This window comes from Anomaloglossus baeobatrachus, chromosome 11 (assembly GCF_048569485.1).
Source record: "Anomaloglossus baeobatrachus isolate aAnoBae1 chromosome 11, aAnoBae1.hap1, whole genome shotgun sequence".
NCBI lineage: Eukaryota > Metazoa > Chordata > Amphibia > Anura > Aromobatidae > Anomaloglossus > Anomaloglossus baeobatrachus.
In genome coordinates, this window is record NC_134363.1 from 59848343 (window position 1) to 59920431 (window position 72089).

At 48.9% G+C, this 72089-nt stretch overlaps 1 protein-coding gene across 1 annotated transcript; it reads right to left on the reverse strand.

Annotated features, from left to right (window-relative positions):
* Positions 1-7481: 7481 nt before the first annotated feature.
* On the reverse strand, positions 7482-55297 carry DNAAF3 (dynein axonemal assembly factor 3). The gene is made up of 12 exons (XM_075327650.1): positions 55216-55297; positions 55056-55136; positions 40038-40177; positions 38683-38776; positions 33415-33572; positions 22683-22859; positions 22327-22449; positions 15009-15131; positions 12240-12459; positions 12047-12161; positions 11521-11595; positions 7482-8366 (listed from the first exon to the last, which is right to left on the reverse strand). The coding sequence occupies exons 2-12, from the start codon at positions 55129-55131 to the stop codon at positions 8204-8206; spliced, it is 1464 nt and encodes a 487-aa protein (XP_075183765.1). The 5' UTR covers positions 55132-55136; positions 55216-55297; the 3' UTR covers positions 7482-8203.
* Between the last annotated feature and the right edge of the window lie 16792 nt (positions 55298-72089).

Here is a 72089-nt window from a genome sequence, read left to right on the forward strand (position 1 = left end):
GCTTGCCTTCCAGCCACTGCTGGAACGCTTTTAGGGCAAGATACACTGCCCTGATCTCCAGAACATTGATCTGAAGTGAGGACTCTTGCTGAGTCCACGTATCCTGAGCCCTGTGGTGGAGAAAGACTGCTCCCCACCCTGACAGACTCGCGTCCGTCGTAACCACCGCCCAGGATGGGGGTAGGAAGGATTTCCCCTTTGATAATGAGGTGGGAAGAAGCCACCACCGAAGGGAAGCTTTGGTTGCCTGAGAGAGGGAGACGTTCCTGTCTAGGGACGTCGGCATCCTGTCCCATTTGCGTAGGATGTCCCATTGAAGAGGACGCAGGTGAAACTGCGCGAAAGGAACTGCCTCCATTGCTGCCACCATCTTCCCCAGGAAGTGCATGAGGCGCCTCAAGGGGTGTGACCGACCTTGAAGGAGAGATTGCACCCCTGTCTGTAGTGAACGCTGTTTGTCCAGCGGAAGCTTCACTATCGCTGGAAGAGTATGAAACTCCATGCCAAGATATGTCAGCGATTGGACCGGTGTCAGATTTGACTTTGGAAAATTGATGATCCACCCGAAACTCTGGAGAGTCTCCAGAGTAACGTTGAGGCTGTGTTGGCATGCCTCTTGAGAGGGTGCCTTGACCAGCAGATCGTCTAAGTAAGGTATCACCGAGTGACCCTGAGAGTGGAGGACCGCAACTACTGTAGCCATGACCTTGGTGAAAACCCTTGGGGCTGTCGCCAGGCCGAACGGCAGTGACGCGAACTGAAGGTGTTAGTCTCCTATGGCGAAGCGCAGGAAGCGCTGATGCTCTGGAGCAATCGTTACGTGGAGATAAGCATCTTTGATATCGATCGATGCTAGGAAATCTCCTTGGGACATTGAGGCGATGACGGAGCGGAGGGATTCCATCCGGAACCGCCTGGTCATTACGTGTTTGTTGAGCAGTTTTAGATCCAAAACAGGACGGAAAGACCCGTCCTTCTTTGGAACCACAAACAGGTTGGAGTAGAAACCGTGACCCTGTTGCTGAAGAGGAACCGGGACCACCACTCCTTCTGCCTTCAGAATGCCCACCGCCTGCAGAAGAGCCTCGGCTCGCTCGGGAGGCGGAGATGTTCTGAAGAATCGAGTCGGAGGACGAGAGCCGAACTCTATCCTGTAACCGTGAGACAAAATGTCTCTCACCCAACGGTCTTTTACTTGTGGCAGCCAGGTGTCGCAAAAGCGGGAAAGCCTGCCACCGACCGAGGATGCGGTGTGTGGAGGCCGTAAGTCATGAGGAAGCCGCCTTGGTAGCGGCACCTCCGGCGGTCTTTTTAGGGCGTGATTTGGACCGCCATGCGTCGGAGTTCCTCTGATCCTTCTGAGGCCTTTTGGACGAGGAGAATTGGGACCTGCCCGCCCCCCGAAAGGACCGAAACCTCGACTGTCCCCTCCTCTGTTGGGGTGTTTTTGGTTTGGCCTGGGGTAAGGATGTTTCCTTTCCCTTGGATTGTTTGATGATTTCATCCAATCTCTCACCAAACAAGCGATCGCCAGAAAATGGCAAACCAGTTAAGCACTTTTTGGAAGCCGAATCTGCCTTCCATTCCCGTAGCCACAAGGCCCTGCGTATTGCCACCGAATTGTCGGCTGCAACCGCCGTACGGCTCGCAGAGTCCAGGACAGCATTAATAGCGTAGGACGCAAATGCCGACGTTTGAGAGGTTATGGACGCCACCTGCGGCGCAGACGTACGTGTGAGTGCGTCAATTTGCGCCTGACCAGCTGAGATAGCTTGGAGTGCCCATACGGCTGCGAATGCTGGAGCAAAAGACGCGCTGATGGCTTCATAGATGGATTTCAACCAGAGCTCCATCTGTCTGTCAGTGGCATCCTTGAGTGAAGCGCCATCTTCCACTGCAACTATGGATCTAGCCGCCAGTCTGGAGATTGGAGGATCCACCTTGGGACACTGAGTCCAGCCCTTGACCACGTCAGGGGGGAAGGGGTAACGTGTATCCTTAAGGCGCTTGGAAAAACGCTTATCTGGACAAGCTCGGTGTTTCTGGACTGCCTCTCTGAAGTCCGAGTGGTCCAGAAACATACTCGTTGTACGCTTAGGAAACCTGAAACGGAATTTCTCCTGCTGAGAAGCTGACTCCTCCACTGGAGGAGCTGAGGGAGAAATATCCAACATTTGATTGATGGACGCAATAAGATCATTCACTATGGCGTCCCCATCAGGAGTATCAAGGTTGAGAGCGGCTTCAGGATCAGAATCCTGATCAGCTAGCTCCGCTTCATCATACAGAGAGTCCTCTCGCTGAGACCCTGAACAATGTGATGATGTCGAGGGGATTTCATAGCGAGCTCGCTTAGGCGGTCTGGGACTGCGTTCCATGTCAGAGACCTCACCCTGGGATCTATGAGACACCCCGGGAGAACATTGTTGTTCCCACTGAGGGGGACCAGGGGGCAATGATTCCACAGTGCCCATGGCTTGAGATGCCGGCCTGGACTGCAAGGCTTCTAATATCTTAGCCATAGTCTCAGAAAGTCTTTCAGTAAAAACTGCAAACTCCGTCCCTGTCACCTGGACAGTGTTAACAGGTGGTTCTCCCTGGGCCACCCTTAGCAGAGGCTCCGGCTGAGTAAGTGCCACAGGGGCCAAGCATTGCACACAATGAGGGTCAGTGGAACCTGCCGGCAGTATAGCCGTACATGCTGCACAGGCAGCATAGTAAGTCTGTGCTTTGGCACCCTTGCTATTTGTGGACGACATGCTGTTGTCTCCTCTGAGCAATACAGGAGGGTATATAGCCAAAAACAACCGTGCACCATACAGTGTAAAGTATAGCCTATAATCATATAATCTATAAGTACACTTCTGCACCAGTGGGGCCAGCACCTAGGTGCTGCTTACCGCCCGCGCAATGCGGTTGTGTGGTCACCAGAATTCCTGCCTGGGTCTCCCTGAGCTTGTCTCCCTTCTCCAGCGTTAGCAGAGCTGAGAGGAATGGCTGCCGGCGTCCTGAGGAGAGGAGGGGGCTGTGGGCGTGCCCTAGAAAGTGCGGGAATCTGGTGCCCCACTGTGCAGAGTGAGGGGGGTGGAGTATGCAAAGCATGCTCCAGCCTCAGTTGCTGACGTCCTTTACAGCGTCCCGCCCTTCCCCTGACTGGCAGGCCTGGGGGCGGGAAAAGAATGAGACTAGGCCGCAAAAGCCGGGGACTAAAGTTATAAGCGCGGCCGCCGTATAAGCGCGGTCGGCGCGGAAGTCCCCGGCGCACTAACAGTCCCAGCCGCGCCGCATGATAACAATGGCAGCGGCGGTCAGCGCGGCAGTCCCCATACACTAACACACTCAGCGACGCTGCAGTGTGTAAAGGCACAAACGCAGTCAGCGCCGCGGTCCCCGGTGCACTAGCACACCCAGCAATGCTGGAGTGTTGCTGTGCGCGGTCCCCACGGGGACACAGAGTACCTCAAAGTAGCAGGGCCATGTCCCTGAACGATACTCGGCTCCTATCCAGCAGAGTCCTCAGGAGCTGTGGATGGAGCACGGTCTCATGTGCCTGGAGACCGATAGGATCCCACTTCACCCAGAGCCCTAAGGGGGATGGGGAAGGAAAACAGCATGTGGGCTCCAGCCTCCGTACCCGCAATGGATACCTCAACCTTAACAACACCGCCGACAAGAGTGGGGTGAGAAGGGAGCATGCTGGGGGCCCTGTTATGGGCCCTCTTTTCTTCCATCCGACATAGTCAGCAGCTGCTGCTGACTAAGCTGTGGAGCTATGCGTGGATGTCTGCCTCCTTCGCACAAAAGCATAAAAACTGAGGAGCCCGTGGCAGCACGGGGGGTGTATAGGCTGAAGGGGAGGGGCTTTACACTTTTAGTGTAATACTTTGTGTGGCCTCCGGAGGCATAGCTATACACCCAATTGTCTGGGTCTCCCAATGGAGCGCCAAAGAAAAAAAAGTGTGATATAGTAGGTACAAAATTTTCAGACCCATTTAAATTTTTCCACATTTCTCATTGCTGCCATTTGGTAACTTCAAAATAAGTTCAATGTACACGCTGCACCCCATCCCCGATCTTGACCGAAAAGACCCAGAAATGTAGAAATTTTTGCAAATTTATTAATGAAAAACTGAAATATCACATGGTCATATGTATTGTATTCAGACCCTTTGCAAAGACACTTACCGTATTTTTCGCTTTATAAGACGCACTTTTGTTCCCCCAAATTTTGGGGGAAAGTAGGGGGTGCGTCTTATAAACCGAATATACGGGGGAAGGGGGGGGTGTACACACACTAATATATATATATATATATATATATATATATATATATATATATATATATATATATATGCACACTGCAGGGTCTGCTCTGGAGCGGTGCTGGGGGCAGGTAAAAGCTGCGGGCGGCAGCGTTAGATCTCCTGCTCCCGCTCATATAATATGCACAGCCGCTGTCCAGCAGTGTGGTGCTGAAACCGCATCACGCTGATGGGCTGGGGCAGCGAGGCATAATTATATCTGCCTGCGCCCTCCTTTGATCGCACATGATCCCGCATGTGTTCGATATGGCCCCCATACTGCTGCCCATAGTAAAATAAAAAAAAAAAAAAAATATCTTTACTTACCTCCAGTGCTGATCTCCCGGTCTCCTGCTGCTGCTGTCTTTGATAAGGCACGTAGAGATGATATCACTCTGCCGTGCCGATCACATGACCAGCAGCAAGAACCAGGAAGTGGAGGAGGCCGGAGCTCAACCCCACGGAGGGAGACACAGGGATTACAGCGCTGAGAAGGTAAGGAAAGCGTGTTTTATTTTTATTATGGGCAGCAGTATGGGGGGCATATCTAACACAGGGGAGATGTGCCATCTATAGTGGCCATGGGCAGCAGTATGGGGGCCATATCAAAACACAGGGGAGGTGTGCCATCTATAGGGGCCATGGGCAGCAGAGGGGGACGTGTCCCAGCACAAGGGGGCTATATTCAATATAAGGGGGCCATATCCAGATTAAGGGGAGCTAATTTTAGGATTGGGGGGCTATGAGGGACATATACCCTATATGATTTGTTAGACGGACACTGGCATTATAAGATGGACCCAATTTAACATTAAAAAAACAAAAATTCTCTTTTCCTTCACCAAATTTGGGGGTGAGTCTTATAATCAGGTGAGTCTTAAATATACCGTATTTTTCGCTTTATATGTCACATGCTGTCCATTTCCTTGTGATCCTCCTTGAGAGGTTTCTACTCCTTCATTGGAGTCTAGGTGTGTTTAATTACACTGATGGGACTTTATTTGGAAAGGCGCACACCTGTCTATATAAGACCTCACAGCTCACAGTGCATGTCACACCACATGAGGCCTCTGCCACACATCCGTGCCTCCGGCACGTGTTTGGCATTTTTTCCACGTACCGGCGGCACGGAGACATGTACAGCAATGCTACCCTATGGTAGCAGGCACACACACGTAAAACCACACGGAACGTGTGTCCGTGTGCGTTTGTACGTGTGTGCGATTTTCAAAGCGCTGACATGTCAGTGTTTTCTCCGGCAGCACGGGTGTTACACGGCCCGCACCCGTACCACACGGGTGTAGTGTGGATGCGGTCCCGTGTGACACGCGCCGGAGTAAACACACATGTCAGGGAAAAAAATAAAAAACATTAACTCACCTTCTCCAGCCCTCCTGTCTCTGCCGCTGCTGCCTCTTGCTGCCGACCGCCGCTCATTAATCTCATAGAATATTCACTTCACTGCCTGGCAGCAGCAGCAGCGGGGAGACGGGAGGGCTGGAGACCGAGGATCAGCACCACGGACAGCAGCGCGGACAGCAGGGAGGACCAGGTGAGTATAATAATTACTGATTCTACGTGTGCTATCGCGGATAGCACACGTAGAACACACGTGTCACGCACGTACCAGAGACACGTACTTACCTGCACGCAACACGCAGGGAAAATACGTGTCTCTCGGCACGTGCGTGAAATTCACGTGAGTGTGGCAGAGGCCTGAGAATCATGAGGTCAAAAGTAACTGCTCAAGGAGCTCAAAAACAAAAATTGTGGCAAGGCGCAGATCTGGCCAAAGTTACAAAAGAATTTCTGCAGCAATCAAAGTTCCTAAGAGACAGTAGCCTCCATAATCCTTGAATGGAAGAAGTTTTGGACCATCAGAACTCTTCCTAGACCTGGCCATCCAGCCAAACTGCGCAATCGTGGGAGAAAAGCCTTGATGAGAGAGGTACAGAAGAACCCCAAGATCAGTGTGGCTGAGCTCCAGAGATGCAATAGGGAGATGGGAGAAAGTTGCACAAAGTCACCTATTACTGCAGCCTCCACCAGTCGGGCTTTTATGGCAGAGTGGCCCAAAGGAAGCCTCTCCTCAGTGCAGGACATATGAAAGCCGCATAGAGTTTGCATAAAAACCACATGAAGGATCCCAGACTATGAGAAATAAGATTCTCTGGTCTCATGAGACAAAGATAGAACTGTTCGGTGATAATTCTAAGCGGTATGTGTGGAGAAAACCAGGCACTGCTCATCACCTGCCCAATATAATCCCAACAGTGAAACATGGTGGTGGCAGCATCATGCTATGGGGGTGTTTTTCAGCTGCAGGGACAGGACTGGTTGCAATTGAAGGAAAGGTGAATGTGGCCAAGTACAGAGATATCCTGGAAGAAAACCTCTTCCAGAGTGCTCTGGACCTCAGACTTGGCCAAAGGTTCACCTTCCAACAAGACAATGACCCTAAGCACACAGCTAAAATAACAAAGTAGTGGCTCAGATCAACTCTGTGACCATTCTTGACTGGCCCAGCCAGGGCCCTGACCTAAACCCAATTGAGCATCTCTGGAGAGACCTGAAAATGGCGTCCACCAATGTTCACCATCCAACCTGATGGAACTGGAGAGGATCTGCAAGGAAGAATGGCCAAGGATCGCCAAACCCAGGGGTGAAGAACTTGTTGCATCATTCCCATCATTGTTGCATCCTTTGTTTAATAAATTTCCAAAAAAATCCACATTTCTGTCAAGATGGGGTGCAGAGTGTACATTGAGAAAAAAAATGACCTTTTTTAAATTTACCAGATGGCTGCAATGAAACAGAGTGAAAAATGTAAAAGTGTATATTTGGATCAAATTTAAATGGTCAATCACCAGATTTCTCCGTACAAACCGCACACAGATCCCATCTGACGAGGCTGTTGTCATTACAATGAAAATAATGCTTATTAAAATGTGTGCAGAATCTTTTCTGAAAGTTTGAACTCCGCCTCCACCCACCTAGCCTGGTTAATGGTTCCTCAGCGTCCCTCCTCCCATCTGCTGCAGGGATCTCACGCCACTCCGTACAAGCTGCGGCTGTCAGGATGGATAGGCAAAGCATGCGTATACTTTGATTTCTAGCTGTTCTCATGCGGACATGGATATTCAAAATAAGTACACCAGCCTCATCAAGTTTAAGATGCATTTATTCGTGTGTATTCTTGGATTCTTAAATAGAAAAATCTACTAACAAACTAGATTGAGACAGAATGTACTCACTGTATGAACGGTTCACATTATTTTATTACTTAAAACATCAACAAAAAAAAAACCTAGTTAAAAAAAATTAAATAAATAACGAGATAAATAGGGTCAGTCAGTATAAACCTAGTGAGAATACATTCATTCCACAGAAGGATTACAGCCGGCTCCTGCTGTGGCGCGTCCGTTATACTAACATTTCTATACAGAAGAACAAATGGAAAAAAACAAAATATTAATGTAACATTAAATATAGAAGGCGAGCTCCGCTCGAAACCTGAAGATTATGTGTGTGATCCTGCAGCTCCTCTCCTGCATGTCAAACCCATGGGGGTCCAGGGGGCTGAGATATAGAGGCTCATTTCCCCAGGATCCTCATTGGTAAGAATATCCCTTTAACAGGCAGAAATCTAGATCAATAGTAGAACTTTTGGCATAAAGGACTGTATGTTCTCAGCTGCTCCTGCGGCCAACATGATACCTGCAGATAATCAGCATATAGAGAGGAGCTGCGTCATGTATAACAGTCACTGTATAGTTCTACACAAGATGGCCAACAAATATCTTTGGTCTATTTCAATATATTACACTGTGCTCTCGTGGTAATATATCTGTAAATCTGGATGGAGAAGTAGGTTTTAAAGTCCACGCCAGCATGAAATATTTTTACACCGCCTCCTCTTCACGGTCATCTGTGCGTTCAAATGTGGCAATGTAATCTCTTTTCCAGTCTATGTCTTCAGTGGTCGCAAATCCGGCTTCCTGCGCAACTTTGGTTATGATATCTATGTAGCTTTTAATCTTGTCCGCATGGAGGTCTACCATGAACCTAGGAAGAAAATAAAAGATTAGAAAATTATGAGTTACTTAGCAAATAAAAGGTGGCCAAATTTACTTGTGCCCACAAACCACGTCAAGGTGTAAGTCTCATCTGGGTCCTACTCTAAATACTATGCCTCTCTTGTCCAAACTAAGCTTTTATATGGGCAAGAATAGAACCAGCAAAAGGAAAAATAAAAATACCTGAAATAACTGGGAGGAGTGCGCAGACAAAAGGACATGACTCCATAATACAGACTAGAAGAATTGCCGACACTTCCTAATCTCCTAGTCTGAAATATTGTATGTCATGTTCACTATGCACTATGAAAATTAGCAGTTGCACTCAAGGGAAGGAGAAAAATCAAGAATGTAGATTGTGAACACAGGAATATGAATACGCATTACTGCCAAGAAATCATGAGAAATCTTTTGGGAAAATGAGTTACTTAGCAAATAAAAGGTGACCAAATTTACTTGTGCCCAGATACCACATCAAGGTGTAACTCATCTGGGTCCTACTCTAATGGCAAAGCCTCTCTTGTCCAAACTGATCTTTTATAATGGGCAAGAATAGAACCTGCAAAAGGAAAATTACAACCACCTGAAATAACTGGGAGGAGTGCGCATGTTCAGTATGCACCAGTTCAGACTGAGATTAGGAAGTGTCGGCAATTTTTCTAGTTTGTATTATGGAGTCATGTCCTTTGTGCACTCCTCCCAGTTAAAATTTCAGGTGTTTTTAATTTTACTTTTGCAGGTTCTATTCTAGCCCATATAAGAGGTCAGTTTGGACAAGAGAGGCATAGCAATTAGAGTAGGACCCAAATGAGAGTTACACCTTGTCGTGGTATCTAGGCACAAGTAAATTTAGCCACCTTTACTTGCGAAGCAACTCATCTTCCCAAAAAAAATCTTAATTACTCACCGGTAATGGGATTTTCAATAGCCCATGACAGCACCACATGAGAGATAGGTTCCGCCCACATCAGGACAGGAAACCCACTGATAAAAAGGCGGTACCTCTCCTCCACATCAGTAGGTTTTCAGAGCCAGAGAGGACCAACAAAACACAACAAACAGATTAATCATACCACCACCCAAGGAAAAACACCCATAACTAACACTCCCCGAAGGGTGCCCACAACCAGTGAAAAGGGGGGGAACTAAGGGTGCTGTCATGGGCTATTGAAAATCCCATTACCGGTGAGTAATTAAGATTTTTCCCTGCCGCCCATGACAGCACCACATGAGAGATTTATATAGACCATCCACCTTAGGGAGGGACCACCGCCTGCAAGACCCGTCTCCCAAAGGAAAGGTCAGTTGTGGAGGACAAGTCCAGCCTATAGTGCCGAAAGAAAGTCCCAGGAGACGACCAAGTAGCCGCCCGACAGATCTGGTCAATAGAGGCATCCGCCCTCTCTGCCCAAGACGTAGACACTGCTCTAGTGGAGTGCGCCCTTATGCCCGGAGGAGGAGTGGCGTCTTTAGCCGAGTACGCCAAACCGATGGCATCCCTGACCCATCTGGCCAAGGTAGCCTTAGAAGCCCCATGCCCCCTGGACTGCCCCTGAAAAGTGACAAACAGGACCTGAGACTTCCTCCATTCCCTAGTCCTATCTAGGTACGTGACTAAGGCCCTCCGGACATCCAACGTGTGTAACCTAGCCTCCTTCTCGTTCCGAGGGGGGTCACAGAGGGAAGGGAGCACGATCTCTTGGGACCGATGAAAAGGTGTAGAAACCTTGGGCAAGTAGAAGGGATCAGTCCGCAACACTACCCTATCATCCAGAATCTGGGTATAAGGGTGAACCACAGACAAGGCTTGGAGATCCCCCACCCGCCTGGCCGAGGTGAGTGCGACGAGGAGAAAAACCTTAAGGGACAGCAGTTTGAGAGGGACTTCCCCTAAGGGCTCAAACGGTGGCCCTGTGAGGGCATCCAACACTAAATTAAGGTCCCATGGGGGAACCCTGGGAGCCTGAACAGGCACAGACCTGGACTTAGATTTAATGAACCGGCAAATCCATTAATTCTGTGCCAGACTACAATGAAACAGAGCCCCTAAGGCCGACACCTGCACCTTGAGCATACTGGTGGAGAGCCCCAATTCCAACCCCCTCTGGAGGAATTCTAGAATAGCCGAGATAGGAGGGGGGCCCTCCGCCCGAGCCCCCGACTGAAGGAGAAAGCGCTTCCAGACCCCAAGCGCCGGTCATATTTGAAACAGAGATCCCTCGTTACAAGGGCGCCGCCATCTTGGATCCTAGTGCGCATGCGCACACCAGTCACTTCCTGGTCGCATTGCGCACGTCACCATGGAATCGCGTCACTTCCGGCCGGAGCGTCCAGCTTCACTCCAGCGTGCTGCCCAGCAGGGACAAGCCTTCCAGCGGCCGCCGTGAGTGCGCACATCCCTGGAGCGACGCCGGGCCGAGCTCCCGCTCCAGGCCCGCGCCTCACCGCCGCAGAGGTCTGAGACCGAGGGGGGGTGCAGCCAGGCCCGAGCACCGGCTTCAGGTAAGTACCAGGCTTCCACACCGGGTCGGACCTGGGACAGCAATGGGTTGTCCATACCAGGACAGGAAACCAAACTGATGTGGAGGAGAGGTACCGCCTTTTTATCAGTGGGTTTCCTGTCCTGATGTGGGCGGAACCTATCTCTCATGTGGTGCTGTCATGGGCGGCAGGGAAAATCTCGTTTTCTTGGCAGTAATGTGTATTCATATTCCTGTATTCACCATCTACATTCTTGTTTCTCCTTTCCTTTGAGTGCAACTACGTGGTTTTTTTTTTTTTAAAGATCGATAAATACATGGAATTTAATGTTCAGTGCACCTTCCCACCGACTCATATCTCCATTCATCTCAGACCCCATCTAACTTTATTGACAGCCAGAGATCGATGGAAAACAAGTAGTTATAAACCTGAACTTAACGGTTTGGCTATGCCATGGGTGCAACGAGCATCTGTGCTTGGCTTGAACAGTCATTTTGAACAGATTGACTCCCTTTAATGTTGCAGACACCATGCGTACTTTAATTATTCCCATGTTATTAGTTATTATTGCAACAAACAAAATAACTGTACACGTGCGCCAAATGTATACACTCCACTCCAAAAGGGTGACCAACATCAGAGACACACACACACACACTTACTTGGTCAGTTCTATGATGACCGTGGCTTTCCTGGCTGTGATCAGCTTGTAGTCTATAGTCAAGTGGTGAACCATGCTAAAACAAAGATGGATACGGTCAGACAACACGTTTGTAGGATACAACATATGCCAACATTCTGGAGAGCCCTTTCCTACAGCTCTGCAATGTAGCAGATTTGACCAACATATAGCATTAAAATGATATTCCGGTTGCAAATAGCATTGGGTAGCCCATAAATGGTAGATCTGTGGTGGTCAGACCCCCGATTGGCAGTATTTGAGGCCCCATATCCCAGTGTGAATGGAGCAGAGTATCGCTCAGCTTCTCTAAGGCTTCCATTAGTTTTTACAGGACTGCTCAGCTGTACTCCACCACTTCTGGATGGTGGGGAGCATGCTTGACCACCACACCTTTCCCAGAGAGAATTTAGATCTGACCACTAATCCATCCAGTGAATAACTGATTGTCAAACTCTTCCCCACCAGATTATGAACCGATATTATCACCATAAAAGCGAATAGGTTACCTGCAGGAGAAATAGACGATGTTGAATAGGTTAAGGAGTTTGCTCTTGTGATGAAGACCATCCACCCAGCTAAGAGGAAGAAGATGTATCACCACATTGTCCACCTGGAGATAATCTAGAAAAACAGATGGGAAAGGCTCAGTCACTGTACACGGGTGTTATAAAGTCTTCCTTCCAGTGATCTGCATCTTACTTGGAGCGTCACATTTCTTATCAGCCACATCTCCATTAGTTTCCTCCTTGGATTCATCCTCTTCGTGGATAGTGGGTGGGATTGCAGGACTACCAAAGGGGAAGCTGACTCTCCTCTCTCCACCCCTATCTTCGTCTGCAGTAGGCAGAGTATATTTCTGTCCCGTCATCAGCTCATGAAACATCGATGTTATGTTGTATTGAGACAAATCTTGAGCCGTCTGAAGGAAAAGGGAGAGAAAGCAAGAAAGGTGCAAAGATCAGGAGTATGGCGGTATCCGGTAATGCTGTCTTTTCATGGGAACAGTAGCTCATCCAATAGATGTAAAATGTGGCAGTGAGGACATGCTGGGAATTGTAGTTTTACACTAAAATGATTGAAAATCAAACCTGTTCCAAAGTTAATAAGCAGGTTTTGCCATGTAATCTGAGGGCAGCATGATGTAGGGGCTGAGACCCTGAGTCCAGTCAGGTGTCACATACTGGACTCTTGGGTGCAGTTTTGATAGAATACCGTTTATCCGCTATAGATATACACAGCTCGGCATTCTGAGCACTGCTACAACACCATTGATTGGCTCTTTGTGTACAGTGTATACAGATCAGCCAATCAATGGTGGGGGCAGAGTTATACAGAATAGTTGACTAGGAGGCATACAACACCTAGCCCTGTAGTGATAAAACACTGCAGCACAAGCCCAATAAGTGACATCCCTGGAATCAGAGCCTCTACATCATGCTGCCTCACAGATTAGATACCAAAAACCTGCTGACAGATTCCCTTTAATGAGCAGGACTCCCGAGACGGGATGGCCAAAACTACACCTGCAAACTATTTCTACATGGCAAAATATTCAAGGCCATAAAACATTGCAAAATTAAAAGTTTTAATTACTATTAAATTTGATTAAAATGTTCTTCATTGAATAAAATTAAAAGCATTTTTTTTTTCTTCCTACACAATTTGATTAATTATTTTTAGGTTTTCATTTTTTTTTTTTTTTTTTTTAAAAACAACTTACGACTGGACAACTTGTCCTTGTTTGCGACAGGCACATTTTTTTATTCCTTTCGTACAGAGTTTATTCAAAATTAGTTTTGCCTCATGTACCATAAGTGGAACCCAATTTAAAATGAAAGTGGAGTAAAAAAAAAAAAAAAAAAAAAAAAAAAAAAAAAAAAAAAACCCCCACACACCACAAACCATGAAAAGCTTTTCAATATTCATTTGAATTGACAATTCCCCCTGTAACTAGGGCTGGCATATTAGCCCCTGTTACAGGGCAAATTTAGTCTGTCTGTGCTGCAAAGCTGATCCGAGTCTTCTAAGATGCCCTCCTGGCAATCACATGATCACTGGGACAGGAGACCGAGCACTGCCACCACTTAGGGTGCTTTCAAATATCCGGATCCGTCACACTCCAGGACAGTGCAATACAGTACAATGGCATAGCAGCAAGCTCCGGTCACATGACCGGATGTGACCAGAGATTGCTACGAAACTGGCGAAATGCCGGATGTGTGAAAGCACATATACATAATATACTGCTCTCAGTCATCAAGAAAAGAAAGGGTAAGGCTGTGCGTGCACACTGCGTTTTTGGCTGCCAAAACGCACAAAAATGCATAAAAACGCACCGGTAAAAACATGCGTTTTTACCGCGTTTTGGTGTGTTTTTCCAATGCATTGCATGGGGGGGGAAACAAAAACGCAGGAAAGAACTGACATGTCTTTAAGACAAAAAATGCAGCTAAAAAAAAAAAAAAAAAAAAAAAAAAAAGTTGTGTGCGGACAGCAAAAAATGAAAACTCACTTTGCTGGGGAGGCAGAGTCATGCCGTTTTAAGCCCAAACAAAATGCACCTGAAAAACGCGCAAAAACGCAGCGGAAAATGCACAGTGCGCACATAGCCCCAATAAACCATCTTTGCCCAATGTTTTCTCGTTGATTAGTCGGGGGGGGGGGGGGGGTTTGGGGGGTGGATGGGGAGGACAAGACACTCCTAAAAGGCATCACAACACTTCATGCACCAATAGGTTTAAAGGCAGATGTTGTAAGTATAGCACAGCTGGCACCCGCACTCCCTGTAAGACCTGTTTCACATGGCAGCGATTCTGGTACGTATGTGCTAGTTTTACCAGAATCACAGACATATGTAGACCATTATAATCCATGGGTCTGCGCACACAGTAATTTTTCACTGACCGTGTCTCCGTGTGGCATACATGCATGTCCGTGTCCTCTACTAGGAGACATGACCGTTTTTCTGGCATCTTTGATGTCCCACAGACCACGCTCGGTGTGGTCCGTGAAATCCGTACTAGAAAAACACGGACATTGAAAATAAACATTTTTTTTAACTCACCTTCTCCAGTGCCGCTTGTCTCTGGCCTCTGCTTCAGAGCCGGCTGCTTATTCTCATGCATATGCATGTATGCAGCCACAGCCAACCCGGAAGTAGCTGCAGCGGGGGCAGAAACACAGCAGAGCCAAAGAGGTCAGCACCACGGACAGCAGGAGTGGAGACAGGTGAGCATATGTCCATGTGCATCACGGATTGCACATGGACAACCCACGTGTGCAGTGAATCACGACACACGTCTGTTTTTTCACTGACGTGTGAAACAGGTCTAAGGGAGCAGGGCCAGTTCTTGAGGCCGTTCTAAACTCATACATTGACTTGTAAGTCACATGTTGGGGGTAAAAACAAAGACACGACTAGTATTCCAGCAGGGCCAAAAATAATTCTGAACGTAAGCCATGGCCTACCTTTACGTGCACACCATTAAACGTTTTCAACAAGCTCTTCTCTTCAGTTTCGATCCCATATGCAATGTAAGGGCTGGTGGTAATGTCCCCCCAGTATCCTCGAGCTTGTACTTTTCCGTATCTCTGGAAGCCAAGAAGAAACAATGAGAGGACGTCTTCTGGAGAGGATTTCCACACCATCGCTTCACATCAAGGTGCTACAACCACATCTGACTTTTCTTCCAAAATATCCTGAAAGTCTAAAGAGGTCAGTGAATGCTTGGACTTCTAGTTCCTGAAGCTGTAGAGAAAGACCGTCACAAGATTTGCAGCCAATCAGAGGCTGCAGTGATGACCAAGATGTCAAAAGACCAGAGGCCATCTTCTTGATTGAACAGTACATTACCGCTGCAGCAAAACAGTGGCCACAGTGGTAATAGCACAGATTGACAGGAGTGGATGTGTGTTTAAGTCATGAGGACAGCAAGGATCCTGTAGGTGAATACAAGCTTTCCCCCTACCACAGGCTGAACTCAATCTAGTTTATTGCAAATACTCTGTCTGGATTCTCATGAGTCTTCACAGCAGAACAAGTCTCCAAGACTGTGCCACTGCCTCTGCAAAATCCCACCTGCATCAGCAGAGGGTCTCCTCCTGGCAGCAAGAAGCTGCAGACTGACAGGAGGAAGGTTGCAGGAGAGGATACCCATTTGAGGGTGGGGGAGCTTTCCTGACTTAGGCCCTGTGCGCACTTGCCAGTTTTTGCTGCATGTTATGTTCATAACATCTCTGCAGTGAATCACCAGCAAAACCTATGGGAAAAAAAAAATGCTGTGCGCACTATGCGGATTTTCACAGCTGCATGTCTTGCTGCGGGATTCCCGCAGCAAAAACAATTGCATGTCACTTTTCCGCATGTCGCTGCAGGATTTCACTCCATTGACTGCCATGTAATCGTGAAATCCCGCAGGGAATAACGCAGGCAGCAAATTCTGTGCGATTCATTGCGTTTTCCTGCGTTATTCCCTCCGGTATTTCGCGGTTTACCTGCGGTAATGTTCAACTGCCTGCAGTTTGCAGGGAAGTGATGTCATTATGACAGGAAGAGGAAGCGGAGCAGAGTAAAAAAAAAAAACACACACATTATATATATATATATATATATATATATATATATATATATATATATATATATATCGCACTCACACACAGAGAGCAAACAGACATATAGAAAAAAAACAACCCACGTGGGCTCCTCCCGCCGTATTTTTACCGTCCAGCCGAGGTAAGCACACAGCGGCGGCCTGGTATTCTCAGGCTGGGGGGCAGGGTTAATGTCCCCCACCCCCCTCCCGCAGCTGAGAATATCAGCCCGCAGCTGCCCCGGGACTGTGGCATCCATTATGTGACAGTCCCGGAGTGTTCCCGGCTCTTCCTGTTGCAGTGATGCGGTGGCAATCCAGGGTAATATAAAAAGGAGATCATGGCGACGGATCGCCGCCACTAAGTCCAGGCTTGATCATGGCAGCGTCTATGAGACAGCTGACCTGATCAACCCGTAATTAAAGTTAAAAAAAAACACAAAAAAAAACCACACACACACACACACACACACACACACACACACACACACACACACACACACACACACACACACATTAAATAAAATACAAAAAAAAAAAGCCCCCGTTTCACCCCTTTAACCCCCCCCCCCCCCGAAACACACAGCTCCGGCGTAATCCACGTCCTGCGATCCGACCGACAGCGCTGAATGCAGCCTTGCAACGAGACACCAGGGGTAACCACAGGGCATTTCCCACGGCCGGTAATGTGACCACCACATTACCACTCAGGAGAAATGCAGCGTGTGCTCACAGGGACTATCTCAGAGGGAAATTACTTTTTTTTTCCCCTCAATGTGCTTTATTGCACTGAATGCATTAAAGCACATGTACCAACCCGCATGCGGTAAAACTGCAGCAAACCGGGTGCGGTTTGCCGCGTTTTTTTTTTACCGCGGGTGCTGTAATCTTTCAGACCCTGCGGAATTTTAAGAAAATTCCGTTTACCAGTGCGCACAGGGCCTTAGGCCGGATTCAGATATCCGTGTTTAAATCAGGTACAAGTCACACGCATGGTTATGGTCATACGTGCGTTATCTGTGTTTGCATACGTGCGACAGCTACCGGAAAAAACATGGGTCTGAAACAAAAATAATTTTCCATATTTCCCCGTTTTCTGTGGCTTTGCTGACTCCCGCTCCTGACCCCCGCTCATTATATTCATTGATTATTCACGGCACTTAGGACCTGGAAGCCGGAGCAGCGCGGGGACAGCCCCGCCTAGGACTGGTGAGTATTCTGCAAGCACATTGACATCCAGGAGGTCATCGGCATTCCCAATGAACTCTGATGACATCCTGATGACCCCCGCGCTACAGCTTCATGGGTTCATCAGAGTTCATTGGAACTGTGATGAGTCCCCAATGCTGTCCCTGCGATGCTCCGGCTTCCAGGTTCTTTGAGCACACACACTGAGCACACCCGTGTTTTCTCCGGTACGTGTCACACTGAAGTCACATGGATCACATCAGTGTACGATCCGTGTGACACCCATGCTGCCGGAAAAAAAAAACCCAGACATGCCTGCGTGTATGTACGTGCGGGACCACAAGAGGGTGGTGGTGGTGAGGTCACACAGTCCGTGTGCAAACACGGACGTGTAACAGCAAACATTGGTAAGTGTGGCTTCTGTGTTAAAAACTGATGTCACATGTACCTGAAACATGGACGTCTGAAACCAGCCTTAGGGAGGTATCAATCGGTCTAATTTATAATGTTAGTGCAACCAGTGAAGGCGCCGGTGTCCCACTGTGGATAAGCACCACCTGATCCGAAGGAACTTCTACTGTAAATCTGTGCCGCCAGGTTCACCAACTTCCAGGTGGGGCAGTCTAAGCCTGGCCATACTTGTCTGGTATTGTGGTTTGTTTTTATGCAAGTGACTGTATATTCTGTAAGGTAATGCGGTTCAGACAATGTGTCAGCCCTTTTAAAAACAGTCATATTTAAAATGTAAGTAGAAAGCAGTACTGCAACCATCATGGAACAGGCGATCACGTCCATAGGGCCATATTCTTAAAATGGATATACAAGGAAACGCAGATGGAAACAAGTGCGCTCATATTCGCTGGAGGATCTGGCCCGTCTATTCTCACCACTTCCAGTAATCATTCAAATGAATGCACAGGATGATATATTTAGTTCGGCAGATAAACAAGCCGCTACGTCTTAATGTGCCCCACAGAGCCGCTGAAGTGTCCCGATAATCAGCCTCATTTTCCCAGGCAAAGAAGATAATTTTGTCTCTGGAAAGATCCAGGTCTCCAAGTAAATCTATCTAAATCACAAAACTGATTAGGACTCCAGAAATACGAGAGCTTTTATTACTCGTCTGGAAAGGAGCTGGGACGATTTATGCAACAGGCGCTAATGACAGATTTCTGTAATGAGGAGGAGATAAAATAAAAATATATGACTTTACATTGTTTAGTTTCTGATCATGTTTTTCCCCCCTTATCTTTACTATTAAAAGGGTGATAAATTTGCTTTGCAGTCACCACATGGACAAGGTGCTTTGGGCATGCTCCCTATACTGTGCAGAGGTCACTGTGCAGGGAGGGGGAAGCTGTGATCACCCTTGATCAATGGAGATAACTAATACAAAGCCTTCTGCCACCAGCTTTCTAATGGTGGTTTTATTTTTCAGGGCGATGGGAAGCCCACAGGCAAGTAGGACCCCTTTGTGTAAAGTGAATGATCAGAACACAAACACACACACACACACACACACACACACACAGGTCATTGGTGTCTGCTTTAGTCCTACCGATACTGCAAAGAAGCACAATACAGTCATATGAAAAAGTTTGGGCACCCCTATTAATGTTAACCTTTTTTCCTTATAACAATTTGGGTTTTTGCAGCTATTTCAGTTTCATATATCTAATAACTGATGGACTGAGTAATATTTCTGGATTGAAATGAGGGTTATTGTACTAACAGAAAATGTGCAATCCGCATTTAAACAAAATTTGACCAGTGCAAAAGTAAAAGTATGGGCACCCTTATCAATTTCTTGATTTGAACACTCCTAACTACTTTTTACTGACTTACTAAAGCACTAAATTGGTTTTGTAACCTCATTGAGCTTTGAACTTCATAAGCAGGTGTATCCAATCATGAGAAAAGGTATTTAAGGTGGCCACTTGCAAGTAGTTCTCCTATTTGAATCTCCTATGAAGAGTGGCATCATGGGCTCCTCAAAACAACTCTCAAATGATCTGAAAACAAAGATTATTCAACATAGTTGTTCAGGGGAAGGATACAAAAAGTTGTCTCAGAGATTTAAACTGTCAGTTTCCACTGTGAGGAACATAGTAAGGAAATGGAAGAACACAGGTACAGTTCTTGTTAAGCCCAGAAGTGGCAGGCCAAGAAAAATATCAGAAAGGCAGAGAAGAAGAATGGTAAGAACAGACAAGGACAATCCACAGACCACCTCCAAACACCTGCAGCATCATCTTGCTGCAGATGGTGTCAAATGTGCATCAGTCAACAATACAGCGCACTTTGCACAAGGAGAAGCTGTATGGGAGAGGGATTCAAAAGAAGCAGTTTCTGCAAGCACACCACAAACAGTCGCCTGAGGTATGCAAAAGCACATTTGGACAAGCCAGTTACATTTTGGAAGAAGGTTCTGTGGACTGATGAAACAAAGATTGAGTTGTTTGGTCATACAAAAAGGCGTTATGCATGGAGGCAAAAAAACACGGCATTCCAAGAAAAGCACTTGCTACCCTCAGTAAAATTTGGTGGAGGTTCCATCATGCTTTGGAGCTGTGTGGCCAATGCCGGCACCGGGAATCTTGTTAAAGTTGAGGGTCGCATGGATTCAACTCAGTATCGGCAGATTCTTGACAATAATGTGCAAGAATCAGTGACGAAGTTGAAGTTACGCAGGGGATGGATATTTCAGCAAGACAATGATCCAAAACACCGCTCCAAATCTACTCAGGCATTCATGCAGAGGAACAATTACAATGTTCTGGAATGGCCATCCCAGTCCCCAGACCTGAATATCATTGAAAATCTGTGGGATGATGTGAAGTGGCTGTCCATGCTCGGCGACCATCAAACTTAACTGAACTGGAATTGTTTTGTAAACAGGAATGGTCAAATATATCTTCATCCAGGATCCAGGAACTCATTAAAAGCTACAGGAAGCGACTAGAGGCTGTGATTTTTGCAAAAAGGAGGATCTACAAAATATTAATGTCACTTTTATGTTGAGGTGCCCATACTTTTGCACAGGTCAAATTTTGTTTAACTGCAGATTGCACATTTTCTGTTAGTACAATAAACCTCATTACAATCCAGAAATATTACTCAGTCCATCAGTTATTAGATATATGAAACTGAAATAGCTGTTGCAAAAACCCAAATTGTTATAAAGAAAAAAGGTTAACATTAATAGGGGTGCCCAAACTTTTTCATATAACTGTATATCTACAAGGCAATAGGAATCAATCGCTTGATTGGATGAATGACTAATCTGAAAAACAAAAGGTTTGTATGGACTTTTTATACGGATAGCCACATTAAAGGCCACGTCTCACTAAGCAACATCGCTGCTGAGGCACGACTTTTGTGACGTAGCAGCGATGTTGCTAGCGATGTTGCTGTGTGACATCCAGCAACAACCTGGCCCCTGCTGTGAGGTTTCTGGTTGTTGCTGAATGTCCTGGACCATTTTTTAGTTGTTGCTCTCCCGCTGTGAAGCACAGATCGCTGTGTGTGACAGCGACAGAGCAACAACTGAATGTGCAGTGAGCAGGAGCCGGCTTCTGTGGACACTGGTAACCAATGTAAATATTGGGTAACCAAGAAGCCCTTTCCTTGGTTACCCAATATTTACCTTAGTTACCAGCGTCCGCCGCTGTCAGTGCCGGCTCCCTGCATTCTGCACACAGCCAGACTACACATCGGGTAATTAACCCGATGTGTACTCTGGCTAGGAGTGCAGGGAGCCAGCGCTAAGCGGTCTGCGCTGGTAACCAAGGTAAATATCGGGTTGGTTACTCGATATTTACCTTAGTTACCAAGCGCAGCATCGCTTCCACGGGTCGCTGCTGGCTGGGGGCTGGTCACTGGTGAGATCTGCCTGTGACAGCTCACCAGCAACCAGTGTAGCGACGCTCCAGCGATCCCTGCCAGGTCAGGTTGCTGGTGGGATCGCTGGAGCATCGCTTATTGTGGCGGTACCTTAAGGGTACATACCCGCAATCAGCGTCCTGGACACTGCAGGTCCTGACCTGCGGGGACTCAAGTCTCCACCGCAGGAGATCACGGATCATTTGTCTTGCAATGTTATCTGTGGAGAACGCATGCCACTCTGCAGCAAACAACTGACATGCTGCGGTGGCTGTAAGCTGCACTGCAGGTCAGTTTTTGCTGCAGGGGGGTGGGGGTGGGGGAGCATGGGATATCTAGAAATCCCAGCCACTGTGCTTGTACTGTACAACACAGCGTTTTGGAAGAAGCAAAAATACGCAACATCCAAGATGCCATGAACTGTGATCTCGGGCACACAGCCTACAATAAGTTATATGGTTCCACAAACACTGCCTTTTCCCAATAGATAGGTACAAACTGCTTTACTCACCTTCCGCTGGTCCAAAGCCAAGTCTACACCGCTGCTCCCACTGTTTTATACTCTACGGTTCTGCCAGTGTGGAGATCATATCATAGAGCCAGATATAACTCTTTGGGTAGTACCAAAATGGTTCATGGCGGATCACCATAAATATAAAAATATTTATTGCATGGGTAGATTAGTAATTACAAGCACTAGCACTTTATTTGCGCCCTATGTAATATGTATTTATTTGTACCAACCTGTAACAACTCAGGATCTCATTTTGACAACAGTACCCATCAGTAACTGTATACGTAATATGGTGGTTTCTGTCTGTCATTGGTATTTATTTGATTTAGTAAATTTTCAGGGTAGGGGATGGAAACAATCACTTTCAATGGACTTTTGAGTATTTGTCTTCTTCCATACATACCGACCAGTCCCAGGACAGTACATCCTTACAGCGAGTATATCTCATATAGAACCTGCATAGATAATTACTAGCTAAATGTTGTTCACTTTAATGGACGATCACACTCTTCTCACATTTTGATGTGTGACATACAGCGGTATTACATGAACTGGGCATTGACAAGTTTCCATACAGCCCTGCGGGGACAGGTGACAATATCGGAATACTCACGTGTGTCACGGTCATATGAGAAGCCAGGGTTTTATTAGGAACATCATAAATGCCTTCACGGATGGTAAATGCAACTCCTCCCTCTCTCCAGCGATTGTACTCCGCACCACCAATTACAGCCGCCTGCATCAATGGAAGAAAAGAGCAAGCCTAATCAATGAAAAGTCACATTCACAAGGTCTAGCTGGCTGTGTACATGTCAGTGTCTGCTACCAAACAACGACAAGAGGAAAGTAGGACATTGCGTGTGAATTTCATAGGTATATAAGCTGCAGACAGCGGATCCTGGCAGTGGCTTCCCCCATGCAAAGGTGAATGGGATAAACCTGGATAAGGGAACACAGCAGAGCCCTCACCCCTCGCTCCTGCAGCTTCATATTTAAATCCCAGTCGTAGGCTCCTTTCCTGGAATCGTAGCGTCTGCCCAAATACTGACGGTTCTTCACGTCCCAATACCTTTCAATAGGGAAGAGCTTTGCCTCCGATGTTTGCCAGAACTTAAAGATGTTTTCCAAATCATCCCTTTCTTTATGCTGTACATAGAAGAAAAAAAATATAATAAAAAAAAAAATATAATATAATATAATATAATATAATATAATATATAATATACGGATTTGTGTACTCACCGTAAAATAGTTTTCTCTTAGCCATCATTGGGGGACACAGGACCATGGGTGTACACTAAGATGCAAAAGCATAGCTCCTCCTCTGCAGTATACACCCCCTGGCCGGGCCACGCAAGCTCAGTTTTAGTACACAAGCAGTAGGAGAAAAAAACCCGTAAAAACTTCAGAGGAACATGAGAAAAAAAAAAAAAAGTCATAACCAAATAAGGTACTGAGAGAACCAAGGCCCAACAGGGTGGGTGCTGTGTCCCCCAATGATGGCTAAGAGAAAACGATTTTACGGTGAGTACACAAAAATCCGTTTTTCTCCGACGCCTCATTGGGGGACACAGGACCATGGGACGTTCTAAAGCAGTTCATGGGTGGGTAAACAAACAACGCAGCCCAAAAACTAGGAACCAGTCCCAGATAGTGGAGTACCTATCTCAGTAGGCACTCCTGGCTATCGTTTGCGGAATTTTCCTACCTAGGTTCGCCTCAGCCTGGGTATGGATTCAGTAATGCTTTGAAACAGTATGTAGGCAAGACCAGGTCGCAGCCTTACACCTTTGTTCCACTGAAGGCTGATGCCTAATGGCTCAAGGGGAGCTACAAAGACACCGGACTCACAAAAGGAAGAGGTGCTATCATCCCCTAGTAGCTCAGCGTGGCCGGATACATTAATAGTCTTATAGTTGTTGCTGTAGTTGTGCAGGGCATAAAACATGTGACTGCAGCCTCTGGCTGATGAGCCACAAACTCTGATTGTAATAAGGGAGCAATGCTCTGCAGAGTTAATATGTAAGTGAGGCTATAACTCAACCAGAACCCTGATATCCCTTTCCCCCTCCTGCGCCACAGTTCCTGTGGGAAGGAGGAAGCCAGCTCTGAGAGACGCCCACAGGCTCTGATCACAACAAGAGGGAGCAATGCTCTGCAGATCCTGTGTGAGGAGGGTTACGCGCGCTTTCGTGAGGGAGTGTGGCTTATCGAGTGTCGTAGGGGGGCAGGGCTTAGCTCTGACAAGAAGGCATGAGAAAATTTAATAAACAAAAAAAATGGTGGGAAGGGACTCCCCTTCCCCCCTCCAGCCCTGTACAACAATGGTGGACAGAAAAAAAAAAAAGAGAATTTTGTTTACTTACCGTAAATTCTATTTTTCTTTTAGTTCCGTATTGGGAGACCCAGACAATGGGTGTATAGCTTATGCCTCCGGAGGACACACAAAGTACTACACTAAAAGTGTAGCTCCTCCCTCTGAGCTTATACACCCCCTGGAGAACCAGATCTAGCCAGTTTAGTGCAAAAGCTGAAGGAGAATAGCCACCCACAAGTAAAAAACATAGCGAGAACCGGAACAACCGGAGACTCTGTCCACGACAACAGCCAGTGATAACACGCGGAACAAGAAATTGCCAACAGGCAACAGGGAGGGTGCTGGGTCTCCCAATACGGAACGATAAGAAAAAGAATTTACGGTAAGTAAACAAAATTCTCTTTCTTTATCGTTCCTATGGGAGACCCAGACAATGGGACGTCTCAAAGCAGTCCATGGGTGGGAAATAAACAGAAAAACTAAGAAGTAGGCGGAGCCTAACTTCACAAATGGGCGACAGCCGCCTGAAGGATGCGTCTGCCCAAGCTCGCATCTGCCGAAGCATGAGCATGCACTTGGTAGTGCTTCGAAAAGGTATGCAGGCTAGTCCAAGTGGCAGCCTGACAGACTTGCTGAGCCGTAGCCTGGTGCCTGAAAGCCCAAGAGGCACCGACAGCTCTGGTCGAGTGTGCCTTGATCCCCGGCGGGGGAGGCACCTGAGAACACTGGTAGGCATCCGAAATGGTCGACCTAATCCAACGGGCTAAGGTTGGCTTAGAAGCAGAGAGGCCCTTACGCCGACCTGTGGTTAGCACAAAAAGAGGTGCACCGCCTAAGAGCAGCGGTGCGAGACACATAGATCCGGAGAGCACGCACCAGATCCAGAGTATGCAACGCTTTTTCAAAGCGATGAACAGGAGCCGAACAAAAGGAAGGTAGGGTAATGTCCTTGTTTAAGGTGGAAAGGAGAGACCACCTTAGGAAGAAAGTCCGGAGTCGGACGGAGAACCACCTTGTCTTGATGAAAAACCAAAAAAAGGTGACTCCGAAGAGAGCGCAGCCAAAATCAGAGACTCTCCTGAGGGAAGTTATGGCCACTAGAAAGACCACTTTCTGTGAAAGACGAAACAAAAACCTCCCCAAGAGGCTCAAAGGGGGGTTTCTGCAAAACCGTGAGAACCAAATTGAGGTCCCAGGGATCTAAGGGCCTCCCAGTTTTCCACGCCTGGGATGTGGACTGCGGATATGGTGGACTTGGAGTCCTCCGCCCATTGAAGAATGCGTTGGACCTCCAACATTGCCAGGCGGCTGCGTGTCCCGCCTTGGTGATTGATGTAGGCAACCGCTGTCACGTTGTCTGACTGGACTCGGATGTGCTTGTCCGCCAATAGGTGGTGAAAAGCTAGGAGAGCCAGAAGCACGGCTCTGGTTTCCAGCACATTGATCGAGAGGGCTGACTCGGACGGAGTCCAAGTGCCCTGCGCTCGGTGGTGGAGACATAACGCTCCCCAGCCGGATAGACTGGCATCCGTGGTGAGGATCACCCAGGACGGGGCAAGGAAGGAGCGCCCCTGAGACAGAGAGAGGGGCCGAAGCCACCACTGAAGAGAGCTCCTGGTCTGTGGCGACAGAGCCACTAACCTGTGCAAGGAGGAAGGCCGCTTGTCCCAATAGCGGAGAATGTCCAGCTGCAGTGGACGCTGATGGAACTGGGCAAAGGGAACAGCCTCCATTGACGCCACCATCTGACCCAGCACCTGCATCAGGTGCCTGATGGAATAACGGCAGGGCCTCAGCAGAGAGCGCACCGCCAGTTGGAGGGACTGCTGTTTGATTAAGGGCAACTTCACAAGTGCCGGCAGAGTCTCGAACTGCATCCCTAGGTACGTGAGCCTCTGGGTCGGAGTCAGAGTGGATTTGGGCAGATTGACAAGCCACCCGAATTGGGCTAGAGTGGCGAGAGTGAGCGAGACACTCCACTGACAGTCTGCGCTGGATGAAGCCTTGACTAGAAGGTCGTCCAGGTAAGGAATCACTGCCAACCCCTGGAGGTGCAGAACCGCAACTACTGCTGCCATGACCTTGGTGAATACCCAAGGGGCCGTGGCTAACCCGAAGGGGAGAGCCACGAATTGGAAATGTTCCTCTCCGACTGCAAAACGTAGCCAACGCTGGTGTGAAACTGCAATTGGCACATGCAGATAGGCATCTCTGATGTCGATGGATGCCAAGAAATCCCCTTGGGTCATTGAGGCAATGACTGATCGCAGAGACTCCATGCGAAAATGCCGCACCTGAACATGCTTGTTGAGAAGCTTGAGATCCAGGATGGGCCGGAAGGAACCGTCCTTCTTGGGGACTAGGAAGAGATTGGAGTAGAAACCTCTGAACCGTTCCCGGGCGGGAACCGGTACAATTACTCCGTTGGCCTGCAAGGATGCCACGGCCTGGGAGAAGGCGGCGTCCTTGGAGCAGGGGGGAGTTGAGAGAAAAAAATCTGTTTGGCGGGCAGGAAGAGAATTCTATCCTGTAGCCGTGGGAGATGATATCCCGCACCCACTGATCGGAGACGTGTTGAAACCACGCGTCGCCAAAGTGGGAGAGCCTGCCACCGACTAAGGACGTTGCTGGCGCGGACAGATAGTCAAGAGGAGGCTGCCTTAGTGGCAGTAGCTCCTGCGGTCTTCTGTGGACGCGCTTTTGTGCGCCAGTTGGATTTTTGGTCCTTGGCTGAGTTAGTGGACGAGGCCGAGGGCTTAGAGGACGACCAGTTGGAGGAACGAAAGGAACGAAACCTCGACTGATTCCTACCCTGGACAGGTTTCCTGGTTTTGGTTTGTGGCATGGAAGTACTCTTCCCGCCAGTAGCTTCCTTAATAATTTCATCCAGCTGTTCACCGAACAGCCGGGACCCAGCAAAAGGGAGTCCAGCAAGGTACTTCTTTGAAGAAGCATCTGCCTTCCACTCTCGAAGCCACAAGATCCTGCGGATAGCGAGGGAATTAGCCGAAGCCACCGCAGTGCGGTGAGAAGCCTACAGCATGGCAGACATGGCATAGGATGAAAAAGCTGAAGCTTGGGAAGTTAAGGTAACCATTTCGGGCATAGATTCCCTGGCGAGGGAATGCATCCCCTCCAGAGAAGCAGAGATGGCTTTGAGAGCCCACACTGCTGCAAAAGTCGGGGAGAACGAGGCCCCTGCCGCCTCATATACAGATTTGGCCAGAAGGTCAACCTGGCGGTCAGTGGAATCCTTAAGAGAGGTGCCATCAGCCACTGATACAACGGTCCGGGCTGAGAGTCTAGACACTGGGGGGGGGGGGGGGTCTACCTTCGGTGAATGAGCCCACTCCTTGACCACCTCAGGTGGAAAGGGAAAACGGTCATCAGAACCACGCTTTGGGAAGCGTTTGTCAGGACAGGCCCTAGGCTTGGTCACAGCGGCCTGAAAACTGGAGTGGTTAAATAACACACTCTTTGTCCTCTTAGGCGAGGTAAACTGGTGCTTTTCTGCCACAGAGGGTTGTTCCTCTGATACTGGCGGATTGAGATCCAGTAGAGAATTAATGGACGCAATCAAATCACTAACATCTGAGTCACTTTCGGACAGATCAATGGGGCACATGGAGTTAGCCTCAGAGCCCCCTGTAAAGGCATCCTCCTCGTCCTGCGAGTCAGCTTCTGAAACAGAGCCGCGGGACGAGGAAGGAGAGGGAGCCCTGCGTCTCCTCTTAGAAGGACGGGGTCTGGGACCAGATGATGAATCCTCTGTGAGCTCCGGTCCTGAGAGAGCCCTAGCAGCAGAGGCACCCTGTGAAGGGGGCTGATGCATGTTCAGCAAAGTCCTGGACAGAAGTCCCATGGAGTCGGCAAAAGACTGGGAGATAGACCTAGATAAGGATTCTACCCAAGCCGGGGGTTCAGCCACAGGAGCCGGAGCAGCCTGAGAGACCACTGGGGGTGCGATTCCAGGCTGAGGCATCGTCAGGTTAGAGCAGGCATCACAATGTGGATAGGTGCTCGGTTAAGGCAGTAGGAGCTTACATGGAGTGCATACTGAATACAGCTTTGGAGCCTTGCTCCTCGTGTGAGACATGCTGCTGGAGTGGGGGCTCTGCCAGAATGACCCCCAGAGAGTATATACAGAGGTCCACAACCAGAGGTTGTGGCTTACCAGACTGCTGGAGCGGTGTTGTGTGCCCTCCAGATCCCAAAGCCCGGACCCCCCAAGCACCTCAGCAGGGATGCTGCAGACCAGTGCTGATCGCAGGGAAAACGCTGAGAAAATGGCCGCCGGAGCGAAGAGAGGGGACGGGACTTACTCTGGGAGTGGGATCTGGAGGGCCATAGAGACTTACAGGGGAGTAGACATGTACTCAGTGAGGAGTGTCCCTCCCCTGTGCAGAACGGCCGCTGGGCGGAGCCGCGCTGTCCCTCTGCATGAATGACATGCGAGGGCAGTGAAACCGAAACTAGGCCTCCGGCGAAGCCAGGGCCTAAATTTGAGCGGTGCGGCCGGCGCGCAGGCACCATCGGCGCGGTTCTCAGGCGACAGCCAGAGAACCCGCCGGAAATGTCATAAAAACACTCAGCACACTCTCCCACAACAATAAAGTACAGGGACCCCCAATATATAAACGTCTCGGGTACTTAGCTGCTGAGACGCAGGGTTCCAAGTCCCTGGGGATGAGTGCTCCGGTCCAGCAGGATCCTGAAGGGCTGCGGATGGAGACCGGTCTCCTGCCAAGCATGGAGAACCGTGCTGGCTCCCACTTCAAGCCAGAGCCCAGGAGGGATGGTGAAGGAGCACGGCATGTAAGGCTCCAGCCTTGGAATCAACCTTAACAGCACCGCCGACACAGTGGGGTGAGAAGGGACATGTCGGGGGTCCAGACTTGGACCCGCTTTTCTTCAAACTCTTTCCAAAAATAAAAAATCAGATGAGAATGCATGTGTGGATGTATGCCTCCTGAACACAAAGCGATAAACTGGCTAGATCTGGTTCTCCAGGGGGTGTATAAGCTCAGAGGGAGGAGCTACACTTTTGAGTGTAGTACTTTGTGTGTCCTCCGGAGGCAGAAGCTATACACCCATTGTCTGGGTCTCCCATAGGAACGATAAAGAAAACCTCTAAGTGTACCGCAGCTGCGGGTGCACTTAGTCCAGGGAGTTGTCCCCTCCCCCGCCACAAGTGGAATGCTCTGCAGGTGTCTGCAATCACAGCCCATGTGCATCCAGTCAGTGTGACCTTTGCTCCAGTTTCCCGTCAGGGAGCCAGTGTGCAGATTCTGATGCCTGCTGTGCCCGGTCACAGAACGTGTATCAACTCAGAGCCTGCCAGAGGGACTGAGGAATGCTCTGGAGAAAAAAAAACAAAAAAAAAAAAACAAAAAAAACGGAATTCTCACCTCAGCTCCTGTGGAGATGGCAGTCTGGTCACGCTGGTGCGGAGCGAATATCAACTCAGAGCCTGCAAGAGGGGCTGAGGAAGTTTTCATCTGCTCTGGAAAATCAGTGCCACGAGACCTGTCGTCCAGTGAGTAACAGCCCAGGATCCAGCGTCGCAGGAGGGGGTACGGGGAGGCAACACTCCGCGTTCCTGCCTGTTGATGGTTTTGGGAAATCTGTCCCCGAAGGAACCGTCGCCCTCTAAAAACAAAAAAAATCTTGCTGCAGTAGTCTGCAGAGATGTGCCTCATATAGACACTAAGATAAAACTGAAGTAGCCTGGCTGGGCCAGGTGGTGTATACTGCAAGGGAGGCGCTAACATCTTTGCATCTACTTCGTGTCCTCCTATGGATAGGCAGCATAACACCCATGGTCCTGTGTCCCCCAATGAGGCGTCAGAGAAATAATATATTTTATATATAATATAATATAATAAAATACAATAAAGTAAAAATATAAATATATATCAAATGTGTTAAAAAAAAACAAAAAAAAAAAACTTTCCTGGTTGACACCATCCACTATCCCCTCTCACAAGGAAACAATCCAAAGGATCTTCATTGATTGGTGTTATTTGAACATTGCAGCAATGCAATCAAATCAGTGACCCCTACAGATCATCCTCCAGCTGAATCATCCTCAGCCTCCGGCAGCAGCAATATCATCCTCCTCTTAAGGCTGGAGTCACATGACCATTACGAGAAAAGAAGGAGGGAAAAGAAAAAAAAACAAAAAAACAAAGAATTCGCAGCACTGGGGCACAACCATCAGACTGTTTGGGACATCCGGAGGACTGATTGTCTGAAGAGCTGAGCGCCGCCATGTGTCCGCATATGCCAACAGCAAAGCATCCTACACACCATTCATGTGTATTACTTTTCATCCATAGAGGAGGCGCACCCAAAATTTTACTTAAGGGCTCAGCCATAAATAAGGCATGAGATCTAAAATATCCTCCAAGAGCAAGTTCTCCAGATGATCCAGGGACAATATGGTCCTCATCATGTTGGAGAGCAAACCAACTTTGGAGCATTACACCAAAACACGAAGAAGTCACTCCTCACACGTCCGATCAATATGGAGTCAGTCATTTGATGACACCTATAACCTTCTTCAGCATTAAGCTGGGTTCATACATAGCGACAGCGACGTCACTGTTACGTCACCATTTTCTGTGACACAACAGCGACCTTGTAAGTCGCTGTTATGATCGCTGCTTAGCTGTCAAACAGCAGACGCAGCAGCGATCATAATGACGGGCGTCGCGGTGCTACATGTGCAGAGAGCAGGGAGCCGCGCACACTGCTTAGCGCTGGCTCCTTGCTCTCCTAGCTACAGTACACATCGGGTTAATTACCCGATGTGTACTGCAGCTACATGTGCAGAGAGCAGGAGCCGGCACTAGCAGCGAGTGCGGCGGACGCTGGTAACGAAGGTAAATATCGGGTAACCAGGGAAAGGGCTTCCCTTGGTTACCCGATGTTTACCCTGGTTACAGCTTACTGCAGCTGCCAGACGCCGGCTCCTGCTCCCTGCTCGCTTCATGTCGTCGCTCTCTCGCTGTCACACACAGCGATGTGTGCGTCAAAGCGGGAGAGCGACGACCAAAAAAAATGAAGCTGGACATTCAGCAACGACCGGCGACCTCACAGCAGGGGCCAGGTCGTTGCTGGATGTCCCACACAGCGACAGCGACGTCGCTGCAACGTCACAGAAAATGGTGACGTAGCAGCGACGTCGTCGTCGCTGTGTGTGACACCACCTTTAGTCTTAACTATTTTGCATGAAACGCTTTTAGGAAGGAAACAGTCTTGAACAAGTAAAGGTCCAGTCACACTAAGCAACTTACCAGCGATCCCAACAACGATAGGGATCGCTGGTAAGTTGCTAGGAGGTTGCTGGTGAGCTGTCACACTGCGACGCTCCAGCGATCCCACCAGCAACCTGACCTGGCAGGGATCGCTGGAGCGTGGCTACACGAGTTGCTGGTGAGCTCACCAACAACCAGTGACCAGCCCCCAGTCTCCTAGTTACAGCACACATCAGGTTAATTAACCCGATGTGTGCTGCAGCTAAATGTGCACAGAGCAGGGAGCAGCGCACACTGCTTAGCGCTGGCTCCTTGCTCTCCTAGTTACAGCACACATCGGGTTAATTGCCTGATGTGTGCTGCAGCTATCTGTGCACAGAGCAGGAGCCGGCAGCACAGGCAGTGAGAGCGGAGGAGGCTGGTATCAAAGGTAAATATCGGGTAACCAAGGACAGGGCTTCTTGGTTACCCGATGTTTACATTAGTTACCAGCCTCAGCAGAAGCTGGCTCCCTGCTCACTGCACATTTAGTTGTTGCTGTCTCGCTGTCACACACAGCGATCTGTGCTTCACAGCGGGACAGCAACAACTAAAAAATGGCCCAGGACATTCAGCAACAACCAACGACCTCACAGCAGGGGCCAGGTTGTTGCTGGATGTCACACACAGCAACATCGCTAGCAACGTCACAAAAGTTGTTCGTTACCAGCGATGTTGCTAGCGATGTTGCTTAGTGTGACGGGGCCTTAACACCCCATTTGGCACTGAGGAAAGCCTCTCTGGGCCAATCCTCTGAAGATGAAAGCTGAGTCTTTGGTAATAAAACTTATCTGGAGAGGCACAAACTAATCTGCAAGTGTGGAGCCATCACAATAGTGAGAAAGGAGCGGAGTGCGAGGAACAATGGAGGCAATCAATATATGCAAACGAATGCAAATTAACACAAAAGGCGAGCGATTATATTTAAACAATATACTTTCTTTAATTTTTGCTGAATTCTGATTGTTTTATTTGTGGGACATAATTTGGAGCTTTCTGCAGTAAACTAGAAGATATTAGGGGATAGGAAGCAGCATGAATAAAAAGAAATGTCTCCAAAGTTATCTTAAGGCCACAACATGGGTCTAATTTATGGTAGGGAGAAACATTATGCCATAGAATGAAAACAGAACTGAGTGCATATTTAATGAGCCTCTCTAAATCCATTGACACCTTTATATATTTTATCTGTTGCTGCATTTCAGATAATTTAGTGTTTTAAGTGACCTGAAAATGATGCATTTAAGTTCTCTGGGTGTGAATGTCACCTAGCTCCAACCTCTTAGCTCACCATCTGATTTCCATTGTCACACAGACAGTGAGCCATAAAAGAGGCTGCAGTTGGTCAAGGAAATAAAAATAGGGGAATAAGTAGCTTTTAAAGGACTAAAGGCCCAGTCACACACACACACACACACACACACACACACACACACACACACACACACACACACAAACGACTTACCAGCAATCCCGAAAACGATGCGACCTGATAGGGATCGCTGGTAAGTCGCTGGTGAGATGTCACACAGTCAGACCTTACCAACGATGCAGGTCACATTGGCGACCTGTATAACGATCTCAGCAGTCACTGTGACCCTGTCACACAGTGTCAAACACAGCGATGTGTCTTGCCCAGCAGGACATCGCCTTTGAAGAAAATGGCCTGGACCATTCTGCAATGACTAGAGATCTCACAGCAGGGGCCTGATCGCTGGTAGATTTCACACATGACGGGATCGCTAACGGGATCGCTACTGCGTCACAGAAACCGTGACTCAGCAGCGATCTCGTTATGTGTGACGGTACCTTTAGTCATGCATGAAAGCACTTAACACCTCATTTGCATTATAATGCTAAAATATCTGGAATGCAGCAACAGATAAGAGATATAAAAGGTGTTGATTGATTTAGATTTCAAAAACCTGCATTCCCACATATATGGTTTGGGAATGTTGATCTTACTGACAGTTTCCCTTTACGTTATCAAACACAATAAGAATGAGATTTTTTTTTTTTAATATACCCTCCCCATCTCAGAAGATGTGGTATAATCAGACCAGGCCCAGATTTACTATAGACCTACCTTAAGAGAAGCCATATCCAGCAGCGGGAGGATACTCTTCTGGTACTCGGGGTCTGTGACATATTTAATAAACCGCTCACATTTGTGCTGTAGATAAGCTGCAGTCTTACTACGGACTATGCTGTTTCCAAAAAGCTCAAGGAATAGGTCACATTTCTCTGAAAAGACAGGAATCAAAAAGGATTACATGTATTTTATAATGGAACACTAAACAGCTCAACTTGTAATACAGACAAATTTTGGCAAAGTTCACAACACGTGTCACCAATTCAAATTTTCTCAACCCCTCTCAGACATAATCGTGCATTTGATGTCAGGAGCGGGTGTATGGAGCTACACTGAGCACAATTATTGGGAGAGTATTTGAGCAAATATTTTTTATGCAGATTTTCCAATTCCAAGATGTATAAACCTCAATGGTTACTGGTTGAAAGCGATCAGGTGATGTCTTCACTAACTACTTGAAACTATAGAAGCTGCGCCCGTCAGATCAGTTGTTTCCGATTGAGGGATCCTCCGTCAGGAACAACTGATCTGACCGGGACGATCATAGAGAGCTAGAATTTGGTTGCAAATAGTCAACAAGCTCACAAAACATGCCTTGTGAAAAGGAAGATTTTTGTGTACTCACCGTAAAATCTTTTTCTCTGAGCTTTCATTAGGGGACACAGCAAAAAACTATGGCCCTGTGTCCTCCAACAAGGCGAGAGAAATAAGATGCACATTTATTGCCAAAGATTTGAGAAGAATCAAAACGTGAAGAGACCAGAAATCCATTATCCTCTAGTGCTGTCATATTACAGAACTGCAACTTCCCTGGTGGGTCCAGAAGAAGAAGGTATTCACTGCTCAAACACGGCCGAGGTAAGGAAGGCAGGAACACAACCACTGAGCAAGACACAGAAGTACAAGGCGTTCAGAAACATGCCTGAGGTGAGGAGGCTCCATCCTGACCACCAGTGAGCAAGACAGGAGTGTGGAGACACAGGGGTCAGTGGGTGCTCTCCTGTGGAGACACGGGGGTCAGAGGGTGCTCTCCTGTGGAGACACGGGGGTCAGAGGGTGCTCTCCTGTGGAGACACGGGGGTCAGAGGGTGCTCTCCTGTGGAGACACGGGGGTCAGAGGGTGCTCTCCTGTGGAGACACGGGGGTCAGAGGGTGCTCTCCTGTGGAGACACGGGGGTCAGAGGGTGCTCTCCTGTGGAGACACGGGGGTCAGAGGGTGCTCTCCTGTGGAGACACGGGGGTCAGAGGGTGCTCTCCTGTGGAGACACGGGGGTCAGAGGGTGCTCTCCTGTGGAGACACGGGGGTCAGAGGGTGCTCTCCTGTGGAGACACGGGGGTCAGAGGGTGCTCTCCTGTGGAGACACGGGGGTCAGAGGGTGCTCTCCTGTGGAGACACGGGGGTCAGAGGGTGCTCTCCTGTGGAGACACGGGGGTCAGAGGGTGCTCTCCTGTGGAGACACGGGGGTCAGAGGGTGCTCTCCTGTGGAGACACGGGGGTCAGAGGGTGCTCTCCTGTGGAGACACGGGGGTCAGAGGGTGCTCTCCTGTGGAGACACGGGGGTCAGAGGGTGCTCTCCTGTGGAGACACGGGGGTCAGAGGGTGCTCTCCTGTGGAGACACGGGGGTCAGAGGGTGCTCTCGTCCGCTGGCCCGGCCGCCTTTAGAAAGACAGCGTGGCTCAGGGCTCATCCAAACTGAACGCCGGCCTCCTTAACCATGGGCAGAACACTACTCAGACAACACAGGGTGAGGGAATCACGATATTAAGACTTTATTGGCTCCCCAAGCAATTAACAGCACATAACCAGCAAAACACACAAATGTAACAGCCAACAGAGTCTCACCCTTCCGCTGGCTCACCAGGGATTAGAATGTCCATGCCTCAGAGCTTCCAGGGCTAATTACTCCAATCCAGCAGCACCCCGCTTTCGGCAGGCACCCACCATGACTGGAATAATGCGGGATTTAGGAAGCTGGCTGAGGTCTGCAAAGTCTGTAGTCAGGTGACTGGATTGTCCCAAGCTGGATTCCTTCCTTAGGTAGTCCTTGATATCTCAGCCGAATCCTTGCATTCGATGGTGAAGTCCATGTAGTATTATAATCCAGGTTTGGTTATGGCTTGCCAAACAGATCCGCAGATCCTAGATTGGTATGTAGCAAGAGTCTACCCAGGCAATGGACAGTCCTCCTTCTTATACCCCTGAGCTCCCCATTCAGACCATTGGGGTCTTCACGATTGGTGGATAAGACTGGGCTCTTATTGGCTAGATTTCAAGCCGTATACAAAATATCCCTAGTAGTAATGGCCTCTGGCAGAGACAGCTAAGGCTGGTTTCACATCAGCGGTATTCTGCTGCACTGTCAAATTCGGCACAAATGCGGTACAGTTCAATACAGTTCACTGGCATCACGGCAAGCTCCGATCACAAGCTCCGGTCACATGACCGCATGTGATGGCTTGTGACCCGAGCTTGCCGCGATGCCTGTGAACTGTACTGCATTTGTGCCGGATCCGGCAGTGTGGAAGAAAACCGCTGATTTAAAACCAGCCTAAAAGGTACCGTCACACTAAGCGACGCTCCAGCGATCCCACCAGCAACCTGACCTGGCAGGGATCGCTGGAGCGTCGCTACATGGGCTGCTGGTGAGCTGTCAAACAGGCAGATCTCACCAGCAACCAGCGACGCGTGGAAGCGATGCTGCGCTTGGTAACTAAGGTAAATATCGTGTAACCAACCCGATATTTACCTTGGTTACCAGCGCACACCGCTTAGCGCTGGCTCCCTGCACTCCTAGCCAGAGTACACATGGGGTTAATTACCCGATGTGTAGCCTGGCTATGTGTTCAGGGAGCAGGGAGCCGGCACTGACAGCGTGAGAGCGGCGGACGCTGGTAACGAAGGTAAATATTGGGTAACCAAGGAAAGGGCTTCTTGGTTACCCGATATTTAAATTGGTTACCAGCGTCCACAGAAGCCGGCTCCTGCTGCCTGCACATTTAGTTGTTGCTGTCTCGCTGTCACACACAGCGATGTGTGCTTCACAGCGGGACAGCAACAACTAAAAAATGGCCCAGGACATTCAGCAGCAACCAGCGACCTCACAGCAGGGGCCAGGTTGTTGCTGGATGTCACACAACAAATCGCTAGCAACATCGCTGTTGCGTCACAAAAGTCGTGCCTCAGCAGCGATGTTGCTTAGTGAGATGTAGCCTTAAGTTACATCATATCTAGCAATACACATACAATGGGAGGTTCGCATAATTGATTTGTCTGGGTGTCTGACCTTCACTGGCCAAGGAAATTACATGAGTAAACAAGAACTTTAAAGGTCCAGTCACACTAAGCAACTTACCAGCGATCCCAACAACGATAGGGATCGCTGGTAAGTTGCTAGGAGGTTGCTGGTGAGATGTCACACTGCGACGCTCCAGCGATCCCACCAGCAACCTGACCTGGCAGGGATCACTGGAGCGTGGCTACACGAGTTGCTGGTGAGCTCACCAGCAACCAGTGACCAGCCCCCAGCCAGCAGCGCCGCGTGGAAGATGCTGCGCTTGGTAACTAAGATAAATATCGGGTAACCAACCCGATATTTACCTTGGTTACCAGCGCACGGAGCTACACGTGCAGAGAGCAGGGAGCAGCGCACACTGAGCGCTGGCTCCCTGCTCTCCTAGTTACAGCACACATTGGGTTAATTACCCGATGTGTCCTGCAGCTAAATGTGCACAGAGCAGGGAGCAGCGCACAATGCTTAGCGCTGGCTCCCTGCTCTCCTAGTTACAGCACACATCGGGTTAATTAACCCGATGTGTCCTGCAGCTACATGTGCACAGAGCAGGAGCCGGCAGCACAGGCAGTGAGAGCGGCGGAGGCTGGTAAAGGTAAATATCGGGTAACCAAGGACAGGGCTTCTTGGTTACCCGATGTTTACTGTGGTTACCAGCCTCCGCAGAAGCCGGCTCCTGCTGCCTGCACATTTAGTTGTTGCTGTCTCGCTGTCACACACAGCGATGTGTGCTTCACAGCGGGACAGCAACAACTAAAAAATGGCCCAGGACATTCAGCAACAACCAACGACCTCACAGCAGGGGCCAGGTTGTTGCTGGATGTCACACACAGCAACATCGCTAGCAACGTCACAAAAGTTGTTCGTTAGCAGCGATGTTGCTAGCGATGTTGCTTAGTGTGACGGGGCCTTAACACTAGACTCCTAAGAGTTTTGTAAAAACAATGAGGGGCTTATCCCCCATTTAAAGATAAACTTATGTCTGGCTGAATTTTAAGAAACTTAACCCATGCTAGGCACTGACATAGTCCATGTCGTCACAAGAAGTACAAGGTGTTCAGTGCTCAAAGACCTGGCTGAAGTATAGAAGGCTGAAATCGACCACCACTGAGCAAGACACAGAAGCAGCGGAATCAAGATTGGGCCAAGAAGGTTTTATGGGCTGATGAGATGAGCCTATAGCTGGACAGTAATAGGCACAGACCTCCCACTTTTTTACTCAGACACCAGCAGGGTTGAGGTGGGTACTGCTATGAGCTGGGATGATTTTCGAGTTGAAGATGGGACTCAAAAATCAACTGCCAAACCTTCTGCCAGTTTTAAGAAGACACTTTGTTGAAGCAGTGACGTAGGAAAGTCTTAATCTACCAAGAAAACCCTGCTTTTTCTGCAGGGCAATGCTCCATCACAGCAGTAACATCTCTTTTGCTAGTAAAGGTCCTACAGATTAAAGAATAATGACCCTATACCCTACTGAGAACATCTGGAGTCCTCTTCAATAGGGGACTAACTGACAAAATAGTCACCTCCCTGATCAGTATCGTGGGGAGGGCTGTGGTTGGCGAGACCCAAAAATTTGACAAACCGATTAAGAAACAGATTCCATGGATGGAGCTTATGACTTATTGAAAAGCTGGACGGTATTATTGGGCACTGATTTCTTTTAATGGACATTTCATTTTTGCACATTTTGAGCTTTGGTCTGCAAGGATTTGCCGGTTTCTAACCTGCTAATGGTGGTCATGTGACCAAAATTGAGAGATATGCATGTTCCCGGCCAGAACCCGACTAGTAGGTATTGCCAGGAACATGGATTGAGGACAGTAACGTGAAGTACACAGACACAATAGCCTAAACATCAAAATCAGGGGTCAAGAATACACCCCTATTAAGGGTTATACAACTAGATGTATATATAAAAATATGCAGATCACACAAATACACAGCAAGGTCCTTTCACAGCAATTTTACCTTGTAAACCCATTTGTTCTGGATTTTCCAGTGCTAATGTCAAAAATAATATTTGTCGAGCGAGAAGCTCCAGGTCACTCTCAATGATGAAGAACTAGAAAAGATTGAAAAATAACATTTATACAGGGATGTCATGCTCATTTTATAACACAAGAATAACTTAAGGATTGTATAGCCATTCTGACATTTATTTTCACAGTAAGTACACCAGTCTCATCAGGCTTTAAAAGGGTGAGGTCTGGCACTTTATAGATAGACGGCCTAGCTTTAGGCTACTTTTACACTTGCGTTCAGCGCAGTCCGTCACTATGGAGAATAGCGCAGTCCGTTAACGCACTGCGCTATTCTCCATAGACTTGTATGGACGACGCACTAACGCAAGTGTCAGCGTTGCATCCGCTGGATGACGCAGCGTCGTTATTTTGACGCTGCGCCGGGCGGATGGAACGCTGCATGTAACGTTTTTTTGAGCAGCGGAAACCTTTATTTTTCACTGCGCATGGTCTTTTTTTTTTTATTTAAAATCAAACTTTATTTTATTTCTCGGTGGCTGAACGTTCAGCTGAGCGCCCGGCCGCCGGCATGTGAGAGGGCTCGGCCGCCGGCTATTAAGAGTGATCAGCTGATCGTTCACAATAGTCGGCTGCCAGTACTGTAAAGAAAAAAAATAAATAAATGCTTTCCGTTATTTTGTACGATCCGTAGCATTGCGTTGTGCCACTATATGCAACGCATCCGTTGCATCCGTCACACAACGCAATGCTACGGAAGCCGTCCAACGCAAGTGTGAAACTAGCCTTAGAATAGTATATCTGATCCATGGGGATGCAGATGGATTAGAGTTGCACAGCATAGTGACCACGCCCGGGTACTGCACATCCAGCCAAAAAGGGAGGGAGCCAGCCAGCCAAAAAAAAAGGGAGGCAAGAAGACCAACACCAACATTCGCAAATACCTCCAATTAGCAATGTAATATGGATCTCTTGATATAGCCATGTCTTACCTCATGTGCAGGGCATTGCAGCTTAGGTATCCATGTTACAATCACAAAACTCACTATATGAGTTGACTGGACATTACCATGGATACCCAAGTTGCAATGCCCTGCACATGAGGTAAGAGACATGGCTATATCAGAACTATACTACATTTCTAATTAAGGCATTTGCGAATATTATTACACATACTACATATTGGGATAGGTTCTTTGAGATGGGAATACCCCTTTAAAAATTACTCAATTAGTTAGGCTGCCATCAGCAAACACTAGATTTTGTTTAGAGAGCAGAAAGCCCCTATACACAGACAAGAAAACGACAATGGGGCCAACAGTTTGCTGCACTATAGATGCTTACATTAAGCCTTCTCTGTGGCCATCGACGTGCCTGGCAAATGGTTTTTAGAAGATGTCTCCCATCGCCACAGCCCACCAGCAGAATATTCAGCTCTGGGATATCCTCAGGAGTCGATAAATGTTGAAGGGTATTCTGAAGACCTTAATGGAAGAAGAAATAAAGAGAATTTTGTTTACTTACCGTAAATTCTTTTTCTTATAGTTCCGTCATGGGAGACCCAGACCATGGGTGTATAGCTACTGCCTCCGGAGGACACAAAGTTACTACACTCAAAACGTGTAGCTCCTCCCTCCTAGCATATACACCCCCTGCTAGCCAGTCCTAGCCAGTTTAGTGCAAAAGCTGAAGGAGGACATCCACCCACAAGTAGAGATAGAGTAAAACCCGGAATAACCGGAGCCTCTGTCTAAAACAACAGCCGGTGAAGACACACGGAACAAGAAACTTGCCAACAGGCAATAGGGAGGGTGCTGGGTCTCCCATGACGGAACTATAAGAAAAAGAATTTACGGTAAGTAAACAAAATTCTCTTTTTCTTTATCGTTCCTATGGGAGACCCAGACCATGGGACGTCCCAAAGCAGTCCATGGGTGGGAATAAACAGACAACTGAGAAGCAGGAAAACCCAACTTCACAAATGGGCGACAGACACCTGAAAGATGCGTCTGCCGAAGCCCGCGTCTGCCAAAGCAAGAGCATGCCTTGGATAGAGCTTCGAAAACGTATGCAGACTAATTCGAGCTGCCGTCTGACAGACCTACTGAGCCGTAGCCTGAAAGCCGAAAAGGCACCGACAGGTCTGATCAAATGTGCTCTGATCCCCAGCGGGGAAGGCACTTGAGTACACTTGTAGGCCTCGGAAATGGCCGACCTAAGCTAACGAACAAGGGTCGGCTTAGATGCAGAGAGACCGCTATGCTGACTAGCAGTCAGTACTAGAGAAAGGTGCACCGCCTAATAACGGCGGTGCGAGACACCTAGATCCGGGGCGCCCGCACCAGATCCAGGATATGCAACGCTTTCTCAAGCGATGAAGAGGAGCCGGACAAAAGGAAGGCAGGAAAATTGCCCCGGATAAGGTGGAAGCAGTAACCACCTTAGGGAAAAAAGTCCGGAGTCGGACGGAGACCACCTTGTCTTGATGCAAAAGACCAAAAAAGGGGGCGACTCAGAGAGAGTGCAGCCAGAACTCCCTGGCAGGAAATTATAGCCACTAGAAAGACTACTTTCTGTGAAAGATGAAACAAAGAAACTTCCCTAAGAAGCGCAAAGGGGGGTTTCCGGGAACCGGGAGGACCGGATTAAGGTCCCAGGGCTCCATAGACCGCCGGAAAGGCGGAATGATGTGAGACGCGCCCTTAAAGGAGCGCACCGGAGCCAGCCGGACGATACGCCGCTGGCACATACCGACAGAACGGAGACCTGTCCCTTAATGAGGGATAGTCCTAGCTGTAGACCGGACTGTGGAAGGGACAGGAGGGTCGGCAAGGCTAAAAAGGTCCAAGGACACCTTGGAGCTCGAGTCATAGCGGAGATGACTTCAGGAAGGATACCAGAAGTCGCCAAGATCCAGGACTCAATAGCTACGCCGTCAATCCGAGAATCCAGAATTCTGACGGAAAAAACGGACCTTCTGAGAAAAGGTCTGGACGGACCGGAAGATGCCATGGCAATCCAACGGACAGAAAGAGCAGGTCAGGATACGAAGCCTGCCTGGGTCAGTCTGTAAGAGAATGACCCGACGGCCCCCTTCCCTGATCTTGTGCAGGGCTCTGGGCAAGAGGTAGAGACGAAGCTGGGATCAAACATGAACCAGTGTGTCTACCGCAAAACCTGAGGATTGTGGACCACGGTTGGACAGTTGAAATAATCTGCCCGCAGTTTTGACATCTAGGATGTGGGCTGCGGATACGGTGGACTAGGAGTCCCTTGTCCAGTGAAGAATGTTGAGGAGATTGCCAGGCGGCTGAGTGTCCCGATCTGGAAATTGATGTAGGAAAACGCTGTAACGTTATCCGACTGAACTCGAATGTGCCTAGCCGCCAACAGATGGTGAAGGCTTAGAGAGCTAGAATACAGCTCTGATTTCTAGCCCATTGATCTAGAGGGCTGATTCGGACAGAGTCCAAGCGCCCTGCGCTCCGCGGTGGAGATATAATGCTCCCAAGGCGGAAAGACCAGCACCCTGGTGAGAATCACCTGGGACGGGGCCAGGAAGGAGCGTCCCTGAGACAGAGTGGTCGAAACCACCCCTGAAAACGAGCCCCAGGTCAGTGGCAAAGCCACCACCCCGTGGAAGGAGGGAGTTCGCGTGTACAGCGGACAACATCCAGTCTCAGAGGGCACAGGAGAAACTGGGCAAGGAATCGCTTCCATTGACGCCACCGTCTGACCAGCACCTGTATTTGGTGTCTGATAGAACGACGTCGACCGCCAGCGGAGGGACTACTTATCGACTAAGAGCGGCTTCACAAGAGCCGACAGTCTCGAATTGCGTCCTTGAGAGCCTCTGGTTCGAAGTCAGAGTGGACTTGAACAGAATGACAAGCCACCCGAATAGGTTAGAGTGGCGAGAGTAAGCGAAGTACTCTGCTAAGAGTCTGCACTGGATGAAGGCCTGAGAAGAAGGCCGTCTAGGGCAAACGATCACTGTCAATCCCTAGGGGTGCAGGCCCCTAATCACAGCAGCCCCAATGAGAATACTCGAGGGGCCGTGGCCAACCCCAAGGGAAGAGCCACGAATTGGACCACTCTGATGGCAAAACGCAGTCAACGCTGGTGTGAAACTGCGATTGACCGTTGCAGAAAAGCATCTCTGATGCCGAAGGCTGCGAGGGAATCTCCTTGGGTTCTTGATTGATCCGGTGAAAAAAAAAAAAAAAAAACACACGGAACAAGACCGAGACTCCATGTGAAAACGCCACACCTGACCATGCTTGAAAAGCTAAAGATCCAGGTCGGAAGGCACCGCCCTCTTCGGGGACTAGAAATAGATTTAAACAAAAATCTCAGAACCGTTCCCAGTCGGGATTCGGTACAATTACTCCATTGGCCTGCAAGAAATGCCACGGCTTATGAGAAGGCGGCGGCCTTGGAGCCGGGAGGAGGTAACAGAAAAAATCTGTTTGGCGGGTGGACAGAACTCCATCTTGTAGCCATGGGAGATATAATCCCGCCCCCACTGAACGGAGACGTGTTAGAACCATACGTCGCCAAGTGGAGAGAGCCTGCCACCGACTAGGAGGAGGTTGGCGTGGCTAGATAGCTCGGAGGAAGCTGACTAAGTGGCAGCATCTCCTGCGGTCTTCTGAAGACGCAGCTTCAAGCCAATTGGTTCTATGAACCTAGGCCGAGCTAGAGGACGATCAGATGGATGAACGGAAACCACCGAAAACTCAACTGATTCCTGCCCTGGACAGGTTCCCTGGTTTAGGTTTGTGGCAAGGAAGAACACTCCCCACCAAGAGCTTCCTAAATTTCATCCAGTCGGTTCCGAAGAGACTGGTCCCACGAAAGGGGAGCCTAGCAAGGAACCTCTATAGAGGCATCTGTCTTCAATTTCCGAAGCCACAGGAGCCTGCGGATAGCGAGGAAAGTAGCGAAGACCACCGCCGTGCGGTGTCCAGCATGGCAGACCTGGCAGAGGATGAAAAGACTGAAGTCTGGAAGTTCAGGCAACCGTTTTGGGCATAGAGTCCCTGTGATGGAATGCATCTCCTCTGAGGAGCCGTCAGCCACCGACATAACGGTCCGGGCTGAGCCACCTGAGGTGAATGAGCCCACTTCTTGACCACTATTGGTGGACAGGGGAAACAGTCCTCAGAATCACGCTTCATGGGAAGCGACTGTCAGAGAGGACCCTGGGCTGGTCACAGGGGCCTGAAAACTGGAGTGGTTAAGGAACACACGTTGTGTTCACCTAGATAAGGTAACTCCGGCGGATTGAGGTCCAGTACAAAATTAATGTACGGTGGGATCCTTATAGAGGTGCCGTCAGCCACTGATACAACTATCCGGGCTGAAAGTCTAGACACCGGAGTGGCCACCCTTGGCAAATGAGTACACTCCTTGACCACCTTTGATGGGAGGGGGAGTCAGGCAGCAGAACCCCGCTGTGGGATCTGCAGGACAGGCTGCGGGCTTGGACGCCTGAAAACTGGAGTGGTTAAGGAACACACTCCTCGTCCTGTTAAAGGTATACTGATGCCTTTCTGCCAGCGGGGAATACTCCCCTGATACAGGCGGATGGAGGTCCAATACAAGTATAATGGACGCAATCCAATCATTCGCATCCGCGTCACCTACGGACGGATCAAAGTACCTAAAGTAACGTCCGAGCCCCTGGTAGAGACATCTTCCTCGTCCAGTGAGTCAGCTCGTAATCGGAGCTGCGGGACGGGGAGGATAGGGGACCCTGCGTCTCCCAGTCAGGAGGACGGGGTCTGTGAGGTTTGCTGAGCGAGCAGAAAACGCCCTGAGAAGGGGGCTGCATGCTCAGCAGATGCCGGGACAGGCCGACCCCTGGAAAAAAATTCCTCCAGGGGTCAGCCACCGAAACCGGAGCAGCTGGAGGGACCATGAATGAGCCTCCAAGTAGAGTGGATACTAAAAACAGCCTGCAGCCTCGCTCTGTGAGACATGCTGCAGAGGTGGGGGGCTATGTCTAGAATGTCTAGAATACCCAAGACAGGGGTCAGCCTGGGGAGACTCCAGGCAGAGGCACCACATAAGGACCATTACAGTGTGGGTCCGTGCCGGTTCAGGCAATATGAGTTTACATGCAGAACATGTAGTATACAGCCTTGGAGCTTTGCTCCTAGTGTGAGACATGCTGCTGAGGAGGTTCTATAATAAAGAATTAACTCCCTCAGAATGCCGTGATCGTGTATAAAAGTGCACAGCCAGAGGTTGTGACTTATCAGGCCGCTATTGTGAGTGCCCCCCCAGGTTCCAAGCCTGGATCCCCAGCCATATATCCACTCCCTCTGCTGCAGAGCAGCCAGCGCCGATCAGCATACTAAGAACGCTGAGAAAATGGCGCCAGAGTGAGGGGGGGGGGCGGGGGTTAACCTAGGAGCGGGAATCGGAGGGCTAAGGCATGTACAGGGGAGGGAATCATCTCCTAAAACGGAGTGTCGTCCCCTGTGCAGAGCGGCCGGCGGGCGGCGCTGCAGTGTCCCCTTGCATGAGTAACATGCAGGGGAACAAAACGAAACTAGGCCGCGGCTGAAGCCGGGGCCTAGAGTTATACATGCGGCCGAAAATCAGGCATCATCGGCGCGGTACTCAGTAAAAACTGAGAAACCGGCCGGAAAAACTGTAAAAAGCAGCATTATCAACATAAATCACTGTCCCCTCAATAAATCCACATTGTAGAAGGACCCTTGAACAACGTCTCTATACTTAGCTTTGAGACGCAGGGTCCAGTCCCTGGTGGGGTGGGGGTCCAGTGCTCCGTCCAGCAGGGTCCTGCCAAAGGGCTGCGGATGGAGGCCGGTCTCCTGCAAGGCAGTGAGAACCGTGTTGGCTCTAACTTCAAGCCAGAGCCCCTAAGGGATGGTGAAGGAGCGCGGCATGAAGGGATTTCTGCCCTGAAGTCAACCTTAACAGCACTGCCGCCAGGGGGGTGTGAAGGGACATGCCGGGGGTCCAGTGGACCCGCTTTTCTTCCATATCTTTAGAAAAAATGAAAAATCAAAAAAGGATGCATGTGTGTGTGTGATCCTCCTGACACAAAGCATGAAACTGGCTAGGACTGGCTAGCAGGGGGTGTATATGCTAGGAGGGAGGAGCTACACGTTTTGAGTGTAGTAACTTTGTGTGTCCTCCGGAGGCAGTAGCTATACACCCATGGTCTGGGTCTCCCATAGGAACGATAAAGAAAATTGGGTTTTAGCTGTCCAGAAGGTATCAAAAAAAAAAAAAAAAAAAATGCAGTAATACATGATCTGGGAGGTGGCTACCTCCCTGTATACATAGAGCGAAACGGGAACACATTACATAAAAAAAATTTAAGGTTTCCCAAAAGAAACATTTTACCCATCCCTGAGGTAAGTGTGCTACATATAACACCTGTACTGCTAGGATATGACCACGTTCACATTGGGTCAGTGCACTTAGCAAAACTATACATCTCTCCTGATACGGATTCCCATTAGCGGGAATCCGAGGACGAGAATGGCTGACAAATGCCCAGGCACTCATCTAGCCTGTAGCCAATCCAGGATGTATACCTTCTGAGTAGAGCTGGTGTGAATCCATTGATACAACCTGGTCCAGAGGCCACAACCAAAATCTCTGGCTGCTCAACAACTTAAGCCGGTTTAACACAGCCGGCATTTTCCCGCTTTGCCGGATCCGGCACACTTCAGTACAGTGCAATACAGTACAATGGCATCGCGGCAACCTCCGATCACATGCTGTCATGTGACCGGAGCTTACCGTGATGCCATTGTACTGTATTGAACTGTGCTGGATCCGGCAAAGCGGCAAAATGCCGGATGTGTGAAACCGGCCTTACCAGACGCCAGGCCACCGGATGATAAGAAGTGGTTCCTCTGGCTCCCGTAGAGTGGCCAGAGATTACGGTCACAGTCAGTGGGTTGATATCAACACTACATCTGAGTACGTGCCCGATGGTGTTGACAAACACACTGTGCAGCTAGCCAAAAGCCACCACACATTAGCTAGCGATCCTTTGAAAGATCAATGGGTGAACTGTCCCTAAACTTTCCAAATGCAGGAATGTTCCTGCATTTGGAAAGTTTGGAAACAGTTCACCCAATGATCCAGGAGTCTCATGCCAGGCACAGATTACGATGTAGTGGACAATTTCAGATCTACAGGTTCATGAGCACTAGACTTTGGCAGCAGTTACCATAATATGGGAAGTTTCAATGTAATATTCAATGGAGCATTTCAAGAGGGGAAATGCTAAAACCTGGAATTTTAGGAAAGCTGATTTCAACAAATCAAGGGAAAATCTTAGTTGTGTAGATTGGTGTCTCCTGTTACCATGACATTGGGACAAACAAAAATGGGGCATGTTTAACCTCATAACGACGGCCGTACGACTTAAAGCGGCGGCAAAACAGGGTACTTATTCTGTTCCGCCGCTTTAAAGCGGCGGCCCGAAAAAACCCTGTAGCGCCCCCCAGCGACCGAAAATCTCAGGGGTTTCAGCTACCGGGGGTAGCTGAGACCCCCCAGATTATGAATCGGGGTGTTTTTTTTGGACCCCGATAATGTGATCGCCAGTATACACCGCATACCGACGAACACATGAAAAAAAAATAAATGGCCGGTAAAACTGATTTCTTTTTCATCTGACATGATCAAACATGTCAGATGAGAAAGAAATATAAATTCCTAGTGCCCCCAAAGCCCCCGGTACCGGAGAGTCCCCCCCACCACCCCTACCCCCCCTCCGGAGCAGTCAAAATGGCGCCGAAGCGCACAGAAAACTGCCGCCGCCGCCTCTGCAGTCATTTCCCTCCGATCTGAAATGATGAAACATTTCAGATCGGAGGGAAATGTCCTCCCCCTGACCCCTCCTCCGGTCCACCGGAGCCCCTCCGGTTCTCTAGAGCGCTCCCCCTCCGGAGCATGCAAGATTGCGGCGCGCAGCGCACAGCCGCATTCATCCTGCTCTTTTTGCCGCATGTGACACGTCACATGTGGCAGAAAAGTCGTCCCCAGGTCCCCCGGTCAGCCCCGTTACCTGGCTGCTGCTCTGTCCCCGCGATCACTCCGTCTCCTAGAAAGCTGGCGGCGCATGCGCAGACAGCGGCTGTCAGCTGGATCCTTGCAAGCAGGGACGCGGACCTCGCTGCTGCGCTGTGGACCAGGGGAGAGAGTACAGTAATCTGCAGCCACACTCCTCACATGGAGAGCCTGCTGTTCTAGAAAATGGGGGGGGGTACGTTCTGTGAGCGTGCCCCTCATTCTGGAATGAGGTTACTGCAGGTCACTCTGCCCTAGGTTGGACCGGGGCAGTGTGAGTGCAGTATTCTCAGATTACTGCACCCACACTGCTCATGGAGAGCTTGCTTTTCCAGAAAATGGGGGATACGTTCCCTGAACGTGTACCCCATATTCTAGAAGGTCCAGAGTCGCAGAGGGACCTCCAAAATGGATTACAGCGACCGAAATTTATTTATTTTCAATAAATTGGTGAAAAAGGAATGTTTCGGGGAGTTTTTTTTCTCAAATAAATTTTGTGTTTATTTTTTTCTATTACTGACTGGGTTAGTGATGTCGGGTATCTGTTTAGATGCCGTGACATCACTAACCCCAGGGCTTGATGCCAGGTGACATTACAGCTGGTATCAACCCCGTATATTACCCAGTTTGCCACCGCACCAGGGCGCGGGATGAGCTGGAGCGAAGCGCCAGGATTGGCGCATCTAATGGATGCGCCACTTCTGGGGCGGCTGCGGCCTGCTATTTTTAGGCTGGGAAGAGTCCAATAACCATGGCGATTCCCACCCTGAGAATACCAGACCCCAGCTGTCCGCTTCACCTTGGCTGGTGATCTAATTTGGGGGGGGGGACCCCACGTTTTTTAAAAAAAAAAAAAAAAAACAAACGCCTGGGGAGCCCTCCAAATTGATCACCAGCCAAGGTGAAGCTGTCAGCTGTGGTTTGCAGGCTACAGCTGTCTGCTTTACCCTAGCTGGCTATCAAAAATAGGGGGGACCCCACGTCATTTATTTTCACTATTAATTTTTTGGGGGGCTAAATACAAGGTTAGGCACCCTTTAGTGCCACATGAAAGGCACTAAAGGGCGCCAGCTTAGAATATGCAGGGGGGGGGGGGGGGGGGTGGAACGTTATATATGTTTGACATTATCCATTCATTCATTGTAGCATTTTAGGCTATGTGCCCACAATCAGGGTTTGCAGCGTGTTCTGGGAGCAGAGTGTTTTCCCTGCGTCCATAACGCTGCGTTGTGCAGTAGAAGCACAGTGGAAGGATTTTTAGAAATCCTATGCCCAATGTGCTTCTTTTCTCCGCAGCATAAACAGACCTGTGGTGCAGCTTCCCGAGCCTCAGCATGTCAATTTATGCTGCGGAGATGAGTGTTCTCTGCAGGTAGCATAGAGCTCCACAGCAGCCTGAACCCAAATCGTGGGCATGGGCAGCTGCGTTCTCCCATGGACAACACTCACATCTCTGCAGGAAGGCTGACACTGTGTACTAGACGCCGTGTCGCTGGATCATGGCCACATAGCCTAAAAGTGAGACATTTGTTGCTACAGCAACATTTTTGTGAAGTACCTGTGGATTCAAAATGCTTCCTATACTCCTGAATAAAATCCAGTTTCCAAAATGGGGTCACTTGTGGGGGGTTTCTGCTGTATAGGTACCCAAGGGGCCCTGCTAATGTGACATGGTGCCCACAATTTATTTCAACTTTTCCAGAATTCAAATGGTGCTCCTTCCATTCCAAGCCCTCCCATTTACCCAAACAGAGGTTTTTGGCCACATGTGGGGTATCCCTGTGCTCATAAGACATTGGATAACCTGTGGGGTCCACGGTTTGTTGTTGCCTCTTGAAAAAGTAAGAAATATGATGCTAAAGCAACATTTGTGTGGAAAAAAAAAAAAAAAAAAAAAAATGAAGATTTTCAATATGGCAACCTAAGCTTATCAAATTCTGTGAAGTACTCTTGGATTCAAACTGCTCACTATACACCTAGATAAAAGCCTTGAGGTGTCTTGTTTCCAGAATGGGGTCACTTGTGCAGGACCGCCACTGTTTAGGCACCTTAGGGGGCTTTCCAAATGCAACATAGCGTCCGCTAATGATTCCAGCCAATTGTGCAGTCAAATGGCGCTCCTTCCCTTCCAAGCCCTGCTGTGCACCCAAACAGTTGATTTTCATCACACATAAGGTATCTGCATACTAAGGAGAAATTGCACAATAAATTTTATGCTGAATTTTTTCCTTTTGCACTTGTAAAAAAAAAAAGCTACATGGTTGAAGTAACAATTTTGTGGTAAAAATGTATTTTTTTATTTTCACAGCTCAACATTATAAACTTCTGTGAAGCACCTGAGGGTTCAGGGTACTCACCAAACATCTAGATAAATTCCTTCAGGGGTCTATTTTCCAAAATGGGGCCACATGTTGAGGAGCTTCACTGTATAGGTATAGGAGGGGCTCTCCAAATGCAACATGGCGTCCACTATTGATTCCAGCCAATTTTGCAGTCAAATGGCGCTCCTTCCCTTCCGAGCCCTGTCATGCGCCCAAACAGTTGATTTCCACCACATATAAGCCATCGCCAAACTCAGGAGAAATTGCACAATAAATGTTATGCTGAATTTTTTCCTTTTACTCTTGTAAAAAAAAAAGCTACCTGGTTGAAATAACAATTTTGTGGTAAAATTTTTTTTTTTTTTTTCATGGCTCAACATTATAAAATTCTGTGAAGCACCTGAGGGTTCAGGGTACTCACCAAACATCTAGATAATTTCCTTGAGGGGCCTAGTTTCCAAAATGGGGTCACTTGTGCGGGGTTTCTGCTGTTTAGGTACCTTAGGGGACCTCCAAATGCGACATGGTGTCTGCAATCTTTTTCAGACAAATTTCCTTTCCAAAATTCAAATATTGTTCCTTCCGTTCCAAGCCCTCCCATTTGTCCAAACAAAGGTTTCAGACCACATGTGAGGTATCACCGCGCTCATAAAAAGTGGGTAACAAACCTTGAGGTCAAATTTTTGGAATTATCTCTTGAAAAAGTGAGAAAATTGATGCTAAAGCAACATTTGAGAAAATTATTAAAATTTTCAATATGACAACGCAACGGTAACAAAATCTGTGAAGTAACTGTGGATCTAAAATGCTCACTATACCCCTAGATAGAAGCCTTGAGGGGTCTAGTTTCCAAAATGGCGTCACTTGTGAGGGGGTTTCTTCTGTTTAGGTACCTTAGCAGACCTGTAAATGCAACATGGTGCCCGCAATCTATTTCAGCCAAATTTGCTTTCCAAAATTCAAATATTGCTCCTTCAGTTCCGAGCCCTCCCATTTGTCCAAACAGAGGTTTCTGACCACATGTGGGGTATCGGCGCGCTCATAAGAAAGTGGGGAACAAGTTTTGGGGTCCATTTTGTTGTGTTATTTCTTCTAAAAGTGAATAAATTTGGGTTAGAGCAACATTTTTAGGTAAAATTTAATTTTTGCCTTTTTTCATTCCACATTGCTTTTGTTCATGTGAAGCACCTGAAGGGTTAATAAACTTCTTGAATGTGGTTTTGAGTACTTTGGGGGGGGGGTGCAGTTTTTAGAATGGTGTCACTTTTGGGTATTTTCTGTCATCTAGGCCTATTGAAGTCACTTCAAATGTGATGTGGTCCCTAAAAAAATGGTTTTGTAAATTTTGATGTAAAAAATGAGAAATCGCTGATAAACTTTGAACCCCTCTAACTTCCTAACAAAAAAAAAAATTTTTTTTCCAAAATTGTGCTTGTGTAAAGTAGACATATGGGAAATGTTATTTATTAACTATTTTGTGTCACAGAAATCTCTGGTTTAACGGTATAAAAATTCAAAAGTTGAAAATTGCTACATTTTCAAATTTTTTGCCAAAATTCAATTTTTTTCATAAATAAACGCAAAAAATAGGGTCCTAAATTTGGTACTAACATGAAGTCCAATATGTGACGAAAAAACAATCTCAAAATCACCAGGATCCGTTGAAGCGTTCCAGATTTATAACCTCATGAAGTGACACTGGTCAGAAGTGCAAAATTTGGTCTGGTCATTAAGGTGAAAATTAGCTCCGTCACTAAAGGGTTAAAAGGATATAGTACTGGAATCCTGTAGAAAACTTATACCCTGTGGTAATGAAATGTACAGGAAAAGAAATAAACCACTATGGATAAAAGAGATTACACTTTGTACTAAGACAAAACCAAAAGGTATTCAAAATCTTAAAGGCTGAGAACACATAGCATTTCAGGAGTATAAAGCTATCAGTAGGAAATGTAAGAAAGAAATCAAGAAAGCAAAATTAAACTACTGAAAACACAGATCACCAGTGATATTAAAATAAATGCCAATTTTTTTCTTTTTAGAAATACATCGATGCCAAAAAGAAAAGAAATGGTATTGGCCTCTTTAAAGATGAGAATTATAGAGGACAAAGAAAAGGCTGAGATATTAAACAGGCACTTAATCTGTATTCACCAAGGAACTGACTGTTCCAGGGATCATTCAAGAAGGCAAATAAAAAAAATATATATATATCAATGTCCCCCCTGATATACGGTAACTAATTTTACAGAAGAAGTATGCCTGCGTATGAGTAAAAAACATTTACCAATCCCCCGGACCAGATGGCATTCATCCATGATATTGTGGGAATTGACCTCAGTAATTGACAGTATGTTGTATCTCATCTTCTTAAAGGGAACCTGTCAGCAGAAATTTCCCCCAAAACCTAAAAGCTTCCCCCTCTGCAGCTCCTGGGCTGCATTCTAGAAAGGTCCCTGTTATTATTGTGCCCCATGTGAGACCAAAATAAAGACTTTATAAAGTGGTACCTTTTTGTATTTAGATAGTGTAAATGTGACACGGGGGCGGGCTCTCTGGTGTCCGTTATTCTGCCTCCTGGTCCTGTATGCCGCCCCCATCGCTCCTTTCCATAGCTGATGCACCGCCCACTGCTCCAGCCATCCCTGCACATGCCCAGTGCCAGTCTCACGGGACTGAGCAGTGTGACCGCTGGTGACGTGTGTGCAGGCAAGTGATTATGGGCGGGGCTGTGATTGTTATCAGCAAGTACCCGCCCATAATCCCGTGAGCGCGCAAACCTCACCAGCGGTCACACTGTGCTCAGGGTAGTGCTAGACTGTATGGGCTGCTTCCAGGGATGACGTCCCTTTTGTCACGTGATAGTATTTTGAACACGCCCCTATCACGTGACAAAAGGGACGTCATCCCTGGAAGCAGCCCATACAGTCTAGCACTACCCCGAGCACAGTGTGACCGCTGGTGAGGTTTGCGCGCTCACGGGATTATGGGCGGGTACTTGCTGATAACAGTCACAGCCCCGCCCATAATCACTTGCCTGCACACACGTCACCAGCGGTCACACTGCTCAGTCCCGTGAAACTGGCACTGGACATGCGCGGGGATGGCTGGAGCAGTGGGCGGTGCATCAGATATGGAAAGGAGCGATGGGGGCGGCATACATGACCAGGAGGCAGAATAACGGGCGCCAGAGAGCCCGCCCCCATGTCACATTTACAGTATCTGAATACAAAAAGGTACCACTTTATAAAGGCTTTATTTTGGTCTCACATGGGGCACAATAATAACAGGGACCTTTCTAGAAGGCAGCCCAGGAGCTGCAGAGGGGGAAGCTTTTAGGTTTTGGGCGAAATTTCTGCTGACAGGTTCCCTTTAAACTCTCTTGTAACAGGGTTGGTGCCTCAGGATTGGAGGATTGCTTATGTGGTACCGATATTTAAGAAAGGTAAGGGTGGATGTAGGCAATGTCAAGTAAATCTGACATCTGGGGGTGCAAAGTTTGAGGACATTGCAAAACATGACATGCAAATATATATTGTAGAGAATATAACTGACAACCATCATGGATTCATGAAAGATAAGTCGTGTCTAACCAACCTGTTGGGGTTCTATGAGGGGGTAAGTGCAAACCTGGATATTGGTAATGCAGCTGATGGATTTATTTGGACTTTGCAAAGGCATTTGATACTTTTAATGAAGCTCCAGAAGCAAGGACTAGGGGAAACAATAAGCAGATGGGTAAGGAATTGGCTAAAAGATAAGATACAACGTTGTTACAAACCACTTTACCGGGCTCAGCTAGACTTTAGATATAGTTTAGTTTGGGACCTGGACTTGACCTAAAATTGATCCTGGAAGCCCACTAGAAGTAACAGAGGGGAGGGCTGAGCACAACGATGCTTGACCAAGTGGTTAGCGTATGAAGAGCACCCACATGATAAAATTGGACACTTATTTTTAATAAAGTCTGTCAGTTTCTTTCATCTCTAGTCATAAATGGAACATTCTCTAAATGTGCCATAGTCAGCAGTGGGGGCCGCAGGGATCTGTGCTAGGACCAACTCTTTTTAATCTCTATTAATGACCTTGTGGATGAGATTGATAGTAAAGTGTTGCACCAGTGTAGGTAGGTGGGGGGGAGGGAAGCTGCGTTGCACCAGCGTAGGTGGGGGGGAGGGAAGCTGCGTTGCACCAGCGTAGGTGGGGGGGGAGGGAAGCTGCGTTGCACCAGCGTAGGTGGGGGGGGAGAGGGAAGCTGCGTTGCACCAGCGTAGGTGGGGGGGGAGAGGGAAGCTGCGTTGCACCAGCGTAGGTGGGGGGGGGGGGAGGGAAGCTGTGTTGCACCAGCGTAGGTGGGGGGGGGGAGGGAAGCTGTGTTGCACCAGCGTAGGTGGGGGGGGGGGGGGGAAGCTGTGTTGCACCAGCGTAGGTGGGGGGGGGGGGAAGCTGTGTTGCACCAGCGTAGGTGGGGGGGGGGGGAAGCTGTGTTGCACCAGCGTAGGTGGGGGGGGGGGGGGAAGCTGTGTTGCACCAGCGTAGGTGGGGGGGGGGGGGAAGCTGTGTTGCACCAGCGTAGGTGGGGGGGGGGGGGAAGCTGTGTTGCACCAGCGTAGGTGGGGGGGGGGGGGAAGCTGTGTTGCACCAGCGTAGGTGGGGGGGGGGGGGAAGCTGCGTTGCACCAGCGTAGGTGGGGGGGAGGGAAGCTGTGTTGCACCAGCGTAGGTGGGGGGGAGGGAAGCTGTGTTGCACCAGCGTAGGTGGGGGGGGAAGCTGTGTTGCACCAGCGTAGGTGGGGGGGAAGCTGTGTTGCACCAGCGTAGGTGGGGGGGGGGGGGGGGGGGGAAGCTGTGTTGCACCGGCGTGGGGGGGGGGGGAGCAGCACATCATACACCAGATAGGGGGTGCACCCTGTACAGAGGACGCACGGGACCCCGGCCACACCACCGTGCACCATGGCTGCAAGGGTCGCACTTACACTTCATCTGAAGGTCTAAGGCAGGGCTGAAGCCCCACAAGGTCGGGTACACCTCGCCACAGTCTGCAGCCGCCATGGACACTGCAAACGAAGACAAACACATCACACACCGGATCCTCCGCAGCGCACTGTCCCGACAGGAGCGGATACTCACTCCTACCCCGATATATCGCAGCATAAACTGAAGGCGACAGAACTATCGCAACTTCACTCAGCCATTCAAATTAATAAATGAACCCCGCTATGGATAAGACAAACCTCCAAACCAGGCCCTCTGTTGGCCAATAGAAAGCTAGAAGCGCATGATTGACTCTGAGGAGAACCAATAAAAAGCCACGAGGGGCGGGTCAGAGGAGGAGTACACCGCCTGTTAGGCTAGGTTGTGCTGACAGCGAAGCTTTCAGTTGCTATGGTGATGGCAGGCAGCAGAATGTTTTGCACCTGTTGTTTCTATAGCTCTGGCGGAGTGTGCGGGGCAGGCCGCAAAGCTGCAGAGTCCGGGGCTGGGTGCACTAACTTTATAATAAAGTGTATTATAAAGGATCCTGCACACACTACACTGCACAGTCCTGTGCTGGGGGTGCACTAACTTATAAATGTGTATAATAATGGCTCCTGCACACACTACACTGCACAGTCCTGTGCTGGGGGTGTACTAACTTATAATAAAGTGTATAATAAAGGCTCCTGCACACACTACACTGCACAGTCCTGTGCTGGGGGTGCACTAACTTATAAATGTGTATAATAATGGCTCCTGCACACACTACACTGTACAGTCCTGTGCTGGGGGTGCACTAACTTATAAATGTGTATAATAATGGCTCCTGCACACACTACACTGCACAGTCCTGTGCTGGGGGTGTACTAACTTATAATAAAGTGTATAATAAAGGCTCCTGCACACACTACACTGCACAGTCCTGTGCTGGGGGTGTACTAACTTATAATAAAGTGTATAATAAAGGCTCCTGCACACACTACACTGCACAGTCCTGTGCTGGGGGGTGCACTAACTTATAATAAAGTGTATTATAAAGGATCCTGCACACACTACACTGCACAGTCCTGTGCTGGGGGTGCACTAACTTATAAATGTGTATAATAATGGCTCCTGCACACACTACACTGCACAGTCCTGTGCTGGGGGTGCACTAACTTATAATAAAGTGTATAATAAAGGCTCCTGCACACACTACACTGTACAGTCCTGTGCTGGGGGTGTACTAACTTATAAATGTGTATAATAATGGCTCCTGCACACACTACACTGTACAGTCCTGTGCTGGGGGTGTACTAACTTATAATAAAGTGTATAATAAAGGCTCCTGCACACACTACACTGCACAGTCCTGTGCTGGGGGTGTACTAACTTATAATAAAGTGTATAATAAAGGCTCCTGCACACACTACACTGCACAGTCCTGTGCTGGGGGTGTACTAACTTATAATAAAGTGTATTATAAAGGCTCCTGCACACACTACACTGCACAGTCCTGTGCTGGGGGTGTACTAACTTATAATACAGTGTATAATAAAGGCTCCTGCACACACTACACTGCACAGTCCTGTGCTGGGGGTGTACTAACTTATAATAAAGTGTATAATAAAGGCTCCTGCACACACTACACTGCACAGTCCTGTGCTGGGGGTGTACTAACTTATAATAACGTGTATAATAAAGGCTCCTGCACACACTACACTGTACAGTCCTGTGCTGGGGGTGTACTAACTTATAATAAAGTGTATAATAAAGGCTCCTGCACACACTACACTGCACAGTCCTGTGCTGGGGGTGTACTAACTTATAATAAAGTGTATTATAAAGGCTCCTGCACACACTACACTGCACAGTCCTGTGCTGGGGGTGTACTAACTTATAATACAGTGTATAATAAAGGCTCCTGCACACACTACACTGCACAGTCCTGTGCTGGGGGTGTACTAACTTATAATAAAGTGTATAATAAAGGCTCCTGCACACACTACACTGCACAGTCCTGTGCTGGGGGTGTACTAACTTATAATAACGTGTATAATAAAGGCTCCTGCACACACTACACTGTACAGTCCTGTGCTGGGGGTGTACTAACTTATAATAAAGTGTATAATAAAGGCTCCTGCACACACTACACTGTACAGTCCTGTGCTGGGGGTGCACTAACTTATAATAAAGTGTATAATAAAGGCTCCTGCACACACTACACTGCACAGTCCTGTGCTGGGGGTGCACTAACTTATAATAAAGTGTATAATAAAGGCTCCTGCACGCTCTACACTGCACAGTCCTGTGCTGGGGGTGTACTAACTTATAATAAAGTGTATAATAAAGGCTCCTGCACGCACTACACTGCACAGTCCTGTGCTGGGGGTGTACTAACTTATAATAAAGTGTATAATAAAGGCTCCTGCACGCACTACACTGCACAGTCCTGTGCTGGGGGTGTACTAACTTATAATAACGTGTATAATAAAGGCTCCTGCACACACTACACTGCACAGTCCTGTGCTGGGGGGTGCACTAACTTATAATAAAGTGTATAATAAAGGCTCCTGCACACACTACACTGCACAGTCCTGTGCTGGGGGTGCACTAACTTATAATAAAGTGTATAATAAAGGCTCCTGCACACACTACACTGTACAGTCCTGTGCTGGGGGTGCACTAACTTATAATAAAGTGTATAATAAAGGCTCCTGCACACACTACACTGTACAGTCCTGTGCTGGGGGTGCACTAACTTATAATAAAGTGTATAATAAAGGCTCCTGCATGCACTACACTGCACAGTCCTGTACTGGGGGTGCACTAACTTATAATAAAGTGTATAATAAAGGCTCCTGCACGCACTACACTGTACAGTCCTGTGCTGGGGGTGCACTAACTTATAATAAAGTGTATAATAAAGGCTCCTGCACACACTACACTGTACAGTCCTGTGCTGGGGGTGTACTAACTTTATAATAAAGTGTATAATAAAGGCTCCTGCACGCACTACACTGTACAGTCCTGTGCTGGGGGGTGCACTAACATAATAAAGTGTATACTAAAGTTTTGGGATTTTGACACTGTTTTGTTGCCAATGAGGCGCTGATTGAGTAGTCAGATTTTTATTTCATGCACAGACGCCTTAAAAACTAGCATGTTTCTGGGTTTTAAGGGTATGTACACATGCTGCAGATTTGGTGCAGGAATGTTCTGCATGAAATCTGCAACTTCTGGTAGAAAACGCACCGAAAAATGTTTTTGGTGCTTTTTTGGTGCATTTTTTTCCATTTTTTTTTCTGAAGTCAATGGCTGAAAGGGCTAAAAAATGCAGGGAAAAAAAAATACCCTAACAATTAACATTCTGCTGATTTTTTTTTCTGCACCAAAATCTGCACCAAAACTGCAAGAAAACAAACGACAACACTTCACAAATCTCATAAACTTTGCTGGATTCAGGATATAGACATGCAGATTTTGGTACAGATTTCTCAAAAAAAGCCTCAAAATCTGCATCAAATCTGCATAAAAAACCCCACCGTGGCTACGTGCACACATGGCAGATTTGTTTGCAGACATGTTCTGGCAGAAAAACTGCTGCTGCAAAAAAATGTGCATTTTTACCACAAATTGCCGAGTTTTTACCATGATTTGCAGATTTTTTTGGTGCTTTTTTTGTGTTTTTTTTTAATTGCTTTCAATGTAAAAACGCAGTAAGACTTGACATGCTGCAGTTTTTTTCTGAAACAAAATCTGCAAGGAACAAATCCTGAACGTGTGCACAACACTTCAGAAGTCCCATAGACTTTGCTGGCATCAGGATTTCCTTGAAGATTTCTGAAATCTGCAAGAAAAAATACGGCAAAAACGCACCATGTGCACACAGCCTCTGTAATCGAATCAAGTAGGTCAGACACTTGAACGGGCTCGATTCAAGTAATGAGTATAATGGAAGCCAATGGTAAATGTGGCGCCCCTGAGGCTTCAGTCGCCACAGGGTACTGCATCTCACTTTAGGTGCAGTTGTCGCGGGCGGAGGAGGGGACGCTGCGCTCTCCCACTGCTCGGGTCCGGCTGCCGCTGCTGCTGCGGCTTGCTGCTGCTCGGTGGCTCGAGCGATGGGCCGGATCCCGGGGACTCGAGTGGCACTCCTCGCCCGTGAGTGAAAAGGGGATTGGTTTTGGGGATTTATTGTCCGTGACGCCACTCTCCCTAAACTGATCTCTAAGGCCGGTTTCACACATCCGGCTTTTCGCTGGTTTGCCGGATCCGGCGCTCTCCCGTACAGACAATACAGTACAGTGACAGCGCTGTAACTTCCGGGTCACATGCGCCGGTCACATGACAGCACGTGACCGGCGCTTGTTGCGCTGTCACTGTACTGTAGTCACTGTATGGGAGAGCGCCGGATCCGGCAAACCGGCAAAAAGCCGGATGTGTGAAACTGGCCTAACTGTTCTCACTAAACTCTAACTTCATCTCCTGGTTTTCCCGCCTCCAGGGCTGTGAACTCCTCGATGGGCGGAGCCAACCGCCTGGCCCACCCCTGGTGTGGACATCAGCCCCTGGAGGAAGGCAACAAGGATTTTTGTGTAGCTTTGGTGTACCTATCCGGGGTGTAGGGTGTGGTGGTGTCATGACCTGTGACCCCTGGCTTGCCCAGGGCGTCACACAGTACTCATCCCGGGTAAGGAAAAGGTTAATCGCTGGTGTTTCTCACATTCAAAAACCACACACAGTTAGGTGCTTTCCCACCATCAGGAGGCATGGGACTTTCCCGGTCACTAGGATAACCACCTGGGGGGGGCGCCACTTGGGGAAAAGGAAAGAGCATCTCACACTTAGTTTTGCCTCGGGCACTAGTGATGGGCAGTCCGGCTCTTTTTGGTGATCCGGTTCCCATGGCTCCACTCACCAAAAAGAGATGGCTCATTTGGATCGTTCTCGGCTCCTTATTAGCCCCTTCAGCCCCCGGGCACTTTCCGTTTTTGCATTTTTGTTTTTTGCTCCCCTTCTTCCGAGAGCCGTAACTTTTCTATTTTTCCGTCAATCTTGCCATATGAGGGCTTATTTTTTGCGGGACAAGTTGTACTTTTAAATGAAATCATAAGTTTTACCATATGGTGTACTGGAAAGCAGCAAAAAAATTCCAAGTGTGGAAAACCTGCAAAAGAAGTGTGATGGCACAATAGTTTTTGGGATGTTTTATTCACGGTGTTCACTATATGGTAAAACTGATGGGTCATTGTGATGCCTGAGGTCGGTGCGAGTTTGTAGACACCAAACATGTATAGGTTTACTTGTATCTAAGGGGTTACAAAAAATTCACAAGCTTGTCCAATAAAAGTGATGTACGTTTTGCGCCATTTTCCGAAACCCGTAGCGTTCTCATTCTTTGGGATCTATGGCTCAGTGACGGCTTATTTTTTGCGTCTCGACCTGACGTTTTTAACGGTACAATTTTTGCGCAGATGCTACATTTTGATCGCCTGTTATTGCATTTTGCGTAAAACTTGCGACGACCAAAAAACGTAATTTTGGTGTTTGGAATTTTTTTGCCACTACGCCGTTTACCAATCAGATTAATTGATTTTATATTTTGATAGAACGGCATTTCTGAACACAGCGATACCAAATGTGTATATTTATTTATTTTTTTAACCCTTTAATTTTCAATGGGGTGAAAAGGAGGTGATTTGAACTTTTAGGTTTTTTTTTTTTTTATTTTTTAAAACTTTTTTTTTACTTTTTTTTATTTTACTAGTCCCCCTAGAGGGCTATAGCGATCAGCAATCCGATCGCTCTGCACTATCTGCTGATCACAGCTATACAGCTGTAAACAACAGATACGGTCACTTCCTGATTCATTCGGCTCCTGGCCGAGTGAAAACGAAAGTGACTCGTTACAGCTACAGGCGTCATCACATGACCCTGTGCTACCATGGCAACCACTGAAAGCCACGTGATCACACACGTGACTTCCGGTGGGGGCGGCAGTAAGTGAAAATCATGGCCGCGCGTATATACATCTCACTGCCAGACTTTGGCAGGGAGATGTAAGGGGTTAATGTTATGGTTGGAATGCGATCCCACTCATAACATGCACGCACACATGTCAGCTGTTGAAAACAGCTGATATGTGCGCGGATCGCTGCATCCTGCCTGTGGCAGGGGGCGGGGCTTAACGGCACACGCTCCATGATGGATATATCCGTCAAAGGTTGTGAAGGGCTTAAATATGTGTTCACCCCAAGGTGAACACATATTTAAGATTATAATGACGCCTCTGAAACCCCGCCCACCCGCGGCTAAACCACGCCCACTTACAAGAGACCAATTAGATCGCGGAGTGTGCGGGGTTTAGATACGGGTGGGCGGGGTTTCAGCTGCGAAAAGAGCCGTTTAGTGATTTTAGTGGCTCACTTTGGTGATCCAGCTCCTGTCAGTTACAGCAGGCGGATCTTTGTGTTGGATCATTCGCGACCGACTCATCACTATCGGGCACAGCTTGGGGTTAGGAGCACAGTCAGGACCTCGGTCCAGGCATTTTCTTCCTCACACTTCTGAAGCACTGGAAGTCCTGTGGCTTGGAGCAGACAGCTCAGCCTGGGCTCTCTACAGCTATCAGGGATTCCAGGGTCTGCGGAGAGTGCAGGAAACACCCGCAGCCCGTTCCACATTCCATCCACGGGATTGGCGGGACCCCAACCAGAAAGAAAACACAGTGGGAACGCCGCGGTGGTGATCTCCGAATTATCCAGAATCGGATGGGGCCCATCATGGCAGGGACCGGCACTCTTAGGGCAGCAACCGGACAGTGAATAACAATCTTGAACTGCAACTATTGAGTCAGCCCTTCATTGCCGGCGCCCCGGGCTCTGGTGCCAACGGTCACCACCACCCCCATCATCCTCCCTGGGGCCTAGCTCTACCTGTGGGGAGCTGAATCATCCCGGCTGTGACACCATCTGCCGCAGAGGACAGCGCCCGCAGCGGCGGCTAATCCCTGGCCGCACACCACAGGTGGCGTCACGACACAACTACTACTTCCAATACCCTCATCATCCCACCATCCTTCTCCACTTCCCCTTTTGTGGACACCTCGGGGTCACGAAAGCGGGCAGGGCCACCCGTGACATCCCCTGACCCTCACCGGCCCAGTGACGAGTATTTCCCCAGGGCCCATGGGGTGCTCCATAAACCCAAGCATTTTTCTGGAAGCCTCGCCCCATGAGACCTCGGATGGAAGGAAAATTGTTGAAATGGATGGAAACAGTGCTCAAATAGAATGGGAACAGCATGGAGAAGACACCTGGAGACATCTCTAACTCCCAAGTCGCTGGGTGTACAAGTTCCGTTTTTTATGCGTTTTTTGATGCATTTTTGCTTGCAGATTTATCACAAAACCTGAAGAGAATTCTGATGTCACCAAAGTTATTAAGAACCCTGAAGTCTCATGCACACGTTACTTCCAGATTTGGTACAGAAAATAATCTGCAGCCTGTAAATTCTTTCAGTCATTTTGGAGCGTACAGTATTGACTTCAATGAAGTCAGTCAAAAATGCAATAAAAACACAGGTGAAAAACACATGCAAAAACGCTGCAAAAATGTGGGTTTTTAGTGCTGCATTTTTTCTACTAAGAGGTGCAGAAATGGTTACCGACCCAGCCTGGAAAATTGTCATGCAGAATAAGGAGGGACGGAGGGGGAGGATCCACAGCACAGTACTGTACCGCCCCGCAGGCTCGGCTGCGACCGTCGAGCCGCTCGGATCCGTGCTTGTACTACGGGTGGTGGCTCGAGCCTCTCACGGACCCGGGGGTCACGTCGCTCTGTAAGGGAGTTGGCACTACACGCGGGGATTTGGGTGTTTGATTTGGAATGACAGTTCGTGACGCCACCCACGGGTTGTGGTGATTATGGACACCACCGCTGCGGTGAAGGTACGGGGATCCCGAGAGCGATGTAATGGCGCACCTAGGTGTTGACCCCTTCGTGGATAGGGGGTGTTGGTCCCGGGGCCCGGTAGGCGAGGGCCGGGGTGCAGGGTGAAGTGTTGCGGTGCAGTGCGGTGCGGTTCCTGATGGCACTGGTGTACTCACTCTGACACAAGACACTGGAGTCTCTGGTAAACCAAAGGGAGTGATGAACGGGGCCTGCAGCCGGCTACAGCTTCTTCCAGACTAGGTTGGTGGTCTCCACCTTTCTCCTGCACCTCTGTGTAAATGTTTTGACTCCTGTGCCTAGACACCGGTAGTCCGCTCCCTGACTGGTATATGCCGGAGGAGCCCGTTTGCCCGCAGACACTGTCCCTTTGGGTCTCTATGCCTTGGCGGTGGCGTTACCCGGTATGGTTGGGCTGTTGTCTTCTAAAGGGACTTGTGTGGGGTAGGTCCTTGAGTCCAGCCCGCAATCAGTTGATTCGACTCGGCCCTGTCGGTTCAGGGCTTTGTACGGGGTCTGAGTACCCTGCCTGGTGCTCCGGTATCCAGTTGGCTCCCTGGTTCGGTTCTGGCGGGCCACTACCCTGTCCTGGTCCCTTACGCTTCCACCGGTCGTATTCCCGGTGTCCTGCAGGCGGCCACCACCGTCTGCCTCCTTGCCAATGGTGACTGGGATCCGACCCAGCCACCGGAGTAGTCTATGGCAGGCCTGAGCGCAGGTCTGCCTGTGAACTTGTCTGCTCTGCACTCGAACTTGAACTTGACTCCAACTGAGCCTGAACTTGACTACCTGTTTTCCCGCCTCCAGGCCTGTGAACTCCTCGGTGGGTGGAGCCAACCACCTGGCTCCCCCCCCCCCTGGTGTGGACATCAAACCTGGGTGGTGGTGACAAGGGTTTTGGTGTGGCTGGTGTTACCTAACCGGGAAGGGGATGTGGTGTTGTGTGTGACTACCTGGGACGACCTGGATAGTCCAGGGCGTCACAGCACCACAGCACCGCAACAGGCAGCAAGAGCAAGTGGGGTGGCCAGAGGGAGAAGGCAAGCAACTGTTCCCTATGGCACCCACATGCAGCAAGTTCCAGGCGAAGAGTTAGGTATTCCCTAGTCTGGCGCTTTGTTAAAAGAAGTGCGGACAAGAAAAGAATGGTCATTTGCAACCTGTTCCATACCAAGATTAGCAGGGGCAGACCACCATCAGCATGCTCAGGCACATGTCATCACCTGACTAGGTGTCGCGGGCGGAGGAGGGGACGCTGCGCTCACCCACTGCTCGGGTCCGGCTGCTCTGCTGCTGCTGCTCGGTGGCTCGAGCGACGGGCTGGATCCCGGGGACTCGAGCGGCGTTCCTCGCCCGTGAGTGAAAGGGGGTGGTTTGGGTTTAGGGATTTTGTCCGTGACGCCACCCACGGTTATGGTGAGGTTGTGACACCACCGCTGATCTCGACGGGGATCCCGGGAGCAATGACAGGGAGCAGCTTGGATGTTGGTTCTCCCCTCCGTGGGTAGGGGGGTTGGTTGTCCCGGGGCCCGGTGAGGGGTAGTAATGGATGGCAGGCGGGTTACGGGGCCTGGCGAGGTGCAGGGTCGCGGGGGCAGCGCTGTGCCGCACGGCACGGTGGTACTCACTCAGCCAATGAAGAATGCAAAGTCTCCGGTAAAGCAAACGGCTGGATGGACGGGTCCCACAGGCGGCTGCGGTGTTTTTCCCCTGACCCAGTTTAGTAATGTAAGTCCTTTCCTGCACCCTCTTGTACGCTCCTCCTGCGCTCCGGTTTCCAGCTGGCTCCCCGGTTCGGTACCGGTGGGCCACCGCCCAGCCCCGGCTACCTACGGTTCCAAGACTGTCTTCCCGGCTCCCGCAGACGGCCACTACCGTCTGCCTCACTGGCTACACGAGGGACCTAGGCTACAACCTAGGCCCCAGTCTGCGTCTGCCTCTCTGCAGACCTCCTCTCTCTTCCTCTGCCTGGACTTGTCTGCGCTGGTTTTTCCCTCAGGCCAGCTAGACTCCTCGGTGGGCGTGCCCATCTCCTTAACTCCGCCCACCTGGTGTGTCTGTCTGAACCCGAGGGAAGAAATCAGGTCTCACTGGGGATGACTGCTGTGAACTGCTGGGGGTGGGGGTGTGTGTGTATTGTTACCTGTGGCCCCTGGCTTGTCCAGGGCGCCACATTCCCCCTTAGTAAAATGCAGACCGTCCGCGGGCTGCCCGTCCATCACCGGTTTTATTTTTCACGAACTGAAAAAGAATAAAACGTTTTTAAACATTTTCACACATGCAATTTTTTTCATACAACTTCCCTTACGGGATGCATAACACTTCAACCGTTGCAACAACAATAAAACACTTTTAATAATGGCAACGGAACGGGTCCTTCAGTCACCCACCCAAACAAGCTGGCCCTGATGCTGCCCCTAAGAAATGGGCAGCACCCCTTGACCCCAGTCCAGAACCAGGCTGCCCAGATTCGTTAACGGGATTGTACTTCGCTGCCGTTGTGGCCGGGCGGACTGCCGGAGCCGTCGTCATCTCCGTCGCGGCCGGGCGGACTGCCGGGGCCGTCATCATCAGCGGTGCGGCCGGGATGGAAGCCGGGACCGGTGGCAGGGCGGTGACGAAGGTAAGGCCTGGGGACCCCAGGTCTGGGCCCTCCCTCACAGACGCTGCGAGCTCCACTACCAGTGACAGAGGTAACGGGTCGGTCGGGGCGTTGGCCGCGGGCACGGGCACTGAGGTTTCAGCGGTGCCGGACGGACGGGAGATCTCGTGCAGCGGTGCTCCAGGAACCAAATACTTGCAGAGTCCTGGCGTCCCTGCTTCCACAGCCGCGGTTGACATGCGGCTAGACGCCATCCGTCCCCCTTAGTCTTTTTCCGGCTCCTCCTCTACAGGGGCGGGGTTTCGGCTTTCGCGCCTCCACTACTCGGGAAGATGCTCGAGCGGGGACTTATCGCGCCCAAAATGGCGGCTTCTCCAAATTTTCGGCCGGACACCTCCGGCGGTCATAAGGTGCACCTCCACCAGAAGGCAGAGCAGTAAGATCTTGTTCGTGACGCCAAGTTGTCGCGGGCGGAGGAGGGGACGCTGCGCTCACCCACTGCTCAGGTCCGGCTGCTCTGCTGCTGCTGCTCGGTGGCTCGAGCGACGGGCCGGATCCCGGTGACTCGAGCAGCGTTCCTCGCCCGTGAGTGAAAGGGGGTGGTTTGGGTTTAGGGATTTTGTCCGTGACGCCACCCACGGTTGTGGTGAGGTTGTGACACCACCACTGCTCTGGACGGGGATCCCGGGAGCGATGACAGGGAGCAGCTTGGATGTTGGTTCTCCCCTCCGTGGGTAGGGGGGTTGGTTGTCCCGGGGCCCGGTGAGGGGTAGGGATGGATGGCAGGCGGGTTACGGGGCCTGGCGAGGTGCAGGGTCGCGGGGTCAGCGCTGTGCCGCACGGCACGGTGGTACTCACTCAGCCAATGAAGAATGCAAAGTCTCCGGTAAAGCAAACGGCTGGATGGACGGGTCCCACAGGCGGCTGCGGTGTTTTTCCCCTGACCCAGTTTAGTAGTGTAAGTCCTTTCCTGCACCCTCTTGTACGCTCCTCCTGCGCTCCGGTTTCCAGCTGGCTCCCCGGTTCGGTACCGGTGGGCCACCGCCCAGCCCCGGCTACCTACGGTTCCACCAAGACTATGACGGCCACAACCGTCTGCCTCACTGGCTACACAAGGGACCTAGGCTACAACCTAGGCCCCAGTTTGCGTCTGCCTCTCTGCAGACCTCCTCTCTGCAGACCTCCTCTCTCTTCCTCTGCCTGGACTTGTCTGCGCTGGTTTTTGCCTCAGGCCAGCTAGACTCCTCGGTGGGCGTGCCCATCTCCTTAACTCCGCCCACCTGGTGTGTCTGTCTGAACCCGAGGGACGAAATCAGGTCTCACTGGAGATGACTGCTGTGAACTGCTGGGGGTGGGGGTGTGTGTGTGTGTTGTTACCTGTGGCCCCTGGCTTGTCCAGGGCGCCACATTGGCACCCGACTAGGTGGGCTAAACGCCTGGGTCCACAATTAGTGTCTACAAGTGACACCACAGCCTCTTCCCCTGTGCTACATGCTTGCTAATCCCCTGACCAGTATGCAGGCACGGATGCCTCCCGCCCTGGACCAATTGTTGCACTATCAGCAACCACATTTGATTTTTTTTCTCCCAGCGCAGTGTTCAGCTTTACCAACCCCAGGTCTTGAAACGCAAACCACCAGGCCCAAACACTACGGTAAATGGACACATTTCCAGATTGCTTGGCCTGAAAATGTTGCCATTTTAGGTTTGTTGACACTGAGACTTTCCACAACCTCATGGAGGCGGCCATCTCTCGGTACTTGGTCCCCCAGTGTGCTGGCCCTGCCTTACACCAACATGTGTCCCTTATCATCATCCGTGCCTTGACCAATGCAGGTACTGTGAAAGGTCCACTTAACGACCGACATGTGGAAAAGTGCTTGTGGCCAGTGATACTACATTTCCCTGACGTCACACTGGGTGAACCTTCTGGAGGCCTAGTTGGATCCTGGGACAGCACATGTGCTAATGACAAAAAGGATTTTTTGGCCCCAGTTCCATCAGGGTTTCCTCCTCCTCCTACACTATAGCTGAAATTCGCGTGAGTCTGCGACAGGCCAGGCTTAACCTGGAGAAGTATGACAAAGTACCTATCGAGTATTCACCAAAGCATCCGATGATGAAGCTGGACTTGGCTTCCGGTAGACACTAGGTACATCTCCAAGACAGTGCCCAGACTGCAGCATCTGACCCCAGGGCTACAGCATTACCATGCATGGCAGACAATTCCAGCATAAGGATTGGCTGTAAAAAAGCTACAAAACATGCTGGCCAGGGACTTGAGCATGCTGCTCGAGCACCCGCAATCCTAGGTCTAGTAACGAGTGTAAGAACAAAAAATTCTAAGAAGAACTGACAGGGTCAAAGAATTTTATTAGTGGTTAAGACTTAATGAATGCCAACTGGCAGTATGACTAGAACAGGGGCGCCACATATATAAATATCTAAAAGTCAAGTACAGGTATCTCTGCAGAGATATAAGGTGAGATACAAAAATTCCAATATATAGGAGAAAAAAACCCCCATTTGGCTGTAAAAATCAGGGTCAGCAAGAGTAAAAACACAGAAAAAGTAATTAGGGGTACTTTGCACACTACGACATCGCTAGCCGATGCTGCGATGCCGAGCGCGATAGTCCCCGCCCCCGTCGCAGCTGCGATATCATGGTGATAGCTGCCATAGCGAACATTATCGCTACGGCAGCTTCACATGCACTCACCTGCCCTGCGACGTCGCTCTGGCTGGCGAACCGCCTCCTTATTAAGGGGGCGGGTCGTGCGGCGTCATAGCGACGTCACATGGCAGGCGGCCAATAGAAGCGGAGGGGTGGAGATGAGCGGTACGTAAACATCCCGCCCACCTCCTTCCTCCCGTATAGCCGGCGTGAGCCGCAGGACGCAGGTAAGGTGCTGTTCCTCGCTCCTGCGGCTTCACACACAGCAATGTGTGCTGCCGCAGGAACGAGGAACAACATCGTAACATCGGTCCTTCCGAAATTATGGAAATGTCGGATCCTACACCGATGATACGAATTGGATGTTTTTGCGCTCCTTAATCATATCAAAAAGGATTTACACACTACGATATCGACTGTGACGCTGGATGTGCACCACTTTCAATTTGACTACACCGACATCGCAGCTGCGATGTCGTAGTGTGCAAAAAGCCCCTTAGGATTGGAACACAGAGTTCACAAATGTGGTATGTATAGCAATCATGCAATAGCTATAGCCATAGTACATATCATTATTTTAGTGATATAAGGCTGGCTACTAATATTATTGGTGGCCGGAACTACATATGTTGCCAATAATACTTGTGTTAGTATATATAACAGTTGTAGCTGTAGTACATGGTATTAATATGCTAATGAATGTAACTGTGAAGAAAAGATATAGTATAATTACAGCATGGGGTATCTCAGATGCAGCGTGTTACTCACTAATGTCAAGAGCAAGTATGTAGGGGAGCCTCCCAAGTATAAACATGATAAATAAGGGGTATTTACCTGTACAGAAGAGGACCTGTATGCACATGTGACGCCAGCCCCGACACGCACGTTTCGGCGTCACCTTCGTCTGACGAAGGTGACGCCGAAACAAAATCGCAGTACTAGTGTCTACCACGTGTCAGATGAATCTCACCCAATGAAGTCTATGGGTGCACCCCCCAAAAAATCTGATTGGACACAGAGTCACCGTATAGCATCTAATTTTTATGGATATATTTCAATTCTCCGACATAGGAAACTGTATTTAAGTTTTGTAACTCTTTAATAACTGCTGCTGTATAAAAAGAGGCAGATGACAAATGTGAAAAAATCATTAGAGGTTCCTGGATAAAACTCGGACAGCTTTGTTTATTCTCATGTGAACCCAGCCTTTTAATGGGTTGTCCTAGTTTGGTTTGAAAGTCTGCAGTCGTGCTATGTGACTATGGATTTGTGAATCCTCTCATCCTGCACAGTGGACGGTGTCTGGATTCTCCGGTGCTGGGATGTAACTGCAAGTCTGCATGTTTCCAGCCACATTCCAACTAGACATGCACGACTTCCCTCAATTAAATTGTATTGAGGATTCTGTGCACGTCTAGTTGGAATGTGGTCAGACTTCCGCTTACATAGCTGACGTCATTTCTTTGATGAAGATTTTTGCAGAATTGAGGTAAAAAAAGAACCTGTTACAAAACACATGATAATCCGGGTTTGAACTGAAAACCACTTAAAAAAAAATCACATGGAGTTCTGATGTGGATTTTTCTTGAAAATTACATAATGTTTTTCCACCTGAACTAAAACTTTTTGTGAACATAACCTTATAAACAATGACGTTTTGCCCATTTATTATTATCTTTAGATTCTGCGCAGTATATTCTTTATATTCTCTAGGACCAATCTGCGGTATCTTTCCTTTATCCATTAGTAATTAGTATAGTTGTGTTGTAGAACTCAGTAAATGGACCCTGTAGTGCTGCTGCGTTATAATTGGACTAATCATAAAAAGCTAATTATTCTAGGTAGGAAATACCACTGTAGTACAGCAATCATTTTTGATAAGGCTAATTACTGCCTCAGTACTAGTGTGCGGAGACCAGACTGTGAAATTGTGGGGGGCTCATGTGACATAACTCCATGGAAACATTCTCAATAACTTTCACTAACTAATCATCTCAGCGGATACTTAAAGGGAGTGTAACGTAAGTAATAATAAACATATAGAGCACCTTATCTTGTTATTAAAGGGGTTGTCTTATAATGAAGGCAATGTGGCCTACTGTCCAGGGCCTGAAGCTCTGGTTGACCCATAGCCAGATTGCCCTCATGGTAATGTTTTGTGCGGCAATACATACTCACCTTATTCCCATTCCCCCTGTGCAGATCTCTGGGCAGGAGCTTTCCTGGAACTATGCTACTGGCAATACAGAGTGACAGCGCGGGTTCTGGGGATCAAAAAAACATGGAACCTTGTAAATTGGAGCAGAAGAGCACCAGGGAAATGTGAGAAAACTGGCATGTGTGCCAGTAACTAGGATGCTATGTGGAGCTCATGCTGTATGTAGGAGGCTATATGGGGGCTCATGCTGTATATAGGAGGCTATGTGGGGGCTCATGCTGTATGTAGGAGGCTATGTGGGGGCTCATGCTGTATATAGGAGGCTATGTGTGGGCTCATGCTGTATGTAGGAGGCTATGTGGGGGCTCATGCTGTATATAGGAGGCTATGTGTGGGCTCATGCTGTATGTAGGAGGCTATGTGGGGGCTCATGCTGTATATAGGAGGCTATGTGGGGGCTCATGTTGTATGTAGGAGGCTATGTGGGGGCTCATGCTGTATATAGGAGGCTATATGGGGGCTCATGCTGTATATAGGAGGCTATGTGGGGGCTCATGCTGTATGTAGGAGGCTATGTGGGGGCTCATACTGTATATAGGAGGCTATGTGGGGGCTCATACTGTATGTAGGAGGCTATGTGCGGGCTCATACTGTATGTAGGAGGCTATGTGGGGGCTCATGCTGTATATAGGAGGCTATGTGTGGGCTCATGCTGTATGTAGGAGGCTATGTGGGGGCTCATGCTGTATATAGGAGGCTATGTGGGGGCTCATGCTGTATATAGGAGGCTATGTGGGGACTCGTGCTTTATATAGGAGGCTAGGTGGGGGCTCATGCTTTATATAGGAGGCTAGGTGGGGTGTTCATGCTTAATGTAGGGAGCTATGTGGGGGTTCATGATGTATATAGGAGGATGTGTGAGGGCTTGTCCTGTATGTAGAGGGCTATCAGGGTGCTCATACTGTATATGGGGGCTTTGTTGGGGCTCATACTGTATATAGAAGGCTGTGTGGGGGCTCATGCTGTATGTAGGGAGCTATGTGATGGCTCATCCTGTATATAGAGGGCTATGTGGGGGTTTATGCTGTATATAGGGAGCTATGTGATGGCTTATCATGTATATATAAGCTATGTAGGGGTTCAAACTGTATGTAGAAGGCTATGTGGGGGCTCATGCTGTATGTAGGGAGGTCGTGGGGCTCATGCTGTATATGGAGCTATGTGGGGGATTATGCTGTATGTAGGGTGATCTTGTAGGCTCCTGCTGTATATAGGGAGCTATGTGATGGCTCATCCTGTATATAGAGGCCTATGGTGGTGGCTCATACACAACATAGGGACAAGGAGGGGGTCATACTGTATATGGGGCTATGTGGAGTCTCATTCTGTATATAGGGTCTACATTGGCGTGCAAAAGTCTGAACACCCCTGCAAAGCAGGAGCCCCCACATAGCCCTCTATATAGGGATGAGCTATCACATAGCTCCCTACATACAGCATGAGACCCCACACAGCCTTCTATATACAGTATGAGCCCCCACAGCCCCTATATACAATGTAGAATTAATTAGGCATCTAGGTTTATGTTTCTTCTCTATATTTGCTAAATCCATTTTTAGACCGTGTTTCACTTTCTACAATCCTTGTTACATCTGTTTTAATTGTATT

Excerpts from the sequence above, each read along its gene's own strand:
- DNAAF3 (XM_075327650.1), bottom strand. The coding sequence starts at position 55,131 with ATGGCGGCTGCAGACTGTGGCGAGGTGTACCCGACCTTGTGGGGCTTC. Across the intron at positions 40,178-55,055 it reads CTTAGACCTTCAGATGAAGT|GTCTTCAGAATACCCTTCAA; the intron begins GTAAGTGCGACC and ends TCTTCCATTAAG. Across the intron at positions 22,450-22,682 it reads TGAAGCTGCAGGAGCGAGGG|GCGGCTGTAATTGGTGGTGC; the intron begins GTGAGGGCTCTG and ends CCATTGATGCAG.